Source organism: Suricata suricatta, chromosome 3 (genome assembly GCF_006229205.1).
Source record: "Suricata suricatta isolate VVHF042 chromosome 3, meerkat_22Aug2017_6uvM2_HiC, whole genome shotgun sequence".
NCBI lineage: Eukaryota > Metazoa > Chordata > Mammalia > Carnivora > Herpestidae > Suricata > Suricata suricatta.
The window spans coordinates 10,432,973-10,490,160 of NC_043702.1; the positions used below are offsets into that span (position 1 = coordinate 10,432,973).

Here is a 57,188-nt window from a genome sequence, read left to right on the forward strand (position 1 = left end):
ACAGCCGCCACAACTTCCACAGCCACAGCACCCCATGGTGTCAGCAGAGAGGACTCCGGAGACGGGAGGAGGGAGACTGAGAAGGGAAGGGGGTCGGATGCCGCCTTCTGCTGGGGGAGGGGCTTATATACCAACCCTGGGTGTGGGGACAGTATGACACATGACCTCTTCCCTGTTGCTATTTGGCTCAGTTGTCACAGGAAAATCTCATCATATATTCATTACTTCCCTTCTTGTGATGTCAGCTAGGTTTATTAGATTACTTGTTTATTTTTCTAAGTCAAATGCCCTAAAAATTCTGGCAAGGGCTCCTGGGAGCCATGGAAAAGAAGCTGCTGTCCACAGTCAAGGCCCACGTAGCACAACGTCCCATGCTTGACCTGACATTGGAGCAACAGGTGAACACTACTGGGGACTGTTTCTGTGTACAGCCCAGGAGGCCTCTTACTAAAGACTGGAAAAATAAAAGGAGTGTTTGGCTGAAAGTCGTGGCCTGCTGCAGAATCGGCCTTGGTCCCCGCATCGGACGTGGTTCACCAGAGTGAGGCTCCTACTGCCTAGCGCAGAGCTGTGGTCAGTAAGGCTGCGGGACATTCCACCTTCTGACGCTGCCGAGAAAGCACAAGTAAATCAATGCAGTGGCTCCTCTTTCCCTGGGACGATTCCTATTGCATTTGAAATAAGAAGCCGTGTCTTTGGGCTGCGTGGGTGGCTCAGTTAAGCGTCTGGCTTTTTTTTTTTATAGTTTATTTATTTTTTGAGACAGAGAGAGACAGAGCATGAATGGGGGAGGGTCAGAGAGAGACAGACACACAGAATCTGAAGCAGGCTCCAGGCTCTGAGCTGTGACAGCACAGGACCTGATGCGGGGCTCGAACCCATGAACTGTGAGATCATGACCTGAGCTGAAGTTGGACGCCCAACCGACTGAGCCACCCAGGCGCCCCAAGCGTCTGACTCTTGATGTTAGCTCAGGTCATGATGTCATGGTTCATGAGTTCAAGCCCCTCATAGAACTCTGCACTGTCTTGGGATTCTCTCTTAGACCCTCCCGCTGCTTGGGCACATGTGCTCTCTCTCTCTATTTCTCTCTTTCTCTCTTGCTCTCTCTCTCTCTCTCTGTCTCTCAAAATGAATAAACTTTTAAAATATGAAGACATTTCCTAATTAGAACAAAAAAATGAATTTGAGTGCTTGGAAAGTTTTCTCAACTGTCTCCAGGCATTACCAAAATGTCCCTCAGGAGGCAGAATCGCCACCCGCTCTTTGAGATCCAGAGCCCTACAGAAACATAAGGGGAAATACTCCACACCAGAGCACGCTGGCAAAGGATGCAAGTTTAGAAATAGCCCCTTGACGGCTGCAAAAGTATTTTGCATGGAATCCTCTCCTTTTACATATTTGGAGAGAACTCCTGGGACGTATTATTCTGAAAGAGTGGAGGATTCGGGGTAGCTGTTCTCCTGGCAAGTGGAGCCAGGAGGGCCCGGCCCACTCTTACACAGCCCAGCTGCCATGCTGGCGAGGAGTTGGTGCTCCAGAAATGTCTATTGGAGTGAATCAATTTGTGCTCTCACAGTTTCTTTTATGTCAAATACCACAGGAAGGCGGTAGTAAGACCACCACAGGAAAGCCTAGTGATGCCAACCAAATGAAATCCCAGCCCCTTCTTAAAAATGAAGTAGAAAGACCACTGGACTTCAGCTCAGGTCATGATCTCACAGTTCATGAATTCAAGCCCCACGTCGGGCTCTGTGCTGACAGCTCCGAGCCTGGAACCTGCTTCAGATTCTGTGTCTCCCTCTCTCTCTGCCCCTCTCCCGCTCCTGCTTGCACATGCATTTTCTCTCTCTCTCTCTCTCTCTCTCAAAATAAACAAATAAACTTTAAAAAATAAATGAGTAGGAAGCGCAAACCACACACACACACACACACACACACACACACACACACACACAAGCCACGTGAGCCTATCTTGTTTTGTTAGTCAGCACAACTCAACATTCCATCTTTCATCTCCATGGCCATGGGGGAGGGGGGAAGAAAAGAAATATGGAGAGATGCCAGAGATGTTTGGGAGGGGAAGGTTGGGGGCGTGCCCTGGTTGGATCAGCAGGCTTGCCTTCTGACTCTTGTATGTACAAACATTGATGAAAAGACAGGAGACCAGGCAAAGGGGCCTCAGAACATAAACTTTTTATACAACTGTACCCCAGGGAACTCAAAAGGGCTTCCAAGAGGCCTAAATTGCAGGGAATAGAAAGGCAATGCTCCAAGAAATAGGAAAGATGCCATAAACAGAGCAGGAGAATTCCAGGGACAAATCTGCCATCTTGTAACTTTGGCCTAGGGCTTAGCCCATCTCTCACTCCCCCTCAGTTCCTGTTGCTTACAGGTGGGGCAAGAAGATCCCCCCTTTTTCAAGGCCTACTACTTCTTCTTTAGGTTTTGTTTTTGTTTGCTTGCTTTTGGAAGCCTTTAGTGTGATTCTTCTTTGGCCCACGTTATTTTGTCTCACCATATCTGTCTTAGTCCAGGTTGCTCTCACTGAATACCATAGACTGGTGACTTAGCAACACTCACAGTTCCCAAGGCCGGAAGTCTGAGATGAGGGTGCTGGCGTTGTGGGTTTTGGTGAGAGCCTTCTTCCTAACTGCAAACTTCTCAATGTATCTTCACAAGGTAGAAAGAGGATGAGGGAGCGCCCAAGGGTCCCTTTACAAGGGACTAATCCCATTCATGAGGGCTGCACCCTCATGACCTCGACACCTCTCAAAGGCCCCACCTGCTCGTACCATCCCAATGGGAGTTAGGGTTTTAGCATATGCATTTGGGGAAGATATGAACCTTCAGTCCATTGTACCATTCTCGACTCTCACCAGCCTGCCCCTTTATCAATTCACTTCTGTGATACAGAGAAGTGAATATAAATAAATATGATACAGAGATGCAAATATAAATAAATATGGAAAAATATATAAATAAATATGATCGCAGACTTCAAGGAGCTTAGTCTGGGCAGGAACACAGACAAGGGTGTATAATCTGTCAACATGAAGACATCAGAAATAAGTAGAAAAAGTGGAAAAGAAGAAGTGAGTGATGTTTTGTGGGGAATGATGGTACACAGAAAATGTTTTTATCAAGCTTTGAGTAAGAGCAGAAATCTTTCAAGAGGCCACAGGTGAGGAAGAGAGTGGTGCTGAGGTATCTTCCTTTAAGTATCATTTCTGCTAGTGACCAATTACAGTATATTACAAAGTATGAATAAACACCAAGAAATTAAGCTTGGTCATGAAAACAAAGGCCATGAGCCATTTCCCCAGGCCTTGCAACCTACGGTGACATTTGCAGAGGGGACCTGAGGATAAGGAGACACAGGAGCATCTTCAGAAGTAATGGGTGACTGAGCAGGTGTGAGCCATTGCAGTCATTTCTACAAAGGGACCTCAAATAACCATTGTTCTACACAACATATGTTAAATATGATAAGATGTCATTGTCATCACTGCTCGTGAGGTCAAATCTCAAAGCTATAACTGAAAGGTAAAATAGAGCCTGGAAATTTCAGCAGTAGGTTTTGAGCAAACAGAGCAGATCTTAGAACTGAAGGGACATGATCATCCCTTTGTTCTGTTCCACCAGAGTGAGGCAGAGCTGAGTTGGAATCCTGGCTCAGACCCCAGATGTGACACTCAGCATGTACCCTGATCCCTTTGAACTTGAATTGCTAATGGCATTTACCTCCGAGGACTGTGCTGACTGACGTTAAACATGATAAAGACCTGGAGTGGACTTATATATTGTAAATGTGTGGTTAGTTTTTCTCCTAGAAAAGCTAGAAGTAGACGCTACAGTGGCAAAGTAAGTTTTCTGTATTTACTGGGAAGCTCAATAAGTCATAGTCAAGATCTTGCTGTCATTATTTTAGGTGTGACAATACTAATCTAGGCAAGATTAAATTATATACAATTGACCCTTGAACAATGCAGGATTGGGACATCAAAGCCCCATACATTTAGAACTCTACATATAATTTTTTAACTCCACTAAAACTTAACTGCCGGTAGCCTGCTGTTGACTAGAAACCTTCATGATAAAATAAAACATTAATACGTATTGTATGTTGTGTATACTATATACTATGTTCTTATTTGAAAATAAGCCAGAGAGAAGAAAATATTATTAAGAAAATCATAAGGGGGTCACCTGGGTGGCTAAGTTGGTTAAGTGTCCAACTCTTAGTTTCGGCTCAGGTCGTGATCTCACTCACGTTTTGGTGAGTTTGAGACCCACGTCAGGCTTGTCAGCACAAAGCCTGCTTGGGATTCTCTCTCTCTCTCCCACTCTCTTTGCCCCCTCCCCCTTGCACTGTATCTGTCTCTCTCAAACAAATAAATTTTAAAAAATAAATTAAAAAATTAAGTAGAACATAACTTAAGCCGAACTAAGGAAATTGAGTCACAGAGGAACCAAGGCTTTCTCTGGGCTCATGGAGTCACTACCCCATGAGCACAGAACACAGGGAGTCATGAGCCCAAGTGGGAAGATCGTGCTGAAATACATCAGCACAAGCCCTCCAACCCCAACTTTCCAAGTGACTTTCCCATATTTTGACCCACGAGGCAAGGACAGAGTGAATCTGAAAGTCAGTGAGAAAAACTCTTGGACTCCCTAGCCTCCGAACTTCTGACAGGTAAAAAGAGACAAATGGTGGTGCTTTGCTTCCACATTAGAAAACGAATTGTTTTATTAGAAGCACAACTTGAGAAAGAAGTAAATGTTAAAACAAGCCATTCTATGAAGTCAGAGGTGTTCAGTGGGGAAACACAATCAGGGTCTTGTGACGTTCTGCCAGGGAAGCTGGTGGAAACCACAACAAGGAAGTGGCCACCTGCCCTGGGGTGGATCCCAAAAGGGTATATAAGTCCCTCCCCCAGCAGAAGGCAGCATAGACCTCCCTCACCTCCTGAGTCTCCCTCCTCCTCTCTGCTGAGTCCTCTCTGCTGACACCATGGGGTGCTGTGGCTGCGGAAGTTGTGGAGGCTGCGGCGGCTGCAGTAGTGGCTGCGGCGGCTGCAGCAGCGGCTGCGGCGGCTGCGGTGGCGGCTGCGGCAGCGGCTGTGGCAGCTGCACCACCTGCAGGTGTTACCGGGTGGGCTGCTGCTCCAGCTGCTGCCCTTGCTGCTGCGGCTGCTGCGGGGGCTGCTGCAGCACCCCCGTGGTCTGCTGCTGCCGCCGCTCGTGTGGCTGCAGCTCGTGTGGCTGCGGCAAGGGCTGCTGTCAGCAGAAGTGCTGCTGTCAGCAGAAGTGCTGCTGCAAGAAGCAGTGCTGCTGCTAGGCAGCAGCTCAGCTCTGCCCTCTCCCCCTCCCCCCTCCCCACCCCAGGGCTAGAGCTGTTTGGGGCTTCTCTCACAGTGGGCAGCATTGGGTAAGACCTCCCTGCATCCTTCCTGCCTGCCTGCGCCTGTTCTATGTACTCGGCTGTCTTGGAGCTACTCATGCCATCCCTGGGCTCTGAGGTTTCAGGGTTTGGCACTTTCCCTTCATTGTGGTATCATGACGACACCGATTTCCACACCCTGTCTTTTCCAGAAGGTACCGTGAAGCGGGTAACTATTCTCCGTCATCTATGTAATCCTGTCTCCATTTGGAAGAAAGATGAATAACCACGACAAACACGGCCACCCGTGTCCAAAATCTATTCCTATTATAAGCTTGGTAAAGTGAAATCATGATAGCTAAGATTTCTTTTTCTTCAAAAAATTACTTTTAATGAACTTTTCTACTGTACATTCACTAACTTCTTCCCATTTCTATGTCTCTGTAAGAAAAAAAAAAGCAACTCTTTCTCAATAAAAAAGAAAATCTCCTTATTCTAATGTGTCTCTCCATTCTATACAGATGTGTACCTTCCCATGACAAAGGCCAGTGCAATGACTAATCAACAAATGGATGATCGGTCGTATGCTGTCTTATAATGGACTTTATAATAAAGATAGAAATCGGGGGTGGAGGAGTAGGACCCCAACTTTTGGTCGTCAGTGTCATTGAGGGGGAAATTCCTGTGTTTTCCTACAGAAGCCCTCCTGATGTCTGTGTTTGCAACCGAATTCCGGTGGTAGGTGTTGGGCTGCCCCACGTGGTCAGTCATCGCTTCCCTCCATCGCTTTATGTCCATTTTCCTCACACTTTCATTCAGCAGATACATAAGTGCTGGGTGAGGCCAGGTAGTGAGCCAAGCACTGGAGATCTAAGGAAAAACAAGCCATTGCCTTCCAAGAGTTGATGTCTGAGAGGGAGAGAGTTCATTACAAAACAGCATCCTACGTCAGCTGTCCTTGGTGGCACCTGTGTCAACTTTTTGTATGTGTCATCGCAGCCATGTTGTTGAGTCCCAACACAAGAGACTCTCCATTCATGTGCCGGGTAAGAATGCCAAGTGAGCAATTGCCACTGTCTACGGGTGTTTTCCCTTGGATCCCAGTGGCATTTGACACAACTGAGCACCTGGTCCTCCCTAATAAACTCTCCTCTTCCAGGGTTTCACCTCCTCCTCATAAGTCCCTTACATCTTCTACATATGTCTGCCCACCATGAACACGCTCATGTTGAGACCCTAATCCTCTCCTCCATCATTCTATGTGCTTCTCTGATCTCCACTCTGTGTTCTTTTTTTTTCTTTTCCAGAGCACCTAAAACTTTCTAAACTACTGTAAGATTCAGGGATTTACCCTGTTTGCCCTGTGGTGTCCCTTCTGCTTCACCCCATGCACAACTGAAATGTGCATTCTACAAACAAAGATTTCTCCCTCTTTTGTTCACTATCTCAAGCACCTACAACAGCGTCTGGTATATAACATAATCAATAAATAGCTTCTTCACGAAGAAATGATTTTTTTTAACTTTTTTGGTATGGAAAATGCCCAACACAAACAGAGTGGCGAACAGTACAATAAATTCCTAAGAACCACCACCCAAGTCAAGAGTTATCAACATGGCCGGTCTCTTATCACCTATGACCTGACTCATACCCCTCCCACCACTGGCTAATACAGATCCAAATCTGGACCTCATGTCGCCTAATCAGCAAATATGTTTATGTCCCTTCAAATGAATGAATTCCTCATCATCTCTCTATGATTTAGACTATGGCCAAGGGCTATCAGAGAAACACAGAAGTAAACTCAAGGTCCAAAATGAGGTCTTCTCTTGGCAAGAGGTAGGGAGGAAATTGTGACACCCTCGACCTTTAAGAAAATTCCAGGGTTCTCTGACAGGGCCTGGCAGTCAATGCACAAGGGCATTCTGTCCCACAGTGAGCAGAGAATTCTCATTCCTAAGGTGTATCTTGGTAATTTATAAATCAATTTTCAGCAAATCACAGAAAAATCCAAGCCAACAGGACAGTGACCCAAAATGCCTGGAGGACTTTTAATCAAATTCATTTCTGGTTGTAGTTCTTATGGGTTTTTGTTTTGTTTTGTTTTGTTTTAGAGACAGAGAGAAATAGCGCGAGCAGGGGAGGGTCAGAGAGAGATGGAGATACAGATTCTGAAGCAGGCTCCAGGCTCTGAGCTAGCTGTCAGCACAGAGCCCAATGGGGGGGGGGGGGGGCTCAAAACCCACAAACCATGAGATCATGAGATCATGACCTGAGCCGAAGCCGGACGCTTAACCGACTGAGCCACCCAGGCACCCCTGGTTGTAGTTCTTAGAAATCAAACAGTATTTATCTTCAAGGAGGGTTTCCCATTTCTATCAAAAAATAACAAAAATATTTTTTTCCATTTAATCAATGAGAACTTCATATGGCTTTTTAAAACAACCTCCGCTTAACAAAAACTATTTAATATTTGAACCATTTGTTCAAATTCTCAAAGGGCAAGAAAACCACGCCACCTCACAACCTTAACAAATAAAGTAAAATAAAATAACACAGTGATTATAAACATTACCTCTGGAGCCGGGATGCCCAGACTTCTCCGTTTACTATTCCCACTGCCTTCTGCCTCACTTTCTTCATCGGTAGAATGGGCATCCAAGCTGTACCTCCCTCATAAGTTTTGGGGGGGAATAAATGGATTTATTGGCAAGGGTCCATCTGTAAATAGATCGACACTGGAGTCAGTCCATTCTGCTTTATCACACTGATGTATCAGGATAATACTTGTATTATTGTAAAAGCTGCTCGTTTCGGGTACAGAGGGTACCCAGTGTGAGCTGGCCCTCAGCCTCAGATTTCAGATTTACTCCGGAGTTTCCTGCTGTAATTAGCATATCCAAACGCGGGGGCGGGGCCTCGCGGCTCCGTGTGTGGCAGGCTCGCGCCCCCGCCCCCATGTCCAGCTCCCGGCCGGGATCCACAGGGACCGCCTGCCAGGGGTGGGGGGGCGCTGGTTCTCCCGAGATGTGAGAGATTTGGCGAGCAGAAACCCCCTCTTACAGGTAAGACTACCTGCGGGAAGCGGATTCCTGGCCCAAATCCCATCACCCCTAGGCCTCCCCTCCTCCCCAGTTTCGGCCGCGGGGGCGAGACCCGCGTCGCAGCGCCGCAGCCGGCGGGTTGGGACCCGCCGGGGTTCCCGGGCGCGGCTCGGGCTGCCCCGTGCGGCCCCTGCGCTCTCCTGCCAGCTGGGTGCTGAAGGCTCGCCCCCCGTGGGTCTGGCGAGAACCTCCCCTTTCAGCCGTCCGCAAAGCAGACTGAGTTAAGACCACGACTCTGGTCAAGGGCCAGCATCCTCCGTGCTTACACCCGCGGGCACAGATTATAATCGAAAAGAAACTTCAGGGCAGAAGTGGATCTAAAGCCCAATCCAGGAATGGAGAAAAGGCCCCAGTGAGGAAAACAGACAGGGCTTTGAAGGGCAGAGCCCGGCACTCCGTGGAGACTACCTCACCTGAAATTCAAGGAAAACACAACCGTACCTTACAATAGTATTTCTGGAAAGGATACCTAATTCATGAAATAACACGTACAGCAATTATTTGGCAAGTCAGTGCTGTTGCTATAAATATGCAAACGGCTTGAGGTTGTGGAGTGAGTGCTTGACGTTAGGAAGGGGTGAAAGGAATGTTTTCTAAAAATACTCACCAAGACTGGGACACCTTTGTATCTCCTAAGGCTAAAGGGGCGTTTTCATGAAGGCACAGCTTTTAAATAGACCCAAACATAACTAACTTCCAAATGGGTCTCAGCCCTAGCTGAAAAGGACAAAAGTACTGTTTGCTCCGTCATTATTGGTCAGAGATCATCAGTGGTTTCTCAAGGTAAATCTAATTCAAGGATATATATTCAAATGAAATTAGGTGAAGTTATTTACTGTGTACCTTTTCTGAAATCACTCTTTCTGAACTCTGAGTGCCAAACTGTGTTCATTCTGGTGGAATTTGCTCTGTAGCTTGCCGGAGACAGATGGGAAGGAAGCTTTATTGAGCAACTAATGTGTGCCAAGAACCAGACTGAGCAGTTCCTGAGACAACCGTGTGAGGTGGGTGTGACGTCCACATTAAAAAAAAAAATTTTTTTTAATGTTTGTTTTTGAGAAACAGAGATCGCAAGTGGGAGAAGGGCAGAAAGAGAGAGGGAGACACAGAATCTGTATCAGCACAGAGCCCGATGAGGGGCTCAAACCCACAAGCTGTTGAGATCATGACCTGAGCCAAAGTCAGAGGCTTAACCAAATGAGCCACCCAGGCACCCGGGTTATCCACATTTTAAGAGCAGACTTGAGGAGGTTATAAGTATATGCCACAAATAGGGATGGGGTTGGGAGAAGAGGGTGGGGGAGATGGAACTTGAGCTTCAGACTCCAAAGTCATGCTCTTTCCACCGAACCACACCTGCCACCAAACCTGGAGAGAGAGAGGGAGGAAAAAAAAAGCCTAAAGCTAGGAAGATCTGCAGTGAGATGTCAAACATTCAATACTATATTACTAATTAGCAACTATTAGCAATTCATTTAGATTTAGAGGAATAAATTGGAAGTTTTTTGGATAGGCTGGAGATAATGATGAATGGTAATAAGAATTAAAAGATAGTTTTCGGAAAAGGATAATTTTTGTTAGTTTCATTAACTCATTCATGAGGAAACTGGTAATGCTATTGCAACCCGATCAAAGGAGACCCCAGAGAATGGGGATATTTGTAGATCAGTAATATTGAGAGGTAAAACTGGTTTTCCATGGGGGTGGGAGCAGAGAGGTCTGTCCCTTCATTGGATAGTATTCATTTGCATGTCTTTTAGTCAAGAATTGTTTCATATTGGTATTGGTTACTACAGTTTACATAGTTGTAAAATAGCTCAAACTATGCAATCGTTTTTCCTTGAAGCACAAATTCTTCCCTAGCTGGGTCCACACAGCTAGTTGCCCACACGGCATTGGACTAGTTACCCACATGGCATTTCAGCAGCCAGACATGGTCGACTGACTTACCATGTCAGCTGCCTGCCAATTTCATCCCTCCAGCTGCCCTTGAGACTAGATTGATCTAACAGCAGACATGCAGAGAAGAAACAGCCTAGGAAGGGCTGATTAATTCATCAGCAAATGTTTCACACATTTGCAAAAAGGAATGATGCCATATAAGACAAAATGGAATCTGAAGCCTGCGTTTTAAAGATCACTTGTATCTACTCTTGAAATGGTTATGACCGAAAGCAGAACTATCCTGGTCTGCATATTGAATACGTGGATCTAATTCACGCCCTTTGAAGCTCTGTGGAGGGCTTCATTTCAGCAAAGATTCCCTAGTGTTGATTTCTGTTATGGTTTGTTGGGGTTTTGGGGGGGAGGGGTGGCTTCTTGGTTTTCTGAGAGTCTAGGTCACTTAATACAAAATTTTAGAGAAACTAAGTTAGAATATTTTTTGTCTTTTTTAATTTTTATTTTTAATGTTTATTTATTCTTGAGAGAAAAAGACAGAGCATGAGTCGGGCAAGGGCAGAGAGAGAGGGAGACAGAATCTGAAGCAGGCTCCAGGCTCTGAGCTGTCAGCACAGAGCCCAACACGGGGCTCAAACTCGATAACTGCAAGATCATGACCTGAGTTGGACGCTTAACTGACTGAGCCTCCCAGGCTCCCCAGACTATTTTAGTTCTAACCTTCAGGAGAATGTTTTTGATGTATTTAACTTCCTAATTGTCTATGTTCCATAAAGATCTGGTTCTCAATCTTTCTTGTCTAATGAGATTCCAAAAGACAATGTCTGCGGAAGAGGGTGGGGTCCAGCGTATCTAGAGGGGGTGGGCTTTGGTGTATAAAGTCATTGCTCTTGACAGCTCAGATCTGAAGACTCCAGACTCCAGGAGGGGTGGGTGGGCATTGTGACATGGACTCCCAGCAGGGGGCATCAGGAAGGAGCTGGAGTTGGATCTGAAGGCAGGAAACTGGATTCCGTTCTGGAAAGAAATAAACTCAGGACACAAAAGGAACAGGTAACTCTGATTCTTTCTGTTTTAATTTGAAGAATGTTTTATGTAGCCAAACTTGTAAAGTTTGTTGGTCTGTTCTAGCTTTGATTTGTGAGGACTGTTTCAATTCCACATTTTCTAGGGCAGGCCCAATTTGAAAGATTCTATACTGTTTTCTGATTGTCCCAGGTAGAATTTGGAAAACCTTAGTGCTTACAACAATAAGCAAAGTTCAGGACTATGGAGAGTCCCACACAATGAAATGGTTTTAAAGATTGGGGGGTGGGCAGGGGAAGTAGGATGTATTTGTTTTTACTTGCCATATAATTTACATATAACAAAATATGGACTTTAAGTTTGAGTGTTTATAATTGTATACATTCATATCTATATCTCCTCAAGATATGGATACTCCATCACTCCAGAAAGTTCCCTTGTGCTCTATTGCCGCAAGTCCCTCCCCTGTCTCCCCCGACCCTCACCCCAGGCAACCACTGATCCAGTGTCTATCACTATAAATTACTTTTTGCTGGTATTAGGACTTTATATACCTTAATGGAATCACAATTTTGTGCCTGGATTCTTTGGCAGAGCATAACTTTTTAAATGTTCACCAAGGTTTTGCAATAGCTCATTCCTTTTTATTACTGATTAAATCAACATTCATTGCTTAAATACACAATATTGTTTATTCATTTACCTTTTAGTAGACATTTCGGTTGCTTCCTGTTTTTTCACTATTGTGAGTATATGAATTTTCTTGTATAGATTGCCAAATGGTTTTCCAAAGAGTTGTTGGTGGCATTTTACTTTCCCACAAGCAATGTGTATGAATTCAGCTGCTCTGAATTTTTGCCAATGTTTAGTTTGCTAGCCCTTCTGTGCTTAAACTTTCTAGTGGTCATAAAGTGTTCTCGGTAGCTTTCTTTTCCACTTTCCTGATGGTATCACTTGATAAGTAGATATGATTATTTGGATGAAGTCCAGTTTATCAATTCATTTGCTTTAAGTTGAGTCCTATTTGTCATTTCAGTGATACACTTTCCAATCCCTATGTCATAGAGATCTGTTTTCTTCTAGACAGTACTCTGTGGTTCCTTGAGTTGATTACATCAAATCTGGTTTTGTGTATGGAGTGAAGTAGAGATCAGTGGAGTGCATTTGAAATAAGATGAAGGTTAAAATACACTAGCTCCCTAGAAATGGGCAAAACCACCCTCCGATCCTGATTTTGCAACAGAGCAATGGTAATTAAGCAATTCCCTGGAATCATTTCCCCATATTTTCCCCCAGCATCAACTTGCCTGGATTTAAGCATACTGTGTATGGCTCCTTGCCTTATTTGGATGTTTCACTCAAAGCTATATTCTCTTCTACTTTTGTAGTAAGCAGGTTGAAAGGCATAACTAGTTGTTCTACTCTGTTGTCTGTGAAAGCATACATTTCAGTTTTCAGTAATCAAACTTTGGCTTTGCTTCTGACTGGTGAGGGGCTGGGCTCCAGCGTGTTGAAAACCTGAAAGGTGGGTTTTTGAAAAGTGTAACAAATACCAGCCCAAACTCTGTTTTTAAAAAGGGCTTTGTAGCCTAGGGATTGAAACCATTTGCAAATGTCATCTCTCTGGACTAACTGCCCAAGTCTTTTGGCATTTAGAGGTTGTAAGATTCATGGTTATCTTAAATGACCAGTCTGATGCTCTGTTATTTGAAATTGGTCTTTGGACTGCAGTAAACATTCTGCAGAATAATGTGAAAATGAGGCCAGCCCATTTTCAGATGCTAGTTGACCTTTCAGGTACCCTCTCTGAGATGACTAGAATGTTTAGTAGGGAGAACTGGGCATTAGTTGGGTGGAGACTAGGGATTCTGGATAGTTTCCTCTTAAATTATTGGCACCTCAGTTCATTCTGGCAGTATCTTCAAAACAAGCATGAAAGACGATCTGATAAATTGATGCCTTTCCACTGACCCAAGTCCCTGATACTCCAGGCTCTTTGTTATAGGAAACCTTTGCAAAACCAGGTTTGGGAAGGATCTTTACTTTGACTAGGTCATCTTGTCCCCTGCCTCAGCAAGCTCACAGCTCTGAAAGCTTTGACTGTGGGAGGAGAATTCCATCTTCATGATGTGGGTAGTAGAATCACCTAGAGTCCCCCTAGCTAGGAAGGCCACCCAGTCCACTCCTCAAGGAGCCAGGATGCCCACCAGCATGTGCCAGTGTCTGAAGTTTTTGCTTGTTAATAGTTGCCTGTTCTACGCAAATGGAAATATAAGTTCAGAAATATTTGGGGCCACAGAGTTTTTACAGTTATACTTAAAGGTGCACATGCATAGTCTACCCTTTCAGAAGCAGGACACTGACAGTGCTTGCAATTTGGATAAAGTCCACATTGACATGGCCCCAATTTGATCCCCCATGGCATAGATGAACAATACATGAAAATTTTTGTGTGCCCAAATATGGAAAAAGTCTTGTACACACAATGAGTCAATAAGCTAACAAACTGAAGGAAATACAGCGAAGTGGATGGCTGTAGACTTCAGCAAGCAGAAAATGTGAGTGCTAGATTTACATCACAACTCAATCCAAATAGGATCCTGGGAACAATAAAAAGAGGTTTCCTTTTTGCCAGACCATAGAATGATAATGACAAAGAACTTATTTTGCAGCCAATATAAGAAAATTGGGAGTTTCAGGGACAATATTATAATTCAAAGAACACTTGAGATTATTGGTAAAACTATGCACATTCATATGAAAAAGCCAGTTGGAAAGATTTAAAGACGTGGTTAAAGAACAGTAGAAGTGGCGAAAAGTCAATAATGTGTTAATGATTGGAATGAAAGAGGAAACAAAAACACGAACTCTGATATCGAGAGACTGGAAACATGGAAGAAGATGCATAAAAAGAAATTGTTCCGAGCCAGATGAAAACAAAAGTAGGGAGAAGCCACCCCAGTCCAACCTGGTCATCACTGAAACACAAGTAAACCTTACATTTTTTAGGAGATGGAGAAAAGTCTATGAGCACCTTAAAACAAAGTTGGTTTACATACACTAACACAGGGCTTGTTCCTCTGAAGAAGGCTGCAGCATCCCACTCACCCTGAAGAAAGGGAGGTGGCCTTTAAAAGTATGAGAGAAGAGACTAGAGACTTGGCTGAAGGGTCCCTGGTGAATCTTAATGAAAAATAATCATTCTTTTCTTACCAACAGAAAGAGAGAGGAACATATCATTTCCAAAATAGTTTAGATGGGTCTCTTCCCAATGCAAAGCTGTCTGTGGTCTCCAGAGCTCAGGCAAGGTCAGGTGTGCTGGCTGATAACCCCAACAGTGCACGTGACCATTTACTACTGGGGCCCCCGCGATGTGATGCAACTGTGGAGATGGCGCAACTTGGTTAGAAGTTAGTGCTCTCTAGTCTACTGGGCAGGGAGAGAAGGAGACTGCACCCTGCAGGGGAGGGAGGAGTCCCTGTACCTGGGAGTGAAGCAGAAGTGCTTGCTCAGTGCAACCTCTTCCACCGGCTGTTGCTTGTGGAGAGCAACTCAGAGCTCTCCCTCTGAAGCGCTTTCCTACACGGCGCCCCGCCAACCCAGGTAAGTTTGGTGGTAGATTCAGCTACTGCTCCCAAGTGTCCTCCAGAAAGAGCAGCTGATTCATTCCGCCTCTCTTGTTATTACTGGCATTTTCACTCTAGATTTCAAGCCACGATAGTCCAATAAGCTGACTTTTGTTTGGAGAATGTCCTTGTGTTGTATTTTCTTTTCATCGACTGCCAAAATAATGTTCTTGTGCCTTTTAAAAATGGTAATGGAACATATGAGAAATATGTGTGAATTACTACTGCAGGAGCAACTTTTTGAAAGATTAGCTTAAGCGCAGAAAGGAGAAGGGTCAACATCTTGATTTCAGAAGCATCAAGTCAGAAAATCAATCCAATTCATGACCTTGAGTTGGAGTCAGTGAAGCGAAGGAAAGTGTAGAGTATTCTCTAGGGGGAGGACACTAATACAGCGTGAAAATTCATGATCAATGAATGGGAAAGCATCCTTTCCATGATGGTGCTTTGCTGTGAACCTGCGGGCCTCTGAGACGGAACAGGTGTTCTATGATGATGTTAACAGGTGTGCTTATGAGGGACATGTTGAATATTTAGTCCTGTATTTTCCTCGGCAACTTCTTTTAAGGTTTTTTTGTTTGTTTATTTATTTTTGAGAGACAGAGAGAGAGAGTGTGTGTGAGAGAGAGAGAGAGAGTGGGGCAGGGGCAGAGAGAGAGGGAGACGGTATCTGAAGTGGGCTCTGCGCTAACAGCAGAGAGCTTGATGCAGGGTTCAAACTCACGAACTGTGAAATCCTGACCTGAGCCGAAGTCAGATGCTTAACCTGCTGAACCACCCAGGCATCCCCTCCTCTGCAACTTTTAATCTCATGACTACATCCCACAGAAAGATGTAATATATGGTTGATCATTTTTGTATGTTTATATGTTGATAACCCAAACAAAGTCCAGAAAAAAAATAGGCTCACTCTGTGGAGCACTGTGATTTTTTAATATATTTTTCTGCAACATTAAAAAACAAATTCTGTTTACAGCTCACTGAATGTTTTTGACCCCCCCATCTGAAAAACACTACTGTAAAACAAACAAGGAATTGGAATCTTGAGGGGCTGAGCAGGCACACGGGGTAAGATTGCTGAACTTGGAATTGGAAAAACCGAGTACAAATTCAGGCTCTAATGCTCATTAAAGGTGAAAACCTGCACAGACATTACTGCCTCTGGCCCTCAATGACCTCATCTATACAATGAGGACAATACCATCTCCTCTATCTACCTCACAAATTGTCAAGGGAAAAGTAAGATAATTTTCCAGATATAAAAATTACAGACTGTCTAACCTGAGTATCATTAAGTTGTCTTGATGCCAGAAAAGAGCAGCATCTCTTCAATAAAATAAAAATAAAACGTGGTGATCAATACTTCCAGTACTTCATGAGACCATTAGCCAGAGGTTTCTCCAGTAGGAGAGAAGGATTTTGGCCATACCTAGGTCGTTGGGTTGGAAATCCAGGGGCCACATTGACAGTGCCTCTGGGGACAGCTGGCCAGGAAATGAGAGGAAAACACCCAGGAGGTGAGGATGGCGCCACAGAAGTATGAGGCGCCTGCCCATCCGAGTAGAGGGGAGACGTAAACTTGGCACCAACGGACCCGACCCTGAACTCAATCTCAACCTTTCTTAGCTGAGAGACCGAGAGCCATAAGGAGGCTCCATTTCCATGTCTAAGTTGGGGACATTTTAGAGACATATAAAAAATATGTAATTACAGCTGATCCTTGCACAACATGGGGATCCGGGATGCCAACCCCCTGCACAGTTGAAAATGCACGTAATCAGCTTTTGAGGTAATAAACTTCTTAAACTTAACTACTAATCGCCTACTGTTGGCTGGAAGCCTCACCGTTAACAAAACAGTTAGATTAACACCGATTTTGTACATTATATATATTATACACTGTATTCTTACAATCAAGTAAGTTAGAGAAGAAAATCATAAGGAAAGGAAATAGATTTACAGGACTGTACTGTATCAAAAAAAAGGTTCCACCTGTAAGTGGACCCAAGCAGTTCGAACCTATTGTTCAAGGGTCAGCTGTATAACACATAATATTAAATATAATGAATTAGGGGTGCCTGGGGGGCTCAGTTGGTTAAGTATCTGACTTCGGCTCAGTTTAGGATCTCGCAGTTTGTGGGTTAGACCCCCACGTCGGGCTCTGTGCTGACAGCTCAGAGCCTGGATCCTGTGTCTCCCTCTCTCTCTGCCCCTCCCCTGCTTGCACTCTCTTTCAAAAAAATAAACATTTTTTTAAAGTTAAAAATATTAAATATAATAAATCTATATCATATATTATACAATTATTATAAGTACATTTATTTCACAGACCCGTGTTTAATAATTATAATGATTATTTATATAATAACTTCATATGATTGTTATATTATATAAAAGTCTAATAATTATACATCAATATATATATAATGTATATAATGAAGATCATTCTAAGGATTAGAGGCAATAACTAAATGTCTAATACAATAACAGGTACCATACTTGGTGTAAAGCAGGAGGTAAACTAACAGTACTGATAGGTTATTGTCATCTTACCCATGCGATTCGCAGGCTCTTACTTAAGTAAGATAAAGTAAATCAGTGCCTTCAGAAGGTGGGTGAAAGGTCATGCTGGGCTAGAGAATTTCAGATACATATCTGTGTGCCGTGATAATGGAAGGAGCCAGAACCATGCTATTTATTCAGTGCTAGATACAGGCACTCCAGGGTCCCTGCTGGAATTTGGGCTGAATGGGACAAAATGGGTCACAAACAGGAAGTGATGTATGCACGTGAAAGGGCTGGTGGGCTGAGGCAGACAGAGTGTGAGAGGCATTTCCAAAACATCACAGTCACCTGAGGATTTTTCTACCTGTCCTGGACTCTTGAGGCCCTAGAGAACCAGAAAAGAATTTCAGGGTCTCATGTCTGTCCACGTGTAGTTTTGCAAAACTCCCTGGATGATTTCCATCCACTTCCCCCTCCACCCTGTTAAGATCCAAGGCTGTGACATGGAGCCAGGTTCCCTGGGGATTTGGGTAAGAGACAAGTGGTCCTTGGGACTCCTGTGTCAGAATCATTCTATGTATAAATACAGATGCCCAGACCCCCCAAACCTACGGACCCACACATTAGTGAGCGAGTCCGTATTTTCACCCAGCTCGCAGGGGGTCTGATATGCCAGTCAAGTTTACACAGTCTTTGTTAACTGGCCGGCATAGGAAAGGACTACGAAATGAAGCTAGTGCTAGACAAAAAGACTTTGGGGCCGGGGAAAGTGAAAGAACAGCCAGACATTCGCCTCTGAGAAGTTTCCCAGCAGCAGTGACAATGGCTGTAGCCCTGAGGGCTGAAGATGTGTCCTTGTTAAAGGTCTGGCAGCTCCTGTCGCCATTAAACCAGGAAACTTGAGCCCCTTTGCCCAGACCTTGTTGGTTAATGGATTCCTGCTAATGTTTGGTTAGATGCCTTTTCCTATTTCCTCTGGCAGAAAACCTTTGGAACATGTGTTTGTTTCTGTGGGGCAGAGGCTTGAAAAAGAGTGAGGAAAGGAAGCTCAGCATCCTAACATGCAGGTGTGAGCCCCCTAGATATTGCTCTGTTATTTCCAGCTAAGGTCAGACACCTTCCCTCCTTGTCTCCTCATTAAGCCAGAATCCCCATGGATCCTCCAACCTGAAAAGAGCAAAGGGAAGAAAAGAGCCTTGCGTTTGAGCAGCAACTCTATGCCCAACATGGCACCACATCCTTTCCAGATACCAAGGCACTTGATGCTCATGGAGAGCCCACACACGTATTAGGATCATTACCCGCATTTTACAGATGCACAACGAAACTGCGAGGTACTTGTAGAACTAGGGACCTCCTGCACCTTTACCTGATGCAGCTAGCAGTACACTCTGGAAAAGTGGACACATCTTTACTAGTTCTCAGTAGTGAGATTTGTCTTCTGCAAGACATACCATGTGTTGGACACTCAGTTCTAGGCACTAGGCTTAGAGCAATGAACCAACCAAACAGAACACCCTGCTTTCCTGCTTACACTGTACTGGGCCATAGACTGTCTTTTCCTGTGTGACTTCCCTCACCAAATCCAGCTGGGTAGTGAAAGAGAAGAGTTAAGAGATGAAGGGACAGATGATCCAGAGAACTCTTAACAGCCCGGGGAGCCAGGAGAGTAGTGCTAGTTCTCTGAGATGCATGTAGAAGATGAAGATGATGACTTGTAGTGGACAATACATGGTCAGCATAGATGGAGAGAATGTTCTTGATGTAGAGTCTGTAGATGTTACCCCATTAAGACCACCCTTTGAAAGACAGGCTGACTTCAAGAATCCCTGATAGACTTTTAGACTTTTCTATGAGAACATTACTTACAAAAAAAGAAGGCTTTAGGGGTGCCTGGGTGGCTCAGTCAGTTCAGCGTCCGGCTTCAGCTCAGATCATGATCTCACGGTTCATGGGTTCAAGCCCCACGTTGGGCTCTGTGCTGACAGCTAGCTCAAAGCCTGGAGCGTGCCTCGAATTCTGTGTCTCCCTCTCTCTCTGACCCTCCTCTGCTCATGCTGTCTCTTTCTGTCTCTCAAAAATAAATAAAAAATATTAAAAAACAAAAACAAAAAACAAAAAAAGAAGGCTCCAGCAGTTCGCCGATGTTTCTAGCAACCACCCAGGAAGAGATAAATCCCAAGCATTGAGGGCTAAGGGTAGTCAAATCCAGTATGCTCTTGGCAAAATTTTCACCTTATCCGCATTGCTGATCAAAATCCCATCCAAATTTTGATTTCCATTGTCTCTGTACTGCTTCATCAAGGGTTTTGTTGATGTAAGTGGACAGTGGTTCACTCATTTAGCTCAAGGTAGGAACTATGCTGTGGTCTGGGGTCACCTTATGAAAAGATGGGGTGACCCAGTAAGCTCTCTCCACCTCCCTAACCCCTAGCAAAGTTCCTCTTCCTGGATCCCTAGAATTCCACTCAGTGACTTGCTCTTCTGGAGTGAGAATTACTTTGCCTCTCTTGGGTCCTCGTTCAAACTGCAGTTGACCTGGGAAGTCATAATCTTTAAGATGAATGTGTTCATGAAAACACTTTCTCCCGTCACTGCAAGAGGACATTGTCATTAGATTACTACCAGCAGCTGAGTGAAAAAGGACCCCCAGAATGAGACAGAGTGGAGCAGATGGAAGTCAGGGAGATCTGAATTCAAATCTTGACCGTGTGGTTTGAAGCCAGTTGTAAGACACCTTGGATCTCCCATAGGCTCACCTTGGAATTTGGAGAAACAGTGTATATTTATGGTGGTTATTATCAGGACTTAATTAGATAATATGCAGAAAAGCATCATATTCACAAGAAGTTAGTTTCCTTTCTATAAATTATCTCAAAGAACTTAACCCCATCCACAGCCACCAAAAATGTATATACTTTGTAAGTAGAGCTTGATCCAAACTAGGAAGGAATGAAGGGATTTTCCTATTGCAGATACTCCATTGAGCTTTTTGTCTGAAGTTTGAACTTCAAGCAATCTTATTTGTGGGTTAGGAAAAAAGTATAAACCATTAGTGAGCTGCCTGCCCCACTGAGGAGTGTGAAGCTGCAGACTGAGACAAGAAATGGACCCCATCATAATGAAAAGTGGAATAACAGTCCACAAAGTGATGCCTTTCATTTCCAACATAGAGTCAGCATCAACCTGGAAAAGGGGGGAAACATGAGAGAAAATGGCCAGTCAGGTCTGTACCTGGTTTAATTTTTTAGCGGAAGAATTACAAATTCTCAGATTGGAGACACCTCGTAAAGGTATCTTGGATGTCCATTATGTGTCAAGCACAACATTAATTGAATGATAGTCTAATGGAGAGATAAATGCATAAATGATCACATGTCATTCAGTGTGTTAAAGATTTCATGGTCGTGGTGCAAAATATAGTGGGCAGATTCATAGTAATTTGATCAGCTAAATGGATTTGACCTCCTAAAGTTACTTGACCTACCACGTGGACACCAGTAATTCACCACCCCATGTTTTACTTACTTGCAAACATTAATTAACCCATTGTTTACCATTTATTAGCAACTACTCGTTATCATGTTTGTGGTTGGAGAGTACTAGGGAAGTGTGACCCTGTCCCACAATAATGACCAACAGGCCCGTTGACAAAGGAGGGTTTAACTAGCGCCCCTAAGGAATATTTGAGAACACTATTCATTGTTCACCCCTTCCATTTCAACTACAGACAGATGAAACGTATCCTTTCACAAAATGTTTAACAGTCCCTTATTCTTTATGTCCAAGATACCAAAAATGATTAAACATTGGCTAATTTTGGCTTTGTTTCCATTTGAACAGCAATGAGTTGTTTCAAAACTTCACCGAGCCATTCCTGGATTTATCCCACTGTGATCCTGTGCTTATTTGGATTTTTCTCCATGATGAGACCCTCAGAACCCTTCCTAATCCCATATTTATCTGGACCAGATAAAAACCTGACCAGCTCAGAGGTAAACTAATACATATACACATCCAAACGTGGTTTGATTTTACAGCATCTGAACAAGACTTGGGGGTTAAGGTTTCTTTCAACTAGAGACACTAACACAGTGACCTCAGGGATTCTATCTTCATGGTATTTGTCATTTAGTACAATTATTCAAACTACTCTTTCCTCCTCACACTTGCAAAATGGGAAATCAAAACACACTCTATGTGTAAACACTATTTTAACTTCTGTAGAGTCCTACCATTAGTCTCAATGCATGCTAATTTTCAGGTCTCAATTGATTCTGTTAGCCTAATCCTAAAGTAAAATCTCTGCCAGGCACAGGATCTAGTCCTGATAAACTCTTAGGCTGCCGAAGGTCTGAGCAAGATCGCATAAAGAATGGTATCAATTCTGTAGGACACTTCCTCAGTCTTGTAACCTATTTACCAGAAGGTGAGACATTAACAGCTTTATCTCCCAGTTTTAGTTTCCCCTGAAGGTCAAATTCTCTTACTTAAAAGATTTGCCTCCCTTTTCATGACAAGTGCAACAAGAAAGTGCACTCACCCAGCGAGAGCACTACCAGGCCCGGTTTTATAACCTCCAGCCGTAGCCAGGAGAAACACTGCAGGGTGTGCGGTTCCACCTAGAAGCCCAGTCGATGCTACTTAATTTAGGGGTGAGGTCCTAAGGACAGAAGAGCAAACTTATTGCGGGATGATGTAAAATCACTTAGGGGCAACTCTGTTTCCGGTTTTTTCCAGATGTCAGATGTCATGACTAAGATAAAACAAAGGACAAAGGTCCAAAATCAGCCAGTGAACCGGTGGGGGCTGCTTCTGTGACCACCATGGACCAGTTAATGCACCAGTTAATGCACTCAGAGATGCCACTCAGTCCCACTAGCCTTTCAAATCACTGAACTTTTCCTCTTCATTGACCTTGGGACCCAAGGAGGTTGCTGTAGACACCAGAGGTGCAGGACAAAGGCGGGTGTGACTGAGCCACCAACGCCACCACACCCATCCTGCCCCAAGATCAACTCCTTAGGTCAGTCCTTTCTTTCTTTTTTTTTTTTTAATGTTTTACTTATTTTTGAGACAGAGAGAGACAGAGCATGAGAGGGGGAGGGGTAGAGAGAGAAGGAGACACAGAACCGGAAGCCGGCTCCAGGCTCTGAGCTGTTAGCCTGATGCAGGCTCGAACCCACGAACGTGAGAACTGACCTGAGCCGAAGTCAGAGGCTTAACCGACTGAACCACCCAGGCGCCCCAGTCCTTTCTTTCTTTGAATGATCAATGAGGTCTCCTGCATTTCTGACTACAGCCAGGTGATGCCCACATCAAATTGAGGCCTGAATTGAGCAAGCAGAGTTTAACCAGTAGAATTGGGAGGGAAGAGGGTTTGGGAGCCCAGTAAATTTGGCCAGGAAGAAAATTCTGTGCACTACTTGTTCCCACTTTGTAATTCTGTAACGTTATTGACTCTTCACTGTCTTCACGTGTGCTCATCAGACTGTGGATATTCATGACATGGTGATGGATCAGATAAACATAAAAGCTCTTCAATTCTGGGGCACCAGAGTGGCTCAGTCACTTGAGCATCCAACTTCGGCTCAGGTCATGATCTTGCAGTCCATATGTTCAAGCCCCATGTCAGGCTCTGTGCTAACAAGTTAGGAGCCTGGAGCCTGCTTCAGATTCTGTGTCTCCCACTCTCTCTCTGCCCCTCCCCCACTCGTGCTCTGTCTCTGTCAAAAATAAACAAGCATCAAAAACAATTTTTAAACGTTGTTCGATGCTTCTAACATAATAGCCACTTTGTCTATGTTAAAACCTTTGAACAAGAAGAGAACGATGTATTTTAAGATCCTGAAAACCCCAAAAGGGTCCGTTGAACAATTGTTAATTAATTCAACTTAAATGTATTTTAAAAGAGTTCAGATTGCACATTAAGCACATATATTCTGTTGGGATTCGAATACATTTATAAATTGGTTTTATTTTAGAGAAGGGGAAGGAGCTGTCTTTTCCTCGAAAATCAGTTTTCCATTGTGCTCTTCCCTAATATGGAGACTATCCTATCCAACTGGAGGCAGAATTTGATACTGGGCGAGCAGCCTGTACCATCGCAATGTACTAACTTAAAAGGTATCTCTTTCACCTCCTGGTGCTTCATCGTCACATGATCTGTCTTTCAACCTCACAGATCACAAACGAGATCCTTCCCATTTGGACATACTCTTACCTGGCCCTGCTGCTCCCGGTGTTCATCCTCACCGATTACGTCCGCTACAAGCCAGTCATCATCCTACAAGGGATCAGCTTCATCATCACCTGGCTGCTTCTCCTGTTTGGCCAGGGAGTGAAGGTCATGCAGGTTGTAGAGTTCTTCTATGGGATGGTCACTGCCACCGAGGTGGCCTACTATGCCTATATTTACAGTGTGGTCAGCCCAGAGCACTACCAGAAAGTGAGTGGCTACTGCAGGAGTGTCACCCTGGTGGCTTACACGGCGGCCTCGGTGCTGGCCCAGCTCCTGGTATCCTTGGCCAGCCTTTCATACTTTTATCTCAACGTCATATCCTTGATCTCCGTCTCCGTGGCCTTTCTTTCCTCACTTTTCCTACCGATGCCTGAGAAGAGCATGTTTTTTCATGTAACACCCAGCAAAGAAGTACAGAAACCACCAAACAATGCTGCAGTGTTAGATGGAACTTACAAGGTTAACACACCAGGTGGTGAAGAGAAACCCACTTCAGAAATACCCACCATTTCGGGGACCCTGGATAATCAGCGGTTGAAAAAGCCATTGCCAGGAAATGTAGTTTTGAGTGTTTTTGTGCAGTGGTTCCAAGATTTGAAGGGTTGTTACTCCTCAAAGCATCTTGTTTACTGGTCCCTGTGGTGGGCCTTTTCCACAGCAGGTTTTAACCAAATTTTGAACTATGTTCAAATCCTGTGGGATTACAAGGCGCCATCCCAAAATTCATTCATCTATAATGGGGCAGTAGAAGCTATTGCAACCTTTGGAGGTAAGGAAACATTGATTTATTTTCCTTTGATGGACCACCCCCATTAAGTTTATATCTCCAGTTGCTAAACTCAAATCCATGGTCGTTCTGTTCAGAAGGCATATTAACCTTCTCTCTCTCTCAATATCTCTCTCTCTCTCTCTCTCTTTTTCTCTCTCTCTCTCTTTCGGAATGGAAGGTACAGGAGATAAAAAGAAAAAGAGGACCATGACACTTTTATTTAATGTGGTAGACTTACAACAAGTAACTCAAGAGCTCAGGATTATGCATCAAATGATTAAATTCTAGCCAAATTCCCAAGATTCCATTTCATCACCAGGAAAGGTGTTAATAATGCCCCATGTTCTTCCAGGATTGTTTTTAATATCAAAAGGAAAATACTCGCCTTGTATATAAGTAAGTAGTTTTTATTATTTTAGAAAATGGATGAAACTGTTGAGACTTCTGGATTACCAGTGAAAGAATTTTGTTAATAAAGAATTTAATCAGCTCATGCTCAACTTTAGCCATTTTAGGTTTGACACCAAAAATCTCCAAAAGTAGCTTTCCTAAGAGATCTAAATGAGAAGTGGGGTATATGTGAGAGTCATGATTCTAATGTCAGAAGGAAATCTGCCTTTGAAGTTTACAATAAATATTTATATCCTGGTAAATGGAAACTTAAATTCAACTGAGACTTTAAGGATATTTTCTAGGAAGTAAGAGATTTCCACACCCTCGTTTATTAAAAAAAAAAAAGTCAAAAAACTCATGTAGTGTCCATTCTCTTATTGTCTCTCTTTTGGGAGGCTTCATCTTAACTCTTGCAAATCAGAACTGCACTGGAATTGGTTTATTGAAATGATTTCTCCTATGTTCCAAGTTCTAGGGGAAAAAACAATTTTATTTCCTTTGTAGCACTGGTTCTTTCCTGGATCACATGTGGAGAGTGGATTAATCAAATGTTAGTAATTTGAAATATAAATACCTTTCATTTTGTTAAAGAGAACTATAAGTACTAACCCTAGTTACTGTCAATTATTAATCTATTTTAATAAAGTTTACTTATTTATTTTGAGAAAGAGAGCACACTTGAGTCCAAGCAGGGGCCAGGACAGAGTGAGGAAGAGAGAGAATCCCAAGTGGACTCCACGCTCAGCACTGAGCCCGAATCACAGAATCCCGACACAAGGCTCAATCCCATGAACCATGAGATCATGACCTGAGCCAAAATCAAGAGTCAGATGCTTAACTGACTGAGCCACCCAGGCACCCCAATTATTCAATCTTTTAAACTCTGTAAGTCAATACAGAGTTCACCCAAATGAGGCCAGATCTCAAAGACATTGAGATAGAGACTAAAAGATAAAGATTACTAATAAAGACAAAAATGTTCCACTCACTGCAACCCATCTGTTACCCATTGAAAAACTTTACAATAAAAAAACGATAAAGAAAGGCACGTGTGGATGAGCCAGGTCTACTACCCACGCAGCTGTCTCATCCTTCTCTATCTTTGCCCCTCACATGTTGTAGCACGTGACTGGGTTAAGTATCATTTCTCCCCAGTCTGCCCTGGTAAAGAACCTTTCTGGCCCCTCTACATGGTACAGTACATGGCATACAGCAGATACTAATTAAAACCGATTGGAAGAATAAGAGGTAAAGGGAGAAGCCAAAAGAAAGCATGGTTGAGAAAAAGATAAATCCACATTTAGGTGGCTCACGCTATTTTTGTGAAAGCCATATATTCATCTTGTACATTTACCTATGGATGTTTCAAGAGAGCACGTTGACTTATCCCGTGTGTAAAGTCAATGTGTTGGATCTCCCTTAATGTTTCTTTTTCAGGAGCCATGGCTGCCTTTGCAGTGGGCTTTGTGAAAGTCAACTGGGATCTCCTGGGAGAGCTGGCTCTAGCGATCTTCTCCACCATTAGCGCAGGATCTCTGTTTCTCATGCATTCCACAACCAACATCTGGGCATGCTATGCTGGCTATTTGATATTCAAAACCAGCTATATGCTTCTTATAACCATCGCAGCGTAAGTATTACCAGCTGTGTCTCTCCACGCCTACACCCACACCAGATTCTCTCTTCTGTTGCCTTTCTACAGTTCCTTGCAGAATTTCAGAAAGATTTGAATCACTTGCAGTATTAAATGTTGATTACATATTAATTTGGACACAATTAAGCCAGGTTTTCATTTAACTATTTCCCCTCTAAATGTTACTAAGATTAGTCATCAAAGAAAAAAAAAAGTTCTGTGCATTCATCAGCCAAAAGCAATGATACACCATCAGGTTGTGATTTTTATTTCAAGCCTTTTGCCATCACGGGACATGGTGCAATCTGGTTTTGAATGATCACATGTAGATTTCATCACTAGTTTCATTTAGTTGTGTAATGGTAGGCATATACCTTTGTGTGAAGCAAAGTATACTCAGCAAGTTATAAAAAGTTGTATTTTGAAAAAAAGAAGTAAATACAACAATTCTAAGAAACTGTATATCCCAGAAATCTTTTTTTTAACAGTAAAAAATGTTTTGTTCCATATAGAAGTGCAGAGAAGGCTGACTATAGGAAATGTGCTTTGACATTAACCAAAGAGATAAGAAACATTTGAATTTCAAATCACAGGAAAGAAATAGAACCAAGCACTGTATTAAGTTTTGGTTTTTAATATGTGAAAAATATTTGATACGCAGTTGATGAAACATAGAAATATAAGCCCCCTGGGAAAAGATCATGGAACAAAAGAAAGAGAATAAGTTTACTTTTTTCATGGAAATATGTCAGTTCAATGAATCAAGCTCATGTCACTTAAGTTTCTTTTATTAATGTGAGGACATTGTTCAGGTAAAATTACATTACTTCTTTTTATTTTAAGAATATTGCAAACCCAAAATCTTTCACCTTTGTTCCAAAGGACAGCTCTCAGTAACATACATTTGCCACTCATTCATGAGTTTTAAGATGTCCAACTCTATATAATTATCAGAAATAAATTACAGATTCACTCAACTGCATAGCCAGGCATGATCTGATCTTCCAAAGAATAAATAATTCATTCACCTGCAAAAATGTGGAACTATTAATACAATCGACAATAAAAAGAATACCTCTCCAAATGATTCCATAGATTGGGCGTTGCTTACACTTTCACGAAAATTCGCTGTGAAAGGTATCTAAACTCAGATAGCGTCGAATATTCTCGGGTTGTGAGAACTTAGAACATTTCAGTGTAATTTCCGGAGGCATTAAATTGGAGAGGAGGAATTTTGTCATATTTCCTTCAATCGTATTTCCAGTTGGCCTTCATCTATATGTTTTCATTCCCTTTCTTTGCTCTACCTGTTTGTCTAAACTAGAGGAGATTTAGACAAAACGTACTGGTAACAAGATATCATGTTTATCTTCAGTTTCTGTCTTTCAAAGGTAAAAATCCCATGCGTGTTTTGTTTCAAAAAATGTAATTCAACGTTTCATGATAGATTTCAGATTGCAGTTAATCTGAGCGTGGAACGCTATGCCTTGGTGTTTGGAATGAATACCTTCATTGCCCTGGTGATCCAGACCATTATGACAGTGATTGTAGTAGATCAGAAAGGACTCAACCTGCCAATCAGCATTCAGGTAAACTGCAATACTGCTGTTTTCCTCCTCAGGTCGTTGAGGGGGGAATGTGGAATCACTGGGTAATCTCAAAGGGTTTTTTCAACCTCACCACTGCCAATACTTAATTCTTGACTTGCTTAGCTAAATTTTTAAATAAGCAATGTCTTAATTATCTTACTGTAACACAAAGTAGGTTCTCAGCAGTCATCATAATCAGCACTTGCCTGTGCCCCCTAACGTCTCATCATGCCCCCCATATGTCTGCTCTTTCTCCCATTATCCTGCCCCAAGGTTTAGGGGATTCAACTAAGAATGTTACACGGCTTCAGAGCTCAGTTTCTTTTCCTGACTCCACAGAAGTACTTGAAATCAGTCCGACCTCACATTTTACATATGGACTTGGAAAAGGCAGGGATAAGGCATGTAGGAAGTAACCTCATTATCTACAGCTCACTCTTGGAGACACTACATATAACACTGCACTCTCTTGCAAACATATCCATGTCTGTGGGATTTAGTGATTCTTTTCACTATTGTAATCTCAGCTGGAGTTTGAACCCAAGCAACCTTGGCTCTAAAACCCACTCTCTTAGCTACTGCATTTCTTTTAGTTTTATTTTTTTAACATTTATTTATTTTTGAAAAAGAGAGAGCACAAATGGGGGAGGGGAAGAGAGAGAGGGAGACACAGAATCCGAAGCAGGCTCCAGGCTCTGCGCTGTCAGCACAGAGCCCTACACGGGGCTTGAACTCACAAACCATGAGATCATGAGACATTTAACAGACTGAGCCACCCTGGTCCCTCTAGTTACAACATTTCTTACATGTTTGTACCTGATTCTTCTAAGATAGAAGAAAGTATTGTGCAAATCTAAAATGACCCCTATTAAGATCATGGATCTTAGTTATCCCATAATCCAAGCAAATCAATAGCATCTCTATGTGTTCTCAATCACATAGTCATATTTTGTGTGTGTATAATTAATTCTATTTGTTCTTCTCTAGTTTTTAGTTTATGGGAGTTATTTTGCAGTCATTGCTGGCATTTTTCTAATAAGAAGCATATACAACATCTGCTCAACCAAGTGCCACAAGCAGGCCCAGAGCTCTGCTACAAGTCAGAATCCCATGGAGCCCCATGAAGATGGACCCAGGAGTGTCAACATGGAAACAAGACTCTAACCTTATGGTAACCCTGCATCCACCGAGCAAGGACCTCCTGGTCACAAAGTCACTGAGTGATGCAAAGTGACACACTTCAAAGCCTAGGTTTCAATGAGCCTTTTCAAAACCACAACAAAATATCAGTATTAGACCAGATATCTATGTGCCCAGCTGGATACATTCAACAAATCCCATCATCTCAATCTAACAGCCCGTGCCAGGGACCCCAGTGAGTAGCAAGGACTGGGCAATTCTGGTTTTGGGTGCTCATCAGGACATGCAAACAGCATGGAAACAAGCGTGAGAACTTTCCACCGTTCTCGAGTTGATGTTCCCCACTCCTAAGCAGAAATACTAACTGGATTCACCCTGTTGCCTGGCTTAGGTCTTTGTGGCAACTTACTGAAACTGGCAAGAGTTGGGCGGGTTTTTGTCACCTAGCCATTTTCCTTCTTCTTCTATTAAGTATATTTCTATATAACATGTAGTTCTCTAAGAGAATTTCAAGGTTTGGTCCCATTTCTAAGGATCCCTCTTCAATCCTGATAACATGACATTATCCACATGCTAAAATTTGATAATATCACCATATAATTTTGTCATGATTACTTTTCACCGTGCGTTCTGTTGAGCTTTGCTGTTGAAACTCTACCTCAAGAATAGCTCTAGACATTCCTGGATGTCCACAGAATGACAGTCGAGTCAACTCCTGGTGGCCATCAGGGAGACAATGAGCTTTCTCCCTACCATGACCCCAGATCTGTGTCTTAATGCTGTGTCCGTGTGATCTCTGTGTAAAACAGAGAAACTTAAGTAGAAATCTCTAGGCGTTTTTAAGTATTTTTAAATAAGAAAACACTGATAGGGTGGGGGAAACGCCTAATTTTTAAGTGGCTTGTGCCAAATAAAATAATGTGAGCAAAAATATTAAAGACTCTTTCTAATTTTTGGATGAATTGTACTGAGAATCATCTGTGCTTCTCTGTCCTCCGAAACTTCAAAAGAGGATATTTTGAACAGTCTGCCATGGAAATAAAGAATGCCGATTCAAGATTTGTGTTTTAAATATACTTCTCTTCAAATTCTAAAATCCAGTCACTGGACCGAAAGTGAAACTTATCCCCAAAGCCAACACTTACTTAGCAGAGAAAAGTAAGGACGTTGCTACTTCTATCAAAACCAAGGAAAGGATGACCATGATTATGCTTCCTATTTGATTTATTGGAATCGCGGTCTAAGCCAACACAGTTAGACAAGGAAAAAAATGAGAAGTGAAAACCTGTAATAGAGGAGGCAAAACTATCATTATCCCAGAGACTACAAGGATACACCCAGGAGACTCAACTAAAAACTAAGATCACGGTATATAAAGTGAGTACATAACAATCAACAGCCTTCATGGCACAGCAACCATTTAGAAGACACATGGGAGTTAAAGACCCGAGTTATGGTAGGACCAAAATAATACAAAAATAAGTACATCTAATCTATTTAATAATCTAATTAATGTGTAAGGCATTTATGAATATGCCTGGTGAACACTTTTGAAGATTACAAAACAACACCTAAATGTATGGAAAAGCCTATCTTGTTCTTGGTTAGGAAGAAAAGTTATGTAAAGACATCATGCTTTCTAAGTAAGTTTATAAGTTAAATCCTATCCCAGAGGAAAAAAATACATTTTTTTTTTCAGAACCCGTAAGGGTGATACTACATTTTGTTTGGAAAGCTCACAAAGAACCAAGAAAATGCTTTGTCAAGGGAAAGTGAGATTAAATTATTTGCAGAGAATAACATACTACACTAAACTCTTAACTACAATAACATAGCAACGTAAAGAGACAGGCCACTGGAATAGAGTATAAAGTTCTGAATTAGTCCCTAATTTATATGGGGTTTTAGACTATGATAAAGACACATCTTATACAAAAGGAAGAAAAAAATGGACTATTTAATAAGATTGGCACAATTCTTTAAAGAAAAACTAAATTAGACATTAAAGTGATAAAATAACTTTATCAATATGCAATATATATACTCAGATATAAAAAAATGAAGCCACAAAAATAGTAGAAAAAACATGTAAACATTATTTATTAACTCAAACCTTTCTAAAGTAGCATAAAACCCCAAAGTCATTTAAAAAAATGAATTGATACCATGAAACTAAACTTACATGTGGAAGAAAAATCACTGCAAACACACCCAAAAGATAAACGATTATCTGGAGTAAATACTGCAACTCATCAAAGCTGCTTTCCTTAACATCTGAAGAAGCAATACCTAGTGATAAGAAAAATATCAGTCACCTGATAGAAGAATGGGCAAAGCATGTGAACAGGGAATTCAGAGAAAGCAAAATATGGCTCAGACACGTAGATGATGTTTCAATTAACTCCTAAGGAAAACATACATTAAATGACAATGAGACAGCATTTGTCACCCAGCAGACTCGAAAATAATTCAAAAGTGTAATAATCCACTTGGTTCTCCGGGAATGGGTCCACAGGCAGTGTCAGAGATGGTTGGTGGCCGTATAAATCAGCTTCATTGCTGTGAAGGAAAACTTTACATTTTCACAATGACAAATGTATATATATCTTTCTACCTATAGATTTCTTTGGTAGAAATGCACTCCTGATGGACTGGACACATGGGAAATGACTCACACAACTGGCTTTCCTTACAATACTTCTGAGAACAAAGGATTGGAACTTATTTAGATGCTGTTACATGCAGGGGCGCCTGGGTGGCTTGGTCAGTTAAGCGTCTGACTTCCGCTCAGGTCATGATCTCACAGTTCGTGGGTTCGAGCCCCGCATCGGGCTCTGTGCTGACACCTAGCTCGGAGCCTGGAACTTCTTCGAATTCTGTGTCTCCCTCTCTCTCTGAACCCCCCTTGCTCATGCTCTCTCTATCTCTCAAAAATAAATTTTAAAAAATCAAAAAAAAATTTTTAAATAAATAAATGTTGTTACATGGAGACAGGGACAATGTATGGAGGCAGGTCCATCACTATGTTCACTTGTAATAATATTAACAGGATAAATATGAGGAAGATCATTACATAGTGGTAAAGGCCAAAATGATGAATGCAGTAGCTCTTCATTTGTGTAAAAGTAGGGTGGAAAGACCTATATGGCTTATATACACATACAACTTTTCTAGAAGGATGGACAAAACTAATAACAATTACCTGATATGCGTTGATGAGAAACGTGGATAGAGGCCATCTTCCTGTAGATTCTGATGCTTGCATCATGTAAATGACCCATAACAAATTGAAATGCTAATTTTAATGTTTTGGTTTTTTTTTTTTGATACAGAGAGAGACAGAGCATGAGAGGGGGAGGGGCAGAGAGAGAGAAGGAGACACAGAACCGGAAGCAGGCTCCAGGCTCTGAGCTAGCTGTCAGCACAGAGCCCACGAGGGGCCTGAACCCACGAACGTGAGATCTGACCTGAGCCGAAGCCGAAGGCTTAACCGACTGAGCCACCCAGGCGCCCTGAAATGCTAATTTTAAAAACAGCGTTTAACTTCTTGAGAAATAACATCGAAAAATAAGGAGCTAAAGATTTTTGTTTTTTACATGTAATCATTCTGATGTTTTTTCCATTTTTTTGTAATCCATATCCTAAAGGTACATTTATCATTAAAAGGAACAAACACAGAAGACAAAAGAGTACTTTGAAATGAAAAGTTTTATTTGTTATCTCTTTAAAGGGAATTATATATATATACACATATATAAACATATGTTTGCTTTGGAAGGTGTAGAGTTTCTTGATTGGGAAGAGCACCTTATGGAGAAATATCTTAAATGCTTTGTTTCGTACGTAGGATGACTTCCGGAAATAGCAACAAAAACAAATTTCATGGGATGCCTGGGTTTATCAGTTGATTAAGTGGCTGACTCTTGATTTTGGCTCAGGCCATGATCTCACAGTTCGTGGGATCAAGCCCCGCATTGGGCTCTGCGCTGACAGCACGGAGCCTGCTTGGATTCTGTCTCCCTCTTTCTCTGGCCCTCCCCACACTCACATGCAAGGACACACACTTGCTTTCAAAAGAAATAAAAATAAAAACTAAAAAAAATTCATAAATTACAGAAGTGAGGGGATAGAAATGATAAGAGAGAGGCTCCTGGGTGGCTCAGCTGGTTGAGCGTCCGGCTTCCGCTCAGGTCATGATCTCACAGTTCATGGATTCAAGCCCTGCATCGGGCTCTGTGCTGACAGCTCAGAGCCTGGAGCCTGCTTTGGGTTCTGTGTCTCCCTCTCTCTCTGACCCTCCCCTGCTTGTGCTGTCTCTGTCTCTCAAAAATAAATTTAAAAAAAACATAAAAAATAAAAATTAAATAAATAAATAAATAAATAATAATAAAAGAGAAAGAAATGGCAAGAGAATAACCATTTTTGAGAAGAAAAAGGTATGGTTCCAGTTTGTTTGCATTTGCCCTTTGCCTTGATGTAGGTGGAATATTTAGATCTGGTTTGAGAAAGCGTCCCTGAAGGGGCACGTGACGCACTTCTGACAAATGAGCAGGGTCATTGGACCTTTCGGGAAGAGGCACACACAACAGGTGGCGCTGAAACGTCTGAGGGAAGTGGCAACCCATCTCAAGAGTTGGAAAAATGGGGGCGCCTGGGGGGCTCAGTCAGTTGAGTGTCCGGCTTCAGCTCGGGTCATGATCTCACAGTTCGTGGGTTTGAGCTCCGCGTGGGGCTCTGTGCTGACAACTCAGAGTCTGGAGCCTGCTACAGATTCTGTGTCTCCGTCTCTCTCTGACCCTCCCCTGCTCACGCTGTCTCCCTCTTTCTGTCTCTCAAAAATAAAAAATAAAAAAATTTTAAAAATAAACATAAAAAAAGCGATGGAAAAATGACAGGTGGCCAGAAGGGGAGGCCCAGAGCCCCGCGGTGGCCTGCCCAGCAGCCCTGAGCTCACGTGCACCCATTCATACGGCGGCCTCCTCCCGCATGCTCCCGTTGCGACCCCAGAATAAAAGTAGGATCACTTAGGGTTGTTTTCTGCATCTTAGATTATTTTAACCCCCTTCCCCTGTTTCTTCCTCCCCTCCTTCCTTGTATCTATGATTTTGTCCTTTTTTTGATTCACATACAAAAGAGATCACACAGCAGTTAATTTTCTCTGGCTTATTTCACTTAAACACACACACACACACACACAATTTCTTTATCCATGTATCCATCTGTGGTTGCTTTCTGTGTTTTATTAGGACATTTGGGCAGTAACTACATGGTGACTGGAAGTAATAATGAAAGTAATAGAAAACGGTAATAGTAAAAAATTGTTTGCACGCAGGCGCAGAGTGCTAGAAGTACTGATTTGGGACATCCCATGAATGCACTCAGGATCGTGATCCCTTTGGCTGGGCTCAGGAAGTAACTGATCTTCAGGTGCTGGCTGGCTTTACGTCCTTGTAATGCCCATCACCTCTGGAAGTTTTTCAAACAAAATGGTTTGGGACCGTTGAATTGAAACAGAAAGGCACAGAGTTCCAAAGACAGTGATATGGTTCCGAAGAGGAAGTCCTGGGGCGCCTGGGTGGCTCAGTCGGTTGAGGGTCCAACTCGTGTTTTCAGCTCAGGTCATATCAGGGACGTGGGACGGAGCCCCACATGGGGTTCCACACTGAGCGAGGAGCCTGAGATTCTCTCTCGCTCTCCCTTTGCCCCCTCCCAGTCATGTATCCTCTCTCTTGCTCAAATAAAAAATAAAAATAATAATAATTTTTAAAAAAAACTAGTAAGTCCAGTGCACCCAGGTGATAGCAAATGGGGAGGTCTGGGAGCAGAGACAGACAGGAGACGATGCAGGAAAATCTCATTAACTGGAGAGATCAGATGCCCCAGAGCCTAGCCACCCAGCCACCTAGCAGCAGTGCTGCGTCCTGCCCTTCCCACAGCCCTTCCTGCAGCCTCTGCAGCCGCAACAACTTCCACAGCCACAGCACCCCATGGTGTCAGCAGAGAGGACTCAGGAGAGGGGAGGAGGGAGACTCAGGAGGTGAGGGAGGTCAGATGCCGCCTTCTGCTGGGGGAGGCCCTTTAATGCCATCTCCAGGAGGATGGTGATAGAGCCACCCAGGACACGTGACAAATGGCTTCTTCCTTATCGTTTATTCCAACATCCAGAGAAGAAGGTAGAGTGCTTTCTCGTTTACATCCTTACTGGAAACATTTAGAGTTTTTGTCACATGGAAGAAGGATGGTCCCTCTAAGGACAGAGCTCACTTTCGTGAAATAAGAATTATTTCATGTGGCGCAGAATTATTTCATATTGTGCGTCGTTATATACAGCGCACAGGTCTGGAAAGTAGCCCACCTGGCAATGAAAGGCTAGGATCAGGTCACTGGGAAGAATGTGCTTTAGAGTCTAGACAGTGTCCAGTTCTTTCCTGATGCATAGATTCTTCCCTACATAGCAAAACACCTCGTAGTCAGTTGAAAAGTGAAAAGCAAAGTAAAAGCAACAACATTGTGAGCTGACCTTTTGATGCCCCTTTACTCTTGCAGAGGCTAGAAAACATCACATGTGGCTGAGGAGGGGAGATGTGGGGACTTCGGGTGGTGTCTACACTGAGTGGGGGGCTGCACTGGGAATCTTTTCTAAATCTGTGGTTCTAGGACTTTAAGCCACTAAGCACAAAACTCTAAAGAAATTCTGAAATAAGTTCCTTCCGTCACAGCAGTGGGGAGATGTTGACTTGCTTCCCCCCACCCAGACACCTATACTCCCAGAAAGCTCTAGATCCCAAACCCAAGCCTCTGTGTGACTTCGCAAAGGAAGTTGGCCCGAACAGGGTGCACGCTCGCTGTGTGGACTATGCCCCCCGACAGCTTGGCAGGGAGGGAGGGGGTACCGGGCACTCGGAGCTGGGCGATCTCAGATACTGGAAGCAGGAGAAGCAGAGATCAGCACTTGTCCAGAAAGGAACAGAAAGCAGCAGCGCTGAGAAAAGCTAACTTGTCCAATTTGCCAACCTCCTGCATCCCTGACAACAGAAGAAAAAAGGCAATGGTCTGAGGTGGTATCTGATGGGGGGGGGGCGGGCATTTGTTTTGTTCATACAGTCCACCTGCCCTGCTGGTTGAGTCCTGCGTGCTGCGTGACCTGGGAAAAGTTACTTAACGTTTCTTTCTGCACCTCAATTTTCTCATCTATAAAATGGGGACAAGAACGGTCATACTTCATTGGATTGTTGCAAAGATCGAAGGGGTTAAGACCTGCATCCAGTGCCCAGGAGTCCCCAGCACACAGGAAGGGCTCGGTAAGTCTGGGCTGACATGACTGTTAGGAATTATTTTTTCTAAATGTGAGATGGCCAGGCATACCATTTTCTTGGGCTGCCTGCGTTTTGACGGCAAGACCACAGTAGTAGTATTTTGCTAAGACAGTCTCAGTTGGAAGACCTCATGGCAGAGCACGCCGTGTGAGTTTGGGAACGGATAGCCATTGCACACTGGGGAAGAGGAGACGCATTAAGAGAGTGTCTGCATGGGGTCCACACTGTTGCACGGCGCCAACAGAGAGATTCCGTCTAAAGTACTAATCTTCTTTCTTATTAATAACTAATTCAGTGCTTAGTGTGACCATTGTTCTAGCCCCTGCAGTGAGCTCATTTTTAATCAGAAGTCTTCAAAAAAATCATTTGTTTTCTATTTGCAGCAGAGAAAGAGAAATTAAACAGCTCTTTTTACTTCGCATTAGCTTCTGCTCCATCTGATCCTGGCCCAGATTAGAATAGCATATGCCGGCTTTATCTAAATTAACCGGGGGCTTCCTGCTTTAACGCTAGAGAGTACACTAAAATGTGATTTTATTTGAAAGTATATGCAATTTAACTAAATGCTTAAATTTCCATTTTCAGGCGTCCAATTTTGGTAGACCGTATCCCCACCTTTGGTCTGTCCCTTTCTAGTCAGAGTTTATTCTGGGGACACTGTAGGAATTCGGGGAGGGCTTATAAAGAAAGGTGTAAAATATAGTTGCCAAAGTAATGTAGGCATTTTTGGCGATGGGGAGCAAATCCTGCGACAAATTTATTATCACAAGTTTAGCTCTTCCAGATCTTCGGAATTTAAAAAAAGGCTGGAGTACGGGGGGTAAATCAATATTGGGGAGCTTAGGTCTGTCCACTCCACAGACACTGTCATTTAAGGTTATCACAGTGGGTACCTCTTAGTATATACCTCTTGGAGTTTCTCTTCCACAGTAAGAGTGACCCAGACAGAGAAGGGGTGACTCTTGAAGGGTTGGAGGAGGCGGATATGCCCACAGCAAACTCTTAGAGCATGGCGCTGTGGGGGAGGGGGAGGGGGAGGGGAGGCACATCCCACACCCGGTTCCTCTCTGCTAAACTCAAAATGAGAACTTTGGACCACACTGTTGTTTCCTTTTGTTTCCTTTCTATCTTTGTAAACAGTTATAAGGGCAACTGACCTAATCCAAGAACCTATGGGAGTTTCGAGGTCATTATATAAAACCCGCAGTGCTGCCTGGCGAACGCCAGCCCGGGAGCCACACCCACAGCCAGTGAGAGGAGTGCTGGCTTGGAGCCAGCTGCAAACGTCCGGAAGGAGGTGACTCAAAAGTAGGTTGTAAGTGACACAGCAGAAAAAATGAGGCAGAACATTAATAATGGCAGCAAAGGGAGGCGGGTGGCTGAATCTTCATTCTCAGAGACCAGATTGCTTTGGAGATGCTAGAAAGGAAGACTTTCTCAAAGGAAAGCGTTGGGGGGTGGAAAATGCATCAAGCTTTGGAGATAGGAATTCAAGTCAAATGTCACGGAAGAAAAAGGCAAGGGTGTGCACTGAAAAATTCATCCCAATTATATGGTCCAAGGAAGATCACTGTGACTTGGGAGAAGACCCCTGGCGTGAGACCAAAATATGAAGCTAGTAAAATAGCAGCAGGAGTGTGACTGACTGGTCTTGCCACTAACAAAAATAGGTGCTGAGAAAATCCGGAAGCTTCGCTTCTCCAAGAAGCTGTTAAAATGTTAGCCGTGATCTATTCTCAATCCAGGGAAAAATCAACTCTATGCAGATGCAAAAACGGAGGTCTCATTAATCTGTAATGACCTCTGCTCGTCCTTCCTGTCTGCTGCGGATTGCAGCGAGCCACGGCGCGCCTCCTTGCTCAATCAAGACGTTGGGCAGGTGTTCCAGACCTGCCCTACAGACCCGAACTTTGAGATCTTTGAGATCTCTGCTGATGGCGGCTGGCCTCGTGTCCCAGAGGAGCAGGGGACAGATCGCTGCACTCACCCTGTGAATTTTATTTTATTTTATTATTTTTGCTGACTAATGCACTCCTTTTGTGTAAAGCCTCCTGGTTTCTCGCTTTTAGGACCACAAAGGTAAGCCCAGACAAGCTTTGCTTTCCTGCTGGAGGCAGCAGCTGACAAAAGACCCTTTCTAGTTTTTGCTTTGGACACTGGTTTCACCAAATAGGGGACCGCCCTTCAGCTTAGTAGGGTACAATAAAATATGGGAAACTATTCATTCCAGAGGGAAAAAATTTATATCAGAACAGAGAGGGCAGTAGCAAAAGAATAATTTGTATAGAATTCTTATTTCTACTCCTTGTGATGGAGGTGCATGAATCAAATAATAATTAAATGCCATTGCTTTTTAGAATTTGCCCAAGGTTGGAGAGGGGCTGCAACATTTACTCAAAATTGTTTACTATTAAGTGTAATAGTAGAGGCAAAGCATCCCTGAAGCAACCTCTAAAAGTCTGCTAGCAGCATTCAGCAGCAGGCTGGAACAGAAGGGGTCTATGCCTCGGAGCATCCAAAGGATAGAGCCGGCCGCCAATGCGGACACTCTTCCCTACATCTGAACGTTCAATTTAGGAACCTTTACAGCTGGGGGTTAAGCACCATGTCGCTGAAAACCTGACAACTCTTAGATGCCACTAGCAGTAAATAGTACAGGATCCCTTTGCCCCAAAAAACAGCTTTTGGGGGAACTTAAACTAGTCAAAGAAAACCTCCGTAAATGTCCTCTGAACTGATTTCCAGAATGCATGTCACATGCCATGAAAAGAAGGAAATCCTGCCATTTGCAACAAAATGGATGGATCTAGAAAATAGAAAGCTAAGTGAAATAAGTCAGAGAAAGACAAGTACCGTATGATTTTACTTCTATGTGAAATCTAAAACACAAAACAAATGACTAAAAGAAAACAGAAACAAGACTCACAGATACATAAAACAACTGGTTGGGGGGCGAGGAAGGGCTGGGGAGGGGGGCAAAATAGGTGAAAGGGATGAAGAGGTGTAAACTTCCAGCTCTAAAATACACAAACCACAGCAGTGTATTATACAGCACGGGGAATATAATCAATAATGTTGTAATAACTTTTTTTGGGGATAGATGGTAACAAGACTCATTGTGAGGATCACTTCCTAATGGTATAAAGGTATCAAATCACTGTGATATATACCTGAAACTAATAGGATGTTGGGTGTCAATTATTCTTATTCTTCAATAAGAAAAAGAATGTGGCACTTGGGTGGCTAGGTTGGTTGAGCGTCCGACTAGGGCTGAGATCATGAACCCATGGTTCATAAGTTTGAGCCCTGCATTGGGCTCTGTGCTGACAGCTCAGAGCCTGCAGCCTGCTTCAGATTCTGTCTGTCTGTCTGTCTGTCTCTCTCTCTCTCTCTCTCTCTCCCTCCCTTACTTGTTCTCTCTCTCTCTCAAAAATAAAAAAAAATTTTTTAAACTTTAGATAAGAAAGAGTATGCATGCTGCATATATTAGCAGTAGGGATAATACGTGACATTTAATGATGCGCATCATTTAGATGGCAACCTTAAGCTGTACGTCACATAGTGGAAATTTGGTGGGGGAGCGCAGCATGGACAGAGGAGGAGGAAAACAAGACCAACAAGACCATAGAACAACTCGGAAGGAATGAGAGAAGGGAACTTCAGACCAGCATGCCCCACCCAGCAGGTTGAAGATTTCAAGCTTCACATCCTTTCAGAACTTGATTCTAAATTGCATGACCCCGGGCAAGAGTCACGTTATCTCTCCCAGAATGTCTGCCCGCCCATCTGCCAAGGAGAGACAATATCTACTTTGTCAACTCTCCGAGGATTCAAAATGAGGCATGGAAAGCACTCAGTGGAAATGCCTGCCCAAGCAGGTAGTTGGTGAAATGGCATGTACCAGAGGTATTATTTTTACGTGCTTATTGATAGGGTGTGTTAGGAAGCCTTGATTTAGTTTTGATAGAGAATTGCACCCTTGGAGTACATGCTGAGCACTCAAAATCTCAGGACATGTGGACAGACCGGTAAAGCCAGATTCAAGTAGGTCACTAGAAGTCATAATTACTGGTGGTTATTCAAAGGTATCAGAAAGAAGAGGTATCAGAAGACAAGTTTCATTTGACTACCCACATGCTTCCTGGGGGGTTATGGAAGGGCTGAAAGTCTTTTGTGGGCTGAAAAATTTTAGATATTTAGGTGCATACGTCATTTAAATACTGTGGCCCTGCCACACTCGCCTTGTACAGCACAAAACCCGGCAGTGTGCAGACCTGACCCTCAGGGGCCCCTTTTTCAGGAAAGTGGTCTGGGCAGAGGTATCTGAGTGGTCCTGGGCTAGAGGGTGGGGTGCATCGGAATCGGAAGAATCTCTGAGTAGCAGCTGAAAATTGCATCCAGGAGATTTCAGAACCTCCTCTTGGAAGGGCACTCCAGGAATCCCGAGAAAGATGGGGGAAACCCTGATGGAAAACTCAGCTATTCGTCCAATTGATGAGATAAGGAATGCAAAATCACCAACTGAGAAATGTATTCCAATAAAACCCCCTTAGAATGAGAGTTTTTTCCACACAGATGTGATCTAAACATGGACAGGTGATGGAGCTTAAGGCATTGGTATGATTATTACAGAAATAATAAGGGAAAGAAAGAAAGAAAGGTGAAGGCTGGTATATTTGGGGGGAGAAACAGAGATATCCCGGTGGAGCTAAGGAATGGTACAGTCAGCAGTAGCTGATGACATAAGCAAGAAGAGATGGTTGTAGACATGGCCAGATGACTGAATCCCTTATTAGAAGGAGAATACAGTATGGCCATGAGGATGGGGAGCTGAGGTAGAGTGGGGGGGGAAAAGGTCCTTGGAAATGAGAAGACTCAGGAAATGCGAAGGCGAGACGCATATCCGGTGGATATTGAAGAACGGTAAGATAATAGCATGACTTGGGATGAAGAATTGATGTCAAGGATTTGGACAACCAAGGAAGAGAGATGGGGATGTCACTGAATAGCAGCACCTAGACCACAAGAAAGTGGTCAAGTGAGTTCCAAAAAAAAATAATATTTTCATTTTTTCCCAAAGGGTAGGAAATAATTATCTGGAGGCAGAGTTGAGGGTCTAGAGCAGTATCAACTGCCGCATGTAAACACCTGAGATCAGAGCTAGAAAATGATGAGGCTAGTATTTGACCTCAAGAACCTGGAAAATGCTAGCAGCATAATCGTTCTCTTTATTAGTTGGAGTGAATCTCCTCCATCTCCCTTCTCCCTCAATATCACCCCCCTCCATCTCTATATTCTTGCCTAATCCTGGCACTTTGGCCTATTTCTCTCCTCCTCTCTCCAAAGAAGCTGTAGTCATCTCCCATCCACGTCAAATGGGAGGTTGGGTTTCTACCATTAGATTAATCTCTGGTTTTCTCAAGCCAAAACTCAGAGGGTGAAGGAATTTCAACTTCTCCAGGACAGTGGAAATAGCTGCAGGTCCATGGAAGTCATGGGAAAGAAAAGACCAGAATTTCAGCTCTGAGTGCAACTGTAGAGCTGTACAACAACCCACAGTCAGGCTGAACAGAAATAGAATGAATGAAAGAAGAGGAGGGGGCTTCTGGATGTCTCCCAGAAGGGTTCATTGAAGGCTCCACAGATAGTCATTTCCTCAGCCACTTACACAAGAAAGACCTAGAACACCCTAGAAGCAGTCCATATGGAAGAGCACATCCCTACTTTCTGTGAAGTAGAAGTAAATAGAAAACAGATCTCTCAACCCAACCACTGGCAAATAGTTTTCTTTGTCATCATTCAACTTTACTGGTGTAATTCAGTGCTGACTATCATTGCCACCTACTCTACTTAAGTAAGAATTTTATTGATAGAAATCGGATCAGCATCTACTTTGCCTTGCAGAAGAGGACAGTCAATCTAACAGGTTCCCAAATTAGCCAGTCTTCATGTGGGCCCACCTTATGAAGGGACAGAGTGAGTGGGTGGTCGATAACATGGGGTAATTTGGAAAGCAATCCCTCCCAAAGCTCTTCACCCACGGAAAGCGGAAATGCCACCCAAGGTTACTCACTCTTTTCCAAGGAACATCATCTTCTAAAGTGAACATTATTTCTAACCTCCTTCCAAAGTGAAATGGTCAGATGACTAGGTGATTATTACTAGCAAGTGTGTGTGAATAGCCTTGTGGAAATACTTGGACCTCTCACTGTAGACGGCACTGCTCCCGCTAAGAAGGCCAGCAGCGAAGTCCTTACCACACGAGTTCTTTAGCACAGCACATCTATTTTCAGGCTTTGTTTTATATCTAAGACCACACACACACCCTCCCCACCCCCATTATCTCAATGGTCAGCAGGACAGGAGGAACCTTGTGATTCAAGGAGAGAAGATAAACTCTGGGAGACTCATTAGGGGAAGTCTACTCAGAAGGTAGATTTTTATCGTAAGTCCGTTTACCTCGCAGTCTGTGCTTCCTTGTCCCCTGGCTGCTCCAGATCATCCCCACCACACCTTGTTGGGGTCTCCTCCCGCCTGCACGGAAGAGACCTGGGATGACATTTGGCTGAATTGGCTTCTGCTGTGTGCTTGCAGGCAAGCCTGCTCATGAGAAAGAAGCACCACTGGGATATTTGTGGGGTGGAAAATTTTTAAAATGTGGCCAGGATTTTCCAAGGCAGTTACCTTAACTGCTTTAAAATCCAGTGTAGAATTCCTTCTCAGAGAGGCCTTTGGATAAATATAAGTACCCATTCCCAAATAACATTTAAATCCAAATTTCCGGAAGCCTAGAAGAATATTCTCTAACATACCAGAGTGTATAAAAATAAAATATGATTAAATTTTTTAAATGTTTATTTATTTTTGAGACCGAAAGAGAACATGAGCAGGGGAGGGGCAGAGAGAGGGAGACACAGAATTCGCAGCAGGCTTCAAGCTCTGAGCTGTCAGCACAGAGCCTGATGTGAGGCTCGAACCCATGAACTGCAAGATCATGACCTGAGCTGAAGTCAGAAGCTTAACCGACTGAGGCACCCAGGGGCCCCAAAATATGATTAAATTTAAACAGTTACTGGGAAGTGTCAATATTGTACTTTTAAACCCCAAAATGGGGGAACCTGGGTGGCTCCGTCGGTTAAGTGTCTGACTCTTGCTTCCGGCTCAGGTCATGATCTCACAGTTTCTGGGTTCGAGTCCCACATCAGGCTCCATGCTGACAGTGGGAACCTGCTTGGGATTCTGTCTCTCCTTCTCTCTTTCTGCCCCTGTCCCCCGCCCTCCTAAAAAATAAATAAATAAACTTAAAAAAAATAGAAGTTTTGAACAAAAACCTTTAAGCATATAGAGAGTGACGGAAAAAAAATTTTGGTGTTTTGAGAAGTCCTGTCTGAAAAAGGGCACTTGAGCACAATCAGTACAAGGTGCACTAGGTGCCTGAAGGAAAAGTATTCCAACAGGTGGAACGGGAAGATTCAAGGCCCCAAAAAGGAAGTGCGTTTGACTCAGCTGGCCATGGTCATTGCACACGGTCCCGGAGGTTTTCCCGTGGGAAGTACTTTGAGCTGCAGTCAGAAGACAGGCCCTGTCACTAGCCAGCAGTCACGGCACCTTCCTGTCCCTACTTCCTTCCAGAAAAATAAAGAATCAGGACCAGATCGGTGTTTCTTTCCAAAAGAAAGTGGCCCTGCATTCTCCACCCAGACTCAAGGAACCCCAACGTACAAATAAAGATGCTGAGGAATGTTCCAGCAAAGGAACTCAGATGACTTTATTTAACCCAATGCTTCTGAACTTATTTGGTCTCAAAACTCTATTTCTATTATTAATAGAATTTGAATTCATTGAAAACACTCTTAGAAATGCCAGACTCTAAAGAGCCCAATTACCTTTCAATTCTAAAGCTGTCTGATATTTTTGAGAAAAATAAAATTACTCTGCATAAAATAAAATAAAGCTTTCTGAATAGTGGGACATAACCCCCCCCCCCCCATCACCCCTGCTATCCAGCTGACAGGCCCTGTGACTTCAAAAAGAAGGGACTGGAGAGAGAGCAGTTTTTAAATTTATTCCTGGAAGAAGAACCTTTCTGTGTATAAATTACTGTGGAAAAAAACCAGTCAAATAAATAAATTTCTATGTGAACCGTCAATAAACAAAACAGATAGAAATCAGAGACTTCTGCACTGAAGCGAAGGTCTGGATTTGATGGGACTTCATCTGCTCTCTGTCCCCGCGTGCCAGGACCACAGCGCCCTCTAGTGTCTAATCTTCAGGGAGAGTAAAGCTAAAACTAACAAGAAATCACGCTCAAACTTCCAGCCTCAGAACTGACCCCAAACTGCTAAGCTGTGACTCTCACAGTGGGGTCCCCAAACAGCAATCTCAGCATCACCTGGAAGGTTGTTAGAAATTAAAATTCTCAGTCTCAACCCCTCCCCGCCGAAATCCGCTGAATCAGTAAGTCGGGAGAGATCCGCTGGTTGGTGTTTAAGCACATTCTCCTACCAATTTTTTTTTTTTGTTTCATGTTGCTTTCAATTAAGGGGTAAAAAATGAACTTGGGACAGCCTGTTGGAACCCAAAAATTCACAAAGCAGTTCCTATACCTAACAGCCGTTCGGCAATTTTCACTTTAAACCACCTTTCAGACTCAGTGGGAGTTCCATCCATTCCAACAATACACTGGACCCAATGTGTTTGTAGCACTACCATGAATAATCAAAGAAGGTTCTAGAATGAGCTTGGTCATCTTTTCTTTAAAAGAAAATTTCTGCAGTGATTATGCCCATTGTAAAGAAGAGGGTTTGCATTGTGAAGTAGTAGTGACACCCCTGAAGCACTAGCCCTGTGTATCACGTATTCAGGATTGGGGTTCCATTGTGAGTCTTTTTCTGGCAGCCATGCTGGATTTATGCTCTGTTCAGACCAGCGAGACCAAATATGGTGCGTGAATGGATTAGAGCAATTTCCCTACTGCTGCAATAAAACTGGCTTCCTTCTTTCCTTCCTTCTTTCCTTCTTTCCTTCTTTCCTTCCTTCCTTCTTTCCTTCTTTCCTTGCATGTCTTCCTTTCCTTTTTCCTTCTTTCCCCAAAGGCATCTACTTGGCATAGATGAGGGCTCTGTTGACTGGAAACAGAACCCTACTGGGGACACCAGCCTCCAGTGCAAGAGACACCTTCATTGACACCATGGCACGCTTCTTTCTAAACCTTGGTAATTTGATAAAGAAGAGACTCAGTGAAAAGGGGAGCAGTTGTTATAAGCATCAGTATCTCAGTGGAAAAAAAAAATCAATACAAAATAAACTTACAAGTAGATTAATGACTAAGCCATAGGGAACTTTATAATTTTTTTTTTTTAATAGGGAGCATCTGGGTGGCTCAGTCGGTTGAGTGTCCAACTCTTGATTTCAGCTCAGGTCATGATCTCATGGTTCGTGGGTTTGAGCCTCACACTGGGCTGTGCACTGACAGTGCAGAGCCTGCTTGAGATTCTCTCTCTGCCCCTCCCCTGCTCTCTTTCTCTCTCTCAAAAAATAAATAAACTAAAAAAAAAGAATTTTAAAATTATAGTTTGCTTAGGTGGGTGACGTAAAACGGTGAGGCACCCCATTATCATTTCTGCAATTCATACAATGTTAAATTTAAAAAACTAACATTTCCGTCTTTTATGAGAACATCTCAGCTTCTGAACAACCACCATATGGGGTGTAAGCAATGTTTATTACCTAGCTGAAGATATTTATAGGTAGCTACAAAAACAAACTAGGAAATGTCACTGTGTATGTAAATAAAGATTTATTTTCCTCTTTACATTTAACAATTTTGAAAGTATGAATACAAAGAAATCCAGGCTAGAATATATTTAATGAAAAAATTTTAATGTGAATTGCATCATACATTTTGTCTAAATTACCAAAAATTCATATGAGGTGTATCAGAACCCGTATCAGCTGCCTAGCATGACTGGAAAAAAAAGCCACAAAAGTGGGTGGCTTAAAACCACAAAAATGTGTTTTCTCTCTCTCATAGTTCTGGAGATTAGACGTCTAGAACGCAGGACCCTCCCCCCTCTGAAATCTATAGGACAAGAGCCTTCCTTGTCTCCATCAACTTACGGTGTTTTCTGCCAATCCTTACTGTTCCTTGGCTTATGGATGCCTCTCTCCAATATTTTTTTAAGTTTACTTACTTATTTTAAGAGACAGAGAGTGTGTGTGTGTTTGTGTGTGTGTGAGGAGGGGAGAGGCAGAGAGAGTAGGAGGGAGAGAGAGAGAGAGAATCCCAGGCAGGCTCTGACATGGGCCTCAAACTCACGAACAATGAGATCATGACCTGATCCAAAATCAAGAGTCGGATGTTTAATGGACTGAGCCAGCCAGGCCCCGCTGCCTCTCTCCAATCTTTGTTGTCACATGGCCCCCTTCTCCCCGTGTGTCTTTGTGTATGTGTTTCTCATAAGCATCTCAGTCATATTGGAATAAAGGCCCACCCTACTCTGGGATGACCTCATCTTAATTAATTACATCTGCAACAACCCTGTTTCAGATAATTTCCACTTTGAGGTGCTGGGAGTTAGGACTTCAATATATTTTCTTTGGGGGGGGACACAATTAAGCCCATAACAGTCCACCTTCTGGCCTCTCAAAATTTACATCCTTCCCACATGCAAAATTACATTCACCCAATTCCCAACATTTCCAAATGTCTTCACTATCCAGACTCTCATCAATTGAAAGTCCCAAACTTCATCATCTAACTCATATAGATCCATATGGGTGAGACCTAGGGTATGTGACTCATTCTTTGGTAAAACTCCCCTTCATCTGTGAACTAGAGACCAAGGTATCTGCTTATAAAATGCAATATCACCATATAGGGTAGATATTTTCTTTCCAAATAGGAGAAATTCAAAGGGAAAAAAAAAAAAGCGAGGGAGGTAATGTGTCCTAAGAAGTCTTAACAATTATCAGGGCAAGTTCAACCAGATTTCAAGCCCTGAGGATAACCCTGTGTGGCTCGATGCTCTGTCCTCTGGGCCTGATAGGGTGGGAGCCTCCCCACGTTGGCCTTGAGGGGATCTCATGAGCCCCAACTTCCACATACGTGCCTCTGCCCTCAGTCATTCTTTTCTTCATTTCATGCTGCCCCTGCCCCTGTTCATCCAGGCTGGTAGTGATTCTGCGGATATGAAATTCTCAAAGATCTGTCAGACTCCTGTGCAATTGAGAGAGGTGCAAACCGTCAGACCAGAGGGACCTCCATGGAGCTCTCCTGGAGAACCCCATCCCCATCCCCGGCTTCTGCTACGATGGTCCGTTGCATCCATTAGCCACACACCTGAGCTCTTTAACAAATGACTGTCCAGCTACCCTCTTGGCGCTGTTTTTAACGGATGCCATCTAGATGAGCTGAAAATCTTTCAAGTCATCGAAGAGTCGTTCCTTTTTGCTTTTCTGTCCCTTCCTCAATTTCTTTCTTTTCCCTCATATTTTACTATAAGCAGCAAGGAGAAGCCCAGCTGCACCTTCAACACTGCTCAGAACTCTCCAAGCAAAATATCCAGGTTCATGGCTTACAAGTTCTACTTTCCTTCCAACAACAGAACATAATTCAATCATGTTCTCTGCCATTTTTCTAACAAAAATCACCTTTCCTCCAGTGTCCAATAACATTTGTCTCCTTTCCATCTGGGACATCACCAGAAGCACCTTCATCATTCTTATTTCTAGCCACATTCTGTTCCTGGTGATATATGTCCTCTTTAAGACAACATACACTTTCTCTGTAGCCCTCCTCTCTCCTTCTGAGCCCTTGACAAAAATGCCTTAAACAGCAGTATTTCCACCAACAATCTCTTCAAGGCAGTCTAAATTTTTTCTATCAAATACCTCTAAATTCTTCTAATCTCTACCCATTATCCAGTTCCAAAGCCTCTTCCACGTTTTTTACAGACCACATCACTTCCCAGCACCGAAACTGGTAGCAACGATTCATTAATCCTGGTGATTTCCCGGATGCAAGGGAAACATGCCATTGAAATGAGTCCCTAGCCCTACCTGATGGCCTCCAAATAGCAAGATGACTGATGTGGCCTTTGAAAGTCAACTGGAAAGAAATCTGTCAAATTGCCATTAAAAATGATGAGGCTACATGATGAGTGTGTATTAACCAACACTGCTGGTTAGAAAGGGCAGAGCAAGGTCCAGATGGAAAATGTTGGCATGGAGAGCTGATTTAAGTAAACTAGACTTTAAAAAACAACAACACTTTTAAAAAATTCTTTTTAATGTTTATTTTTGAGACAGAGAGAGACAGAGCATGAGCAGGGGAGGGGCAGAGAGAGAGAGAGAGAGCAGGTTTCAGGCTCTGAGGTGTCAGCACAGAGCCTGACATGGGCTCGAACTCACGGACCATGAGATCATGACCTGAGCCGAAGTTGGACACTTAACCGACTGAACCACCTAGGTGCCCAAAAAACACTTTTAATACTGAGTTATGGTGAGCTGGAACAGAGAGATCATTTTCTCTTCTTTAAAAAGTATATACAGTAAATGTTCACTAATTTAGAGAAGAAGCTAAATGAATTTAGTAAAACATCTATATGGAGAAGAATAGGTGTGGACAGTATGTATTTGGAGCAGAACCCAACTAAACTGATCAAGTGTTCTCCGTAATGGCCCAACCATAAAGTCCTGACTAAAAGGCAAATATGTATGACTTATGACCTCTTATGTGTAAGTTAGTATTTATAAAAGGCTTTCAGACCATTTAAGTCCTTAAAGAAATACTTTCTCTTGCAAATCTATTCTCAAACTGTAAACTTAATTTTTCAGTGTCTTCTTATTCTCTTGAAATAATTTTGAAATTATTTATACATTTTGTACTGATGATCAACGATTCAGCTTAGCTGGGACTATCAGGATCAACTGTTAATTTTATCAGCAATTTATTGGTCTTGTGATTTCCTGAGTCATGGGACTGGACCAGATTCTCAAAGACAGGCTAGGGGTAAACCCTGGTGTGTGTTGCGTTAGGCAGAGTCCCAAGTCCTCTCCAGTTGGCCTCATTTACTCCTCAGAAACACTAAAGTAGATCATTGTTACCCTCTTGTAGTCAGTGGGACTCAGAGAGGCGAAGGAATGTAAGTTCAGGCAGCTACGGTTAGTACAACAGAAAAATCATTGCTTGATCAGAAGGTCCACATCTCAGTAATAGTGGGACTACTTATTAGATTCCCACCCAGTCCTCCCAGGACCGCAGCTCCACCAAGTAGCAGAACTCTCCACCTGAAGCAGCTGAAATAGACCTGTCCTGAAACAGAAGCCTACTGCATTCAATGCACCCAGCGTCCTCGGGAAGACTAGAAATTTGAATTTTGACATAATTAAGAGCAAATCAGAGCATCGGTTTGGTAATGTTTTAACTGATTTCCAATGACCTTTGAAGCAATAGGTTAAAAATCAACTGAGAATTATCACCTGCTTGAACTATTAACAACCACACCACTAAGATAACCTGGGATTGTAAATTCAGTAGTTGTCCCTTTTTAAAGCAGTAACTCCACTATTAATTAAAAAAATTTTTTTTAATGTTTTTATTTATTTTTGAGAGAGAGAAAGCATGAGCAGGGGAGGGTCAGAGAGAGAAAAAGTCACAGGATATGAAGACAGGCTCCAGACTCTGAGCTAGCTGTCAGCGCAGAGCCTGACATGGGACTCGAACCCACGAACCGTGAGATCATGACCTGAGCCAAAATCAGATGCTTAGCCAACTGAGCCACCTAGGCGCCCCTTCCACCATTAATTTTAAAACAAGAAAATGCCTTGGGATTAAGAAAATGAGATCCAAGGAAGCAATGTTTACAATCTTTCATGTTGGGTTCTTTGCTCTCATCAATCTCAGCAGAGACCTCATATCAAGGAATAGTGTACGCCTCGTGTTTCAAGTTTCTCTCTAGGAAGCCATTAGTTTTCCATAGGCCATAAAGAAAGCTGTTCAATCTGGAAGGTCTATGCAGGCAAAACACCACAAAGATCAACTCACACTGTCCTTTTGCAATAAGTGAAGACACCAGCAGGGGGCGAACATGGAGCCCATCCTCACACCAGTAGTCCAAAATCCATATTCAAGATTTGTTTAGCTATTTCTCCATATGATCACTTGCTCTTGAACCTTTCCATTGCAACGGTAATGGTTTCCATAGTCTAGTCAGACCAACCAACCCACCCATTTTGAGATCAACATTCTTTAACACACTGGCTGCCAACATTTGGGGTAGGATAGGAAGTTATCCACTTGCACGGGTGAGGAAGACTGAGGCCTCTGCCCATTAAGAAACGTGTCCTTGGTCACACAGCTCAGAAGGTGGACTGGAGATCTGAATGTGCTCAACTACAAAGCCCGTGTTCTTCTCACCGGGAATTCTCCTTGCACTATTCCAAAACTATTTTAAGAGTAACTTCCATAGTCTTGAGAATCAAATGGTGGCTTGTAGTTCCCACTCCAAAGAACAGCTTTAAATAACCAGAACACTGGGAATGATCTTATTCTAATATGTCTGGTCAGTTAGAAAACCTGTTTGGTCCAGTGGATGTACTTTCAACAAATATTTCCAGGACACCTCTGATGTATATGACTATGTGCTGGACTCGGTGACAAAAAGGAATCCCTGCCCCCACCGAGCTCCCAGGCTAACCAGCAGTTGTGCATGTCAATACCTCAGTGCTTCTGAAAGCCATTCATCCTGCATAGTTTAGGCTTACTGGTTGGCATCACTCTTAACAGGTACTAATACGTGTAATCTTCACATATTAGAGGCAGGGATTATGAACCCTATTTAAAGATGAGAAATCTGAGCTAACAAAGCGATCCAGTAACTTGCCAAAATTTACATGGTTGTAAGTAGTAGAGAAAACTTGGACTTTATGGGCTCCAGAGCCCTGGCCTCAACTTCCATGCCACAATGCCTCGCCAGGGCTGTAACTGAGGCAAAGCGTAGATTAAGACAGGAGAAGCTGGGGCGGGTCGGGAAGCTTCAGGGAGGAAACAGTCAATGACTGAGCAAGGGACGTTTTCTCAGCAGTGGAGTGCCATCCTGCAGCCGGCCAACCTTACGGATTATCCTCTTGTACATAAGTTCTGACATTTCAGTATTAGCAACCAAAGTGGGAAAAAATAAAGCAGGAACAAAATATCAACTCAGAAACATACTTTTAAGTACAGTTGAATTTCATCTATGATGCGAAATTGTCATATAATTCCTTTGAAGATAGGTATTAAAAACAAACCAAATCACCTGGGTGGGTGACAGTTTTAATTAGCTGAGCTTTCTGATGCTAAACCAATGTTCACTTTGAATTCAATGTTTAGAAAAAGCAAGGGGTCTATCCGCTTTATAAATCTTTACTCCCCCCAAAGGCTATTGTATTCACCATTTTAAAGCACTCATTAAAACGAATTTCCAGGTCATCAACCACTACCGGGAAATAGGCTCCTGATGGGGGACATGAAGCAGATATTTGCTGAGCAACTATGTCTATCAAAATTCCACCAATCTTATCTTATGCCCAAGACTTCTGCCTTAGGAGAAATTCCCGACGTTTTTCTACTGTGAAAGATTACGGGAGAGCGTGACTTGCGATGTTGGGGGAGTAGTTTCTCATCAGTGACCCCCTCCTTGCCACTGAGATGAAATTTAATCCCTATAGCAGCGTTTTCAAGTAATCCTTAGTTTTCTCTTTAAAACAAGAAAGGCAAAGACAAGATTCAAGTTCCTGTGTTTTGACCTGTGATATATATTTACTATCACAATGCTTTTCATTTTTTCCTTTTAAAAGCCAAAGGACAAACGGAATATGGGGGAGAGAATATAAGTTTTATGAAAAGAAACTATCAATCCTCTGACTTGCTTTTTTTTTTTTTTTTTAAAGTGTAACCATCCATGAATTTTTGCCAAACATCACCACGCCGTTCCTGGGTTTTCCCCACAGTCAGCCTCTGCTGCTTTGGATTTTTCTCAATGATGAAACCATCGGAGCCATTTGTTGTCCCTTATTTGGCAGGACCAGATAAAAATATAAGCCTCAGCATGGTAAGATTACTGACATGTTTATCTTAGTTTTACGTCTTGTTAAAACCGATGTCTAAAGTTTTGGGTGGAAGCAAAATATCAGAACTTCTTATAAAACTCAAATGTGAACAGACGGGTCTTCATAAGTCCTGTATATTTGTCGTGCAAAAATGTAAAATTTTTGGATACAATACAAATGGGGTGATTTCAAAACAATCTTTCAGCTGTACAAAATTAATACTCCAGGACTTTATCACTCATTATCACGAACCTTTTCAAATAAAGCCATCCCTAGTTATAAATACAAACCTTACAGTATAGTATAAGACTCGGAGGGAAAAAGTTATGAAAAAAGCATCTGAAAAAGTACTCCAAAGATTTTTTTTCTTCTTTACATATAAATATTAAGGCTGTTACTAGCTTTTAGTCAGATCATAGGATCTAATTGTAAGGAGTCTATTAGTTAGTGGTTCTCAAAGTGTGGTCCTTGGACCAGTGCACCAGCATCACCTGAGAACTTGTTAGAAATGTTCACTTCCAGGCCCCACCCCAGATCTACGGGGTCTGAATGTCTGGTTTTAAACAAACCCTCCAAGTAAAACTGGTCTGTGCTAAAATTTGAGAACCACTGCTTTAAGCCACCAAGTAATAACAAGATCAGACAAAGCACTGTATCAGTTCGATTTCCTCAGGAAAAAAAAATGTCACACCTGTTTTACGGGCTGGTTATTCAGCAAATGGGGCATAACAATTGTATCCCCCTTGGCCAGCCTCTCCCAGCAACCGTACTCATGTCCCTACCCAACCCCGAGGAAACTGCCTTCTAAACCAACCTACCATTTTCCCTCTCAATAAAAATTAGCACGAGCCAGTCCTGAATGCCTTTAGGTGCAAACAGGTTTGACCAGGAGAGAGCCCTGGACTGGATTTAGACTCCAGAGAGGGTCACAAAAAGCAGATCTGGAATATATATCTTCTCTTGGGTTGGTGACTATCCCTGAGTGTCAGGAAGAGCAAGAATAAAGTTCTACCAAACTGTGAGAACACTTACGTAAAAGGTGACCTGGGAACTGAAAGGGCAAGGGTACAGATTAGGTCAAAGCAAAGGACACTCTTAGGCTCAGTAAGTCTGTGGGTTTATGTCAGTGATTTGAGATCACCAGGGAGACTCCAAAAGAGGGTCTACCAGCCTTCTCTACATCATCTTCTATTTGCTATAGATTCTGCTTACAGAAGCTGAAATAATCATGTACTATTGATGGGCTCAAATGATTTGCTGATATAACTAGGATTCCCTGGAAAATCATGGCCAAACCTGATTTGAACAAGAGAAAGACAACACACGCAGCAGTTCAGTTTGGATTTTGGGGCCTCTAAAGCAGCCCAAGAAAGTAAGGCCAAGAATGCAGAAGAATCCAAGAACAGATTCCTTCTTCTGACATTGAGTCTTAAACGGATCATTTGTTCTATATTTTCCTGATCACTCAGATGATACCCTGATAGTCTGCACATTTCACACACTGATGTGGATCAAAGGTAAATATGACCAGGTTCTGCCAGTTCCTAAAGCACTCCTTTTAACCTTGTTGAAGAAAAGGAAACTATTTTAAGGAACAGCACCTGAGCAGCCCTAAACTGCCTTGGAAACACTGGTGAGCTTAATATATGCATTATGGCCTCCTCTCTCAGCCTCAGTAGCATATGCAAATCATACTACATTTTAAAAATGTAAGAAGCAGAGAACTGAGAACAATAACTGCTCTTTCTTTACACCTGGAGGAAGGAACCCACAGGTTATGAATTTCTATGATTTTTGGGCTTTGTTTCCTTGAGTTTCCATTTCCCATTGCTTTTTATCATATAGCCAGAAAGTCCTATGAAGTACAAGTTGATGGGGGCCCAGCCACGTGTCCTAGGGTTGATGCATGTCATCTGGATAAAATACATGTCAGGTGTGTTTCACTTCTTCATGCTTTTGTCCTCATACCCTCTGTGTTTAATCTCACAGATCACAAACGAGATCCTTCCCATTTGGACATACTCTTACCTGGCCCTGCTGCTCCCGGTGTTCATCCTCACCGATTACGTCCGCTACAAGCCAGTCATCATCCTACAAGGGATCAGCTTCATCATCACCTGGCTGCTGCTTGTATTTGGTCAAGGACTAAGAGCCATGCAGGTGCTAGAGTTCTTCTATGGGATGGTCTCCGCCACCGAGGTGGCCTACTATGCCTACATTTACAGTGTGGTCAGCCCAGAGCATTACCAGAAAGTGAGTGGCTACTGCAGGAGCATCACCCTGGTGGCCTACACGGTGGCCTCAGTGCTGGCCCAGCTCCTGGTATCCCTGGCCAGCCTTTCGTACTTTTATCTCAACGTCATATCCTTGGCCTCCGTCTCTGTGGCCTTTCTTTCCTCACTTTTCCTACCGATGCCTGAGAAGAGCATGTTTTTTCATGGAACACCCAGCAAAGGAGCTCTGCCCAAGTCACCGGGAACACCCAGCAAAGGAGCTCTGCCCAAGTCACCGGGAACAGATGCTTCCTCAAAGGAACTGCAAAAGGATCCCAAACCCGTCTGCAAAGGATTATTCACCTTTTCAGGGAACCTGGGTGATGGTCCATTGAACAATCCGGAGCCAGGAAATGTAACGTTGAGAGTTTTTGTGCAGTGGTTCCAAGATTTGAAGGGTTGCTACTCCTCAAAGCATCTTTTTTACTGGTCCCTGTGGTGGGCCTTTTCCACAGCAGGTTTTAACCAGGTTTTGAACTATGTTCAAATCCTGTGGGATTACAAGGCGCCATCCCAGCGCTCTGCAATCTATAATGGAGCAGTAGAAGCCCTTGCAACCTTTGGAGGTGTGTCCATCAGACTTTCTCTCTTCAATGAGTGGGAAATATATTTTTTCAAATCATAGTCTGGGAGGGATTGGTTGTAGAGATTTCAACAGTGAATGCCAAACACTTTGAAAAAGAAAGAGTGTCTGTCACAAAATTTGAAAAAGGTAATGAGCATAAGGGTAGATTGATAAAATTATCCATAGGAAAGAGTTTAATCCATCCCTAAAAATAGGGACTGCAAATTTGTGTCCCATTGGCCAAACCTGGCTTGTCCATAAAGAGTTGAACAGCTTAAGGTAAAACTACCAAATCACTTTCTTGTCTGACTACTCTGTAACACTAGGCTTTAAACTGTGGTTTGCAAACCATTAATAGAAGTGGGTAAACAATGGCCCATGGCCCACCAGAGCTAATAGATTTTACATTTTTAAGAGGTTGTAAGGGAAAAGAACAATATATGACAAGAGTTGTAAAAATAATAAATCCAAGCAAGCAACCAAATAAAAACAAAGAAGGTTATGTGGCCCAAAGCCTAAAATATTTACTATCTGAGCCTTTATAGAATATAGACCTTGAGATTAATGTAGTGGATTTCTAACCAGCATTTTTAAATCCATGAACAGAATAGAAAATTTGGAATGGAATTGAATAGAATGGAATGAAATGGAATAGAATAGAATAGAATAGAATAGAATAGAACAGAGAAGAGGGAGCATAGTGGCTTATAAGGATAAGTTTCATTTCACAAAAAATTCTGTTTACACGCACATACAAATGCACTGGTGAATATAAAATATATGTTTTTCCAGGCTATGGTCAAAGAAGTTTGAAAACTACTGTTCTAGGAGCTATTTTATTATTTCAAAGGTTCCCATTAAGACAACTTAAATAATATACTTATATCTTTCCTTCACTCTACATGGGAATTTGCGAAAGCTTATGATTAAGATTATTTTCCATACGCAGCTTCCCCATTCCCTACCATATCCAAATATTTGCTTGAATAATAGTGAATACATACTGGATTCTTACAATCTTCTACCTTATCTCTTCTCTGCAGCCAGGTTATTGTATTATGTAATTTTCTCTCTGGCCTTTCATACATATTATATGTTCATTCAAATGTTTAGTAAGAGCCAGTAAGAACTGTGTCCCTCCACAATAGCCCTTAATCTTTGATTATGAAGAAAATGGCAGCAAAAGACAAAGAGCAGTAGGAAAGGGGAAAGGCAGGGTATGACATGGTGGCGGAGGCGGGCCCTTCAAGAGAATATGTGTATTCCTGTGTATTTATTGCTTCTCATTGAGTTGACTGGTAAGAATATATTTCAACCTTATTTATTCATAGATGGATTTCTGATATTGCATTTTGCCCAACAGAAAATAGGCAGCAAGACTGAATGACCTTGAGAAGGTCTTTGGGGGATTGAGTGTTTCCAACTTATGCCACTGGATTCACCCTTAAACCCTGTCCTGGGCTTTGTCCTTTTGAAAAATTTCCCTCCTGGCTGAGAAGCTATTGCAGTTTTTCAGGATTCTAGATTTTTGTCCATGGGCTCTTAATTTTTCCCATACATATTTTGTATAATCTGAAATACTTTTCCAAAGGGAGTGAGGAGAAGAGAGTCAGGGAAGGTGGGCTGACACAAGA

General features: G+C 42.8%; 2 protein-coding genes and 1 long non-coding RNA gene across 6 annotated transcripts in view; all 3 read left to right on the forward strand.

Annotated features, from left to right (window-relative positions):
• The first annotated feature begins 8,326 nt into the window (after positions 1-8,326).
• On the forward strand, positions 8,327-30,365 carry SLC19A3 (solute carrier family 19 member 3). Of its 4 annotated transcripts, XM_029933665.1 has the most exons (7): positions 8,327-8,448; positions 9,402-9,491; positions 21,387-21,538; positions 23,728-24,553; positions 26,384-26,576; positions 28,027-28,168; positions 29,156-30,365. In XM_029933665.1, exons 3-7 carry the CDS (start codon positions 21,389-21,391, stop codon positions 29,330-29,332), a joined length of 1,488 nt encoding a protein of 495 aa, XP_029789525.1. In that variant the 5' UTR covers positions 8,327-8,448; positions 9,402-9,491; positions 21,387-21,388; the 3' UTR covers positions 29,333-30,365. The 4 variants fall into 4 exon arrangements, with proteins under 4 accessions (XP_029789525.1, XP_029789527.1, XP_029789526.1 ...); XM_029933667.1 differs by lacking the exon at positions 9,402-9,491; XM_029933666.1 differs by lacking the exons at positions 8,327-8,448; positions 9,402-9,491 and adding an exon at positions 11,293-11,439.
• A 7,416-nt stretch (positions 30,366-37,781) lies between these two features.
• On the forward strand, positions 37,782-44,377 carry LOC115286341. Its single transcript, XR_003906009.1, has 2 exons — positions 37,782-37,932; positions 44,257-44,377. It is a non-coding gene; the product is annotated as an uncharacterized LOC115286341 (long non-coding RNA).
• Positions 44,378-52,551: 8,174 nt separating this feature from the next.
• Positions 52,552-57,188, forward strand: part of LOC115286281 (thiamine transporter 2-like) — a 21,548-nt gene continuing 16,911 nt past the window's right edge. Inside the window, exons 1-3 of the mRNA XM_029932874.1 lie at positions 52,552-52,718; positions 54,706-55,555; positions 56,725-56,771. Coding sequence (XP_029788734.1) covers positions 52,569-52,718; positions 54,706-55,555; positions 56,725-56,771 — 1,047 coding nt within the window. The 5' untranslated portion in view covers positions 52,552-52,568. The remainder of the gene's footprint in view (positions 52,719-54,705; positions 55,556-56,724; positions 56,772-57,188) is intronic.

Coding starts and splice junctions, on each gene's coding strand:
- SLC19A3 (XM_029933665.1), top strand. CDS start 21,389: ATGAGTTGTTTCAAAACTTCACCGAGCCATTCCTGGATTTATCCCACT. Junction 21,539..23,727: donor AAAACCTGACCAGCTCAGAG/GTAAACTAATAC, acceptor TCAACCTCACAG/ATCACAAACGAGATCCTTCC. Junction 24,554..26,383: donor AGCTATTGCAACCTTTGGAG/GTAAGGAAACAT, acceptor TTTCTTTTTCAG/GAGCCATGGCTGCCTTTGCA.